The following is a 60116-nucleotide window of genomic DNA, read 5'->3' as shown; positions in this document are numbered from 1 at the left end:
GCAAGCCCCAGTAATTGTTTTATTGTTTGTCCTGCTTGCTATGACTCAGGCATCCCCTTAGGGCTTTCAGTTCTGAGGTTTCAGTTTTGAAATTCAAATTCCTGTAGTTGCTGGCAGGCCTAGCGATGCCCCATCCCATCCTGGCCGTACTCAGCGAGGGTCAGTGTGCTTACCCTCAGCTGTGTGGAAGTTGCAGCGAAGGAGCCTTGATTTTGTTCATAGCAAGCTCAGTTCTGTACATTAGTCGTGCAATGCACTTCTTCATGCGTGCTGCAGAAGGGATACGGGACGCACTTCTTGGTGTCTGGGAGGAAGCCCCAAGGTCAGGAAGCCTTGGGATGTGCCACAGCCAGTCTGGGTGCAAGGCAGTCGCTGGTGGGGATGGCTAGGGACCTTTGCAGGGTGCTCTCCAGTGGGAAATGAGATGTGAGGAGGTGAGGTACATCCACGTCCCGTGCTCTGCTCGGCCTTGCTGCTGGCGTGGGGCTTTCAGGGGTTGTGAGAGGCTGGACCCCAGCCTTAGGGAAACGCTCCTGGGTCCTCTTTGAGCATGAAGGCTGGGTGGACTCAGCCCACAGGTGGAGGAGAACAAAAGCAAAACACAAGAAAGGAGTGCAGAAAGGAACAAGGTCTGGGAAAACCATCCAAACATGAGATGCTGCTATACAAAGGGCTTAGAATTAAATGCAAAGCAGGTAAAGACTTTACATGTGACAAAAGGTGTGACTTAGTGGAGTTACAAGTGCTTGTGGGACAAACAATAGGGCTAGGATCTCATTAGAGTAAATGACAGCTTGTCCCAGGTGGGACGTGGTAGAACAAAAAGGTCGACGTGTTGGCTGAGGTTCAGAACAAGGTGAGAGGCTCATTAATGGGAGCCTTCGTCTGGAGAGCAGAGGAGTGGGGCTGCTGGGCGCTACTGCAGCTAGGAGGAGGTGGCAGAAGGGAGGTTACAGAACCATCCCAATCAGCAGGTGATCTTATTTGTCTCATTCTCTGCTGGAGAAGTGTACAATCGCCAAGATTTAGCACGTGTCTCGGTGAATATGGTGGGAAGGAGGACAGCAGGGGAAAACGTGTTAAAAATCAAAAGTGACATTTGGCTGAATGTGAAAATAAGTGCCATCGTGTTTTTAAGGGAAAGAAGGAGGAAGAACAGCTGCATAAGGACTTCAAAAAGGGAAATTTCAGCATACTTAAATAACAAATGTAGAGGATCTATGCAGCTTGGATGGATGGAGAACAGGAGATCTGGCAGCCACTAGCAGGGACATGCTAAAGAGACATGCCAGACAAACCCAGTGCAGAGGACAGCAAAAACCTGATACATCTGCCTGAGAAACTCTGAGGACATGAAAATGAGAGAGGAAAAACTACAGAAGAAAATGGAAATGTGGCAAATAACTGAGGAGTAGCATGAAGTGAGGTGAGCAAAGTGTCAAATCAAAAAGGTAGGAGGTAACAGGAGTAACAGCGAGCAGGGGAAATAAAAGGCAAGAAGTAAAAAACACCCTGGCAGGAACAGAGTAAAACTACAGGTAATTTATTGCAAGTGAAAAGCAGAAATGGACCCAGAGGTGACAACCACTTAATGTCTGCTTTGGTTCAGGCCTCACTGAAAAGCCTGACCTGAATAGGGGAGAGTAGAGAACCTCCACAAGTGCTAGAAGGAAGGTGCCTCTCTCATACCCCAACAGAGCGTAGGGCAAATGTTTGAAGAATTGATAGGCAAAGAAGGCAAATCTCAACCTAGGCTTAAACAGAGCTGTGGGTGTGCGAGAGAAGTGTTCTGGTCTGCTGGTAACATGCCTGGTTTTCTGCACCATCATGATGGAAGGTAAACAAACAAATAGTCCAGGAGAAACCGACAATGATAAAAGGCTTAGGAAGCAGGGCTTCTGAGGAGAGTCTAGGGGAACCCTGTGTGTGTAACACAGGAACAAGAAGACCAAGGTGGGATGTGGTATTTCCAATACATAAAAAAAAAAAAAAAAAAAAAAAAAAAAAAAAAAAACCTTCTTATAAAGAGGATGGAGATAATTTGTTCTGTGTATGCGTTGTAGGTGAGATAGTAAAAAAAAAAAAAAAAAAAAAAAAAATCCCCTGCAATTTGCAACAAAGCAAACCTTTGAACTGAGGGAGGGTGGTGAGGTAGATGACCCAGGAAGGCTGGAGGGTCACAGGGAGGTGAGGTTTTAAAAACAGATAAGGTACACACATGAAGGTGCTGCCTCCCTGCAGGTATTTTGCAATTCCTCCCTATTCTGCATCTCCGTGATTATGTTAATTGTATTTCAACAATTAAGGGGATTAAAGAGGATTTAGCTCCCCATTGTTTTAATGTTATCATATGACTTTAAACACTACAATATGATTGCAAGTTGCTGGGTGAAATAAACTGCCCTGGGATGTCTGGGCAAACACACTTTGTAAGAAGGGAGCCCAGTTACCCTGCCCTACAGACAGGGCCAATCTGAGCAACGTGTAACGGGGGAAAGTAAAACCTTGAGATCGTGGGAACACTGATGGCCACGGGAAACAACGGCACAGGTGGGTACATTTACTGTCTCTGTGCCAGAGCATTGGATCACTGTCATTTATTAAGGCCTCTAATACAAGAAGCAGCAAAGTCGCAACAAGATAAGGAAACAACACCCATGCTGTTTTTGTAAGATTTGTGGCTCTGTTCCCTCTGGGACTGTGCTTAGTTTATGACAGTTGCACCCCCTGGAGTTGGCTTTATTGCTCATGTAAACATTATTTATTGTCAGGAGGAAAATGAGTGCTGTGCAGGAAGGAGATGAAAGTAGCTGGGAATCTAAAATAGACACTTAAAAACTCACATTTATTAAGTTAACTCTTAAATGTTTGCTACCAGTGATTTCAAAAGAATTCGGGTTCCCATTTCTGCTACAGAGGACGTGTATTTCTTTGTGCATGTTATGGGACTGGTGGCTTGCAATTAAGGACCAAGTTAAACACTGCAAGCTGCATAAACAAGCACGAGACAGCCCCCTTCCTGCATAGGTGCTTATAAGTTAATTGATGTACATTAGCGTATGATAGGATAATTCTTCACAGATTAAAAAAATGCCAACAGTGTTTACCAGAGCAGTCGCTCATTTCCATTCCCTCACGCTGTGTTTTAAAGGAGCTTTCCCAGAGCAGGCAGCTCTGCTGAGGCTGTTGCACTGGTCTCTTGTTAAGCTCTGACTGCTTGCAGGAAACCAAAAGATGATTTTTAAGATCTTATGCTAAATACTAAACAGGGAATGTTTTTTAAGCCAGCTGACATGATATTTGCTATGGGAAAGTATCTGATCCTTACTGCCTTTTAAATGAAAATTCAGACTTTGAAAGAAATGAAAGAGAATGCGTTTGCCATGCTCAAATCACGAAGGGCCTGAGCCTCAATGTACCAGCTGCTCCATGAGGGAATCCAGCGCATCCAGCCCTGGCAGAAACACCTCCCCGGGGGGCACCTGCTTCATCTGTGGGATAACACAGGGCTCAGCGTTGCTGGATCCTGTGATTTTTGTCACAAGTCACATGATATTTTCTTTAGCTACAAATGTAAGGTGGGTGAATACGTGAAAATCACAGCTTCCATTTATAAATAAGTGAGTGTCTCACCCTTGTACTTGAAGGGAGAAGTTTCAGACCTGAAGTGTCAGACAGCAGAAGTAAACCACAAGTCTCTTGCCTTTCTTTGATGACAATGACATGACTCAGGGGTGGCCTGACTCCTGATTGGAGAGCACCTGGAGCTGTCAAATGCGTGTGTGACCTTCAAATGTCCAATATGTCTGAAAAAAGGGGAAGAATGCATTTTGATGTGGCCAGAGCAAGGAAGCTTGGGATGGATATTGGAGTACCTACTGCAGAATGAACATTGCTCTCATGGAGCTTTCCACAATGATTTTTGGAGAGGTCAGCTTTCACCCGGGCACCTGCTCCTTGGCAAGTATTTAATGTGCTGTTTTCCTCTGCATGCTCTGCTGCCATGAATCTAATTTTTTTATGGTCTAGTATTGTTCAAAGCTTCCATGCACCTGAGAAGTCTGGGATCTGGAGAAGAGACAGGACTGTGACACTGCTGGGGCACGAAGCTTGCAGGAGGTGGCTGATGCCATAGAGCAGGGCTGGTGGGCTGCCCTCTGGCCGCAGCACACCCTGCTGGAAGGGCAGGACAGAGGTGGCTGATGGCCCAGATCTCCAACCATCTGCTTCCCAAATCTCCTGGTCAGCAGTGATGCCTTGGAAGCTGAGTAACTAAATGAATCAGCTATAACTTATTGTCAGATGTAGATGGCTTGTGCAACTATTTTAGTTTTTAGGTTTTGGTTTTAAATGTCATGCAGCACAACTTAATAACTAATTGAATGGTAGACGTAATTGAATCTTCTGCTTGGAAGGACCAAGCAGAAAACCTGTCACCATGCCAGCTGGTAGCTTCTGAGATGACTCTGTGCAAATTCTCCCCAAATCATGTTCCCCTAAAAGTGACACAAGGAGCCTTGTTTGTTTCTTCCTTCAGTAACAGGAGGAGGGGATCTTTTTTACTTTTTTTTTTTTTTTTTTTTAAGGACTGTTATGAAGAAGGCTGATTTACAGTGCTGGTGTTGAAAGGCTCTTGTATAACCATTCCACAACAACTAGCCATGTCTATTGTCACTGCAACCAGAAGATATCAACTGATGGAAATGCTGTACAGTTTCCAGCTCTCTGCATGACAAGACATTTCAAAAGCCAGTCTCCATTCCTGGTAGCTGGTGCTAATGCAAATGCAATGATGGAAATGTGAAACTCCTCTGGCAGACCAGCAAGCAAGGGAATGAAAGTTCATCTGGTGTAAGGCAGAAGTGAAGCAGCTTGTTCCCTGGATCCCTGGTGCTATACTTAAGCACGTATGTGTTCAGACTATCCACGTGTTTCAAGGTCAGGGTTGTATGGAAATGCTCACAGTAGTGTTTCCCACAGGAGGTATGTTGCATCTATGAGCTGCGGTCTGCAATAGCTTCAAATCCACACCCAGATGCTGGCCTTGAATTCATAAAGCCCGTGGGCTGTGTGCTGGCTGCACAATGTCCTTTTTGTCCTTCCTGGACAGTGGCGGTCAGGTGAGGCACTGGGGCTAGCAGGGTGGTCACTTCCCTGTGAGGATGCTGCACACACGGTGGCTTTGTTCTCTGCTGGAGCTGGGCTGAATCTCAGCTTACCAGCTCTGCCAGCTGTTTATTTATACACCTATGTTAAGGGGAGGATGCTCAGTTGGCTTTATTTGCTTCCTGCCTTCACAAAATTTCGATGTTTAGGGGTTTTCAGAAAAACAAACAAACAAAAAACACATAATGGGGCGAGTATTTTACTCCTTTACATAATTTGTTTTTTGTTGTTGTTGGTTTTTTTTTTGTTTTGTTTTTGTTTTTTTTTTTTAAAAAGGGATCAGATATCAAGCCGCGTGGTTTTGAACACATATGTGAAGCTCTTTGTCACCCCACGTACAACCTCACAGCACTGTCTGTGGTATTTCCGACGTGAGTTACAGCCGATATATGAGGGCTTATTCTACGTGCCAACCTCTGCGGTGTGCCAGGAGCAAGGGGTGCTCCGTTTTTGCGCTGTCTGTGCAACCTTTGCGTCCTGCCAACGCCACCAACATTCCCAAGGACACAGTGGGTGGCTCCCTGCTGTCACAGCCACCAGAAGCGAAACCTGCCCCGGGCCCCCCCCCGAGGCTGGGCCGCCAGGGAGCGAAGCTCTGTGGTGGAGCTTCCGCCCTGGCGTCTGGAGCCAGAAGGAAAAAGAAAAAAAAAAAGAAAAAAAGAAAACCACCACCACAAGCGGGGGGAGCGGCCCCGCCGCCGCCTGGACCATGCTCTACAGGACATGTAAGTGAGGGGGGCTCAGGCAGTCCCAGCACATCTCCTCCTTGAACGCAGGGTGAGACTAGGTTGAAACCCGGGTTTTGTTCGTCTCTGCAGGGCTCTGGTCCCGTTCAGCTGGGGGAAAGTGGAGACTCATGTTGTGATTTAACAGTTAACGGATAGAATGAGGAAACGCGGCATGCTGACGCCACCATGGCAAGGGAAAGGCTTAGTAAATGAAGTAACTTGATAAATAAAGAAATCAGGCGGTTTCGCAGGGGGAAGCAGCGATCGCGTTGGAGATCAACTACCCAGGAAATGCATCTGCTGCCCTTGTACAAGCTGGGAAATGAAACTCAGTCAGGTCGCTTCATCTGGCTGCTAGGCTGGGGGGGGGGAGGAAGCCTGAGAGAAATCCCAGAGGTTGAGAAGCCAGATCAGCCCCGTGGTCCAGCTCGGCTGGCAGCAGGGAGCGAGGGCCTGGCCCAGGGCTGCTCTGTCTGTGACCATTTTGAAAATAAAGCACAATTTGCTTCACAGGCACAAGGGTTTCATTTAGCCCTCTGTGCCCAGCTTGTCCTGGCTGCTGGTCCTGAAAGCTGTGCTCCATTTCTGGCTGTGCTCTTTGAATGTCACGGGCCTGGCTGTGGGAGGGGACTCGGTGGCCGGATCCTGCCAAGGCCAGGCCCCAGCACGGGTGGTGTGTGTGTGGGACACGGCCGTGTCCCCCCCCAGCACCCCGCCGCCTGCCTCCTGTACCTGCCTTCCCAAAGCAACCTTCCTGGCGGTAAGGTTACAGCAGGCAGACGTGCCACGGGCATGAGGAGAAGCTTTATTTAACCCTTGATGCTTGCATCATTATCTGAGCCTGCAGGACAAAAATATCTCCAGGCAGTGTGTCAGTGTACGCTGCGGCACTCCTGAGCGGTTGCTTTGCACTTTCATTCCACAGCGCTCAGAAACACTGCCTGCTAAATATCATTTGTGTCAGAGGTTTCAGTCTGTGTCAGAGTAAGGCTACCAGGTTTTCAGGTCTGTGGTTTAGATGCTGGTAGTGACTCCAGGGACATTTTTGAGAAGAGCACAAACTGCAGTGAACTCACAGCTGTATAACACAGTCATAAAAGCAAACTTTCATCGTGCCATATGCCACTGCTTCTCAGTGCTCAGCAACGTCTATTGCTGTAATATTTTAATATACAGATGAAATTCGCTTAAAAATATGATGAGAGGAGCTATAAAAATGACAATTTCCTTTCCACAAGGTGCCTGTTTCTATTACTACATCAGGTTGCTACAAATGACTTTGATATGGGCATGATCAAGGTCTCTGTGTGCAATAATGATAAGTTAAAAACCTGTTTTCATGCTGTTCAGAAAATCTGGATTTCTGAGGGTGAACTGAATAAACTCAGGATGCTTATAGTCTATTCATCTTCCCAAGGGCAGGCACCATAACCATGTCACATTATTTTGTAATACTAAAACTTTTCCAAGGAGGTGGGTTTTTTTATTATTTTTTTTATTATTTTTTTTTCTCCTATATTATTACATTTTTTAAAGATAGGGAAGCTGCTTCAATTTGAAGTATGGAGGTATAGACCGAGACATTTTCAGGAGTAAATGTGGGGTCTTGGGTATCTCATTTGCTAATTAAGGTGGTTGTAACAGGCTGGCTTGCAAAAGCTCAGGGTTGCTGGCCAGGGGGATGTCCTGTGTTAGCCCCACAGAGACGAGGCTCAGAGGGTGCAGGTGTTGGATGTGATGCCGGGTGGGAGCCTCGCCCCCGGAGTGCTCCACCAGGGTGGAAATGCCAACCTGGCAGGGAAGGCCAGGCGCTGAGAACGAAGGCGAGAATATTGCAGAGCTCAGAGGTCTGGAGGAAGACTTGAGGACTGCCTGACCCTGCTAGGACAGCCCGGTATCCATCCCCACGCAGCTTCTCAGGGCTGGTGCCGGGTATGGCCCTTCCTCCCGCACACCGCCAAGTGGCAGCACTCGCAAACTTCCCGCAAAGGCTCTGTTTTACTCCACCTCTCCCCCTCCGTGGCCAGGCCTAGGCTTAGCTGAGCCGTCTCCTGCAGGGACGTGCAGCCGGCTGTGAGGAAAGTCCTCCCCGGTTCCTTTCGCAGCCCCTGCCTGCACTGTGGGCCTGAGCAGGCCGGGCATCAGGCTTCAGCACTGCAAGCTCGGTGGTGGAGCTGGGCCAAAATCTCACTGAAGGAACTGCGATCTGAACCCACAGAGGTCTCCAACGGGTCGAACCCAGCGCTGTTACTGGCTGACCCCTGCTTGCAGCCAGCACCAAGTGAGCGCAGCTCTCCTGACCCTGCCGGGGTCGCAGCTGGGACCCACAGGCCCATGCACTGCACTGGCCTCATTTTTAGACTTCACACAGCAAGTTAAAATCTGCTGCTGACACGTGCACCAAATACAGCTTCCAGTCAGTCTGGGAGCATGTAAACCTATATATATGTATATAAACCCAGACTTTCCATAGAGCACGCAGCCAAGCACTTCTGGAAGAAGCAAGGGACCAGCAGGCTGTGGAAGAGCAATGCAGGAAAGATCTGGATTCTTCCTGGGTCCCATCTAAATGTTCAGGTGTCTGCTCCCAAGACACTGCATCACCAAAAGCAAGGGCTGTATGTTTTATCATCTGTCTAACTAATCCCAGTACACTGCTATAACTTCCTCACCCATTAGGGTTTAAATGGCACAGACACACAACTTCTTACGGGCTAACCCTTCAGCTGTTTTTGTCTCTGTGGCCACCCATGCAAAGGTTTTGTTTCCAGTGCAAGGGTGTGTTGTGCTGCTCGGGAACTTGCTGTGTAACAGAACCAAGTTGTCTTAGTGAAAAGTGTCTTCTTAAGCCAGTGCCTGAAGATGCCCAGGGCTGTGCAGGGCAGCAGTGTGTTAACTGGGTGCCGTGTTTTCAACGTAAGTCATAATTATAAATCATGCCGTATCTTTACCATAGGAGAAAACAAACTTTTCTGTTAGAAAAATACCAGATATCATAGTTAAGAAACAAAACAAAACAAAAAAAAAAAAAAGTAAAAACATATTCCTTCATCACAATTGTCATTGGTCCCAGCCAACATGGGTTCATGAGGGGTAGGTCCTGCCTAACAAATTTGATTTCCTTTTATGACAAGATCACCTGTCTAGTCGATCAAGGGAAACCAGCTGATGTGATCTTTTTGGACTTCAGCAAGGCTTTTGACACAGTTTCCCATAGGATTCTACTGGACAAAATGTCCAGCATACAACTCAACAAAAACATCATACGATGGGTGAGCAATTGGCTGACGGGCAGGGCTCAAAGGGTTGTGGTTAATGGGGCCACATGAGGCTGGCGGACAGTCACTAGTGGGGTCCCTCAAGGCTCCATTTTAGGGCCAGTCCTCTTCAATGTCTTTATAAATGATTTGGATGTAGGACTAGAAGGTGTTCTGAGCAAATTTGCTGATGACACCAAACTTGGAGGAGTTGTGGACTCAGCTGAGGGTGGAAAGGCCTTGCAGAGAGATCTGGACAGATTGGAGAGCTGGGCGATCACCAACCACATGAAGTTTAACAAAAGCAAGTGCCAGGTCCTGCACCTGGGACGGGGCAACCCTAGCTATACATAGAGACTGGGCGATGAGACGCTGGAGAGCAGCCCTGCAGAGAGGGATCTGGGGGTTGTGGTTGACAGCAAGTTGAATATGAGCCAGCAGTGTGCCCTGGCAGCCAGGAGGGCCAACCGTGTCCTGGGGTGCATCAAGCACAGCATCGCTAGTAGGTCAAGGGAGGTGATTGTCCCGCTCTACTCTGCACTGGTGTGGCCTCACCTCGAGTACTGTGTGCAGCTCTGGGCACCGCAGTACAAAAAGGAGATTAAACTGTTGGAGAGTGTCCAGAGGAGGGCAACGAAGATGGTGAAGAGCCTAGAGGGGAAGACATATGAGGAGTGGCTGAGGGCACTGGGCCTGTTCAGCCTGGAGAAGAGGAGGCTGAGGGGAGACCTCATCGCTGCCTACAACTTCCTCGGGAGGGGGAGTGGAGAGGCAGGTGACCCATTCTCTGTAAACACCAGTGATAGGACCCTCGGGAATGGTGTTAAACTGAGGCAGGGGAAGTTTAGGCTGGACATCAGGAAGAGGTTCTTCACCGAGAGGGTGGTTGCACACTGGTACAGGCTCCCCAGGGACGTAGTCACTGCACCGAGCCTGTCTGAATTTAAAAAGTGTTTGGACTGTGCACTTGGTCTAAACTTTTGGGCAGACCTGTGCGGTGCCAGGAGTTGGACTTGCTGATCCTTATGGGTCGCTTCCAACTCGGGATGTTCTATGATTCTAATTCGCAAACATACGGTTCAGCCTTGCTTCTCCACAGCGTTTATATCTGGGAATATCATTTTGTCTCCACACCTTGCTGGGTAATTAAAGGTTTATGAAATTTTATGCTGACGGGAGCTTTTAAAGTACACAGAGTTCCTTGCACTTCCTTCCTCGGAAGCAAACACGCCCTTACTAATCGGATGCTTCGCTGCGCACTCCTCTGCCGCCGAGGGGAGCCGAGGGTCTCCTGGGACGGGGCTGAGGACCCGCGGGCTGGGCTCACCCCTCGCGGCCGCACCGCAGGAACGCGGGCTGCCCTTGCACACGACTGTCACACGGCTGGTGCGCGGTTGTCACACGGCTGTCACACACACACGGGGCTGTCAGGGCCGCCCGGGGGCGGGCCGGGGCGGGCGGCGCTGCCCAGCCCCGGGGCGGCCCCACCGCGCTCGGCAGCAGCAGGAAGGGCCGGGCCGGGCCGCTATGGCCGGTGAGGAACGGGAGGGAAGGGAAGGGGCTGGGGAAGGGGCTGGGGCTTCGGCCGGGCGGTGCACGGGGTGGGGGGCGCCGCCGCTCGCAGCGCAGCCCCGCGCCGGGCTGTGCTGGGTCATGCTGGGCTGTGCTGGGCTGTACTGGCTCATACTGGGCGCCCTGCGGCAGCACCCCGTTTTTGCCCTGTACCTCTCTCCGTGCCGCCCTGCTTCTGGGCTGCGCGTTTGTTTACCTGCCGCCGCGCGATCGGTCCCCGGCGCTGTCGGGTCCTAAAAACTTGAGATCCCGAGGCCGAGCCGCCCCCGGGTTTAATTTAATTCCGCGAGCCAAAACCAGCTCGTGAGTCACCGGGACGTGTGCGGCTGCTGGGCAGGGGCGGTCCGTGCTGCACAAGCCGGGGGCCGCGGGAGGTGCTCGCTGCACGCCGCGGGGCCGGACCGAGGCCGCCTGTTTCCCAGCTCCCTGTCAAGGTTTCGCTCCGGCACTTGGAGCAGGGAGCTTGCCTTGCAGTGCTGGCATCAGTTCTGCAGGTTTTACGGAGAGATGCGTGAGTTGTGCTGAGGGTTAGAGTCAGCAAATGGGATCAGGCGTGTGTGTGAAATTAAGCATATGTGTTTCTCCACCAAAAGCAGCGGGGCTGTAATGTATGTGGGCAAAAGAATTCCTCAGGGCAGAGTCACTTCCATACCAGATTTCACGCTAGAGCAGGCCGGCTGTGCAGTGCGCGATGACTGAAAGAAATCTGTCACTTACACCTGGTCCCAGCCTTCTGCTCAGTGAGACTGTGCCACTGCACCTGCAGGATGAGCTCTCCTGGTTACCTTAGAGCCCAATTACTTATTTTTCATACGAAGGTTGAAGGACCACGTAAAATAATGCCACATTCAAGTATAAAGAGCATTTTAACACTTCTTTGTTTTATCTTCTATTTTTAAAAGACGTCCAGATAAAGATAAGTTGTTGAAGTTGCTGTCAAGGCACTTACCTTGTGGTAGCAGTGGTGGCCTTGTGTAAGTGAAGCTTGGGAGAGAGGCAAGCTGTCTTCTAGCTCAATATCACCGATTCCAGACCAGAGGAGCAGACTAGTCCCTCCTCATCACGGGTACATTTGGTAACCAGTGTGATTTGATAATCTGGGTCCACTTCTCTGCAGCCAGATTCCCTCTTAAATCCTCAGCATGCCTTTCTTAGGTAGGCCCTTGAAAGGGGAAAGCCAACAACTAAATTAGAGTAAAAACTAACATTTCGTTGATTTTTCAGCTCTTTGCTGAGATGCTTTAACAGGGAGTTCGCATACATACATGCAAGTAGTTGGACCCACGCCTTGAGGTTTTAATTGTCAGATTGCCTTTGTGAGGTTTATGAAAATGATCGAGCAAGTTTTACAGGAAGTTGCGACTCGTGTTTACATTACCTAGCAGATACCATTAAGTTTCTAGAACTGATGTTCACAAATTATATGTGTTGTTATGAAGAACAGGAGAGATGTATTGGGGTTTTGCATCTGTTGCATTTAAATTTTTCTGCTTTATCTTGTCTGTTTGCTTGGTAAATTGAAGGAGGCTTTTAATGGGAAACCAAACAGAACACAGCACCATAAAAATATATAGTGGTGTAAGAGACAGTATCGTGAGTCCTTATGTAAATATTGGTGGAGGTGTTCATTGGAAATGGCTACCTGCCTGGCTTCAGGCAGCTGGCAGTGTTCAGGCTCCCTGGGCCCCTGCATGAATTAGAGCACAGAGCACAGTTAAGTGGCACATTGCTGTGAGGAATGACTGACCACAGGCATACAAATTTGAAATTCAGCCGTGGGGGTTTGTTTGTTTGTTTGTTTGTTTGTTTGTTTGTTTTACAGTGTTAAACGTAGGTGGCAATCTAAAATGCAATGTAAGGATGGTATGGCCACTGGGCCACGTGTTTTTTATCTGAAAGGGCAGCAAAAGTAGGTTATGAAAGAGAGTACACAAGGGGGGTGGAAGCAAAAATCCAGTTTGCTCTGTCCCATTTGTTGTTCCTTATGTACAAAACAATATGGGGTCTTCTAAGGAAAGAATAATTAAGCAGAATGAAAATTACAAAGCAGTTTATGACAGCGACCTGATAGCGACATGTTTGTGTTGTCAGTGCCAGCAGCTAGCAACACCATTTGGGGGGTGTTAAAATGTCTGGCCATGCCGTGGCACTGTAGCTGTGGTCAAGGTCCATGGTTTTGCTGCTTCAGGCTTCTGGGCAAGCACCAGCCAATAATGAGATGGTCCTTGCAATGCTGCGGTGGCTTCTGCTTAAAAACAGTCACCGTGGCATAGAGATTTAAGATTTTCTTTCCAATAGCTGTTGCCTCTTTGAGACAGTGAGATAAAGGGTGGGTATGTGAAATGTCCCAGACCACCAGCTCCTGGATTCCTAGAGCCTGAAAATGTGTTGGTAGTTTCACTGCAGGTGTGAAGCTAGCTGCTTTGGGCTTCTTTTATTTAAAAATGTAAGTGAAGGGTGTGTTCAGTACTGACAAGCATTGGTGAGACTGCTGTAGAGCACTGCCGTGCTGGGGCAGAACATGGCGGGTCACCGGGCTGCTGTGCTACAGCAGGGCCCAGCTGGCTGCCCCGGGCAGGGCCCAGTGGCCTGGGGACAAGCTGCCACTGGTGTCTGCTGGTGGCACTGGTGGGGACAGGAGGTGGCTGGGACAGGCCTGGGCACACTGGGCCACAGAGCAGCATGTGGGGTTTGGAATGCATGTGTGTGCTTTCCAGATAGCCTTATCACCTCAGGGCAGGGTGCCACGTCCCAGCCGCTAGCATCGGTGGGGTTTTGCTGGTGTGGAATTTATTATTGTTATTTATTTAATTTAGCAGCTGGAGCACAGTTCTGCACTGGTGGGTGGCCTCCGTGGGCGTTCTCTTTCCTGGTCTACCAGGAGCTTGAACACTGCCATTGCTCCTGTGGGCTGAGCAGAGACTTCTCGGTGTCCCAGGAGAGCTGGGGGGCTTCAGAAGAAGCCAGGGAGATGCTGGAGGTTACTTCTTGGTGTTGAACTGGTGTTGAGCTCAATAACCTCTCTGCAGAACATTTTAAACCTTGCACCCAGTCCTACATCCTGAAGTGAGGTGGTTTGGAGGTGATGGTACAGGTGGGTGAAGCGTCTTTGTGGGGCAGGAAGCAGGCCGCTTCAGAGGTAACTCTTGGAAATGGAGCAGCCCATGGGACTGGAAAAACATCCTGCAGGCACCTGAGCCAGACCTAGGGTTTGTCCTTGGCAGGCACAGAAAGCAATGTCTGCTAAGAGCGCTGTCTTGCTCTCTCCTCAAGCATTTTGTCTTAAACAGGAGGAAAATGGAGCCACTCCTGAAATCTCAGTGAGGCTTACGCTACGTAATGTAATCTGCGGTGCACAAGTGTGCAGGTTGCAGATGGCAGCAAAAAGCCTTTGATAAGACTGATGATGGTTCAGTGAGTGTGTGTAAATGAAAAGCACTGTGAGGACATGGAGTGCACCTGAGTGCTCAGAAAATGATCTCAGCTTAAATGTGATCATCAGCTGGTCACAATTAACTTCACAGGTGTAACTGCTTCTGATAGACCTCCTTGTGCTGCCTGCATGGGAATCTGTGCTGACAAGGCAGTAACGGGGCATGTGGGAACCAGAAGAGATGACACTTCAGTGCTGTTTTTATTTTACTAACTAGTATATATCCTGTTTGTTGGATCTTTGCCTTGCTTTTAGCACTTGTTGTCATTTGTTATTGAATGTCAAGGTGTTATTTGAAGTTTAATGGCTCTACTAGCTTGTAAGCCCCGGGTTCAAAATGTGTTTTTGTAAGCGTGCAGAATGTACAGAGTTGTTTGTGATGCTCAGAGACACTTCAGATCATGTAGCTGAGGCAGAGGAAGGAGGAGGAATCTGTCCTCACTGGGTGGCAAGGAGGAAGCAGGTGACATGGCATCTCATTCCCCAAAACCTATTGGCACAGACAGACAACTTGATGGTACCCTGGTGCCTGAGGCCCTGTTCGTGTTATGTCCCAGTCCTACCTGAGCCTGTCACGCATCCAGATGAGTGGATTTGAAGAGGAGAAGTTTGATTTCAGTCCTTTTGTTGAACTTAGTGCAACGAAACAGACTTGCTCAGCAAATGTGTCAGTGCACTGTGTTTCTAAACGCACACTGTAAGTCTGCCTTGGAAGAGAGAAGTGGGAAGGCTAGGAATTAGAAACATATGAAAATAATGTGTTTGTAATAAAAAGTAAGAATGTGACTCCAGTTCTGTTTTGCCTGTGGAATGCCGCTCTGTGCAGTATCAATAGCTGTGTTTTTGTTTGAGCAGGAGTGGCACTGGCAGCAGAGAAGTTGTTACTGCACAGTGATCACACTGGGAGGTTTTCCTGAGCTCTTTCCTGCAAATGCTGTTAGCGCTATACAAACACAGGAAAAGGACAGTGTAATTAAAAAAAAAAAAAAAAAAAAAGACAACTATGAAAGAGCAAGGGCTGTGCATAGGCACAGTGCATCATGCATTCATTTTCTGGCTTTCTCCTTAATTCTTCTGTTTGTCTTCTCTAAATCACAGGGCACAGAGAAGTGATGATGGTGTGTTTTCTGGTAGCCAAAATACCATAAAACCTGTGCATGTGCTTTAAGCAGGGGGAAGGTACTGTGCTTTTTTTTCCTTTTCTTTCCTTTTTTTTTTCTTCCTGTGCTGCTCGGGTGTGATGCGCTCAACTTTAGCAGTTTACATCGACCAGTGGACTTGGTAGAGCACACTTGCGCAGGTCAGACGTTAACACTTAAAACATTGTCACAGATGTTCCATTTCTGAATCTGATAAGGGCGCAGTAACCTGTGGAACCTGCCTGAACTTGTGTCTGTATTTTAGTATGGGCAATACACACTAATAGCTATAGGGAAAGCTATGCTCTAAGAGTGAAACTCCTGCAAAAGCCATTGCTGTCAAATTGGAAATGGTGCCTAAAACAATAGCAAGTGTGGATTTGTGTATTTGCAGAGGTCTGGATTAATATAAAAAGGTGTTTTATTGGAATGAGTATTTGAGTGTACACACACAGTGTCACAGTAAAAAAAAATAAAATAAAGTTACTGCTTTTGAATTCTCTTTCTCCCCTCTCCTGGGTGAGGTGGAATGCAAGGATTCCTTCTTTAAAAAAATTCATGGCCCTTTAACAGAGATTTGCTCCCAATGTTCCAGTTTTGTTTCAGTCTGGGCAGTTTATGCTGGGCACATGGCTGGCTTCTCCTGTTAGACAAAAGGCAGCACTAAACCCTTGGCAGGTTGGGTGACATTGGTGCCAAGTTGTCTCAGCCCTGTTGTGACTGTCTGGGCGAGCTTCCCTGCACCCCGTCCTGTACTGCCAGCCGCTGTCATCATCGGGTCCTAAGCAGCAGGCAAAGACCAGCACTGCTCTGTGTATTGGTATCAGCTGCTTACGTCCTTTGAAGCCAAATTAAGTCCTTTTACTGTGCTATGTAATAGAGAACATCTATGAAACACATTTACAGAAAAGTTAGTTTAAGATGTTATTTTTAAGCTCTGCAATCTGACTTTGTATTTATAAATGGCAGAAAATGTTCAGTGATTTAACAATATTAGGACCGAATGGATGCTCTCAATATGATTAGATATTGGTTAGTGCTTGACATCCAAATAATTTAGAGCCTTTGGAAAGAGAGGGCAGTACCAGTGACTAGCCAGGGGGTCAGGCTTGTGTAATTTTAATGGACAGGTCTTTGAAAGCATGTGGCTGTGTTACATATCCCTGATAGACAGTTTGGCTTTCAAAACTTATGTGATGGTAATAATTCTATTTTATGCATTTAACCACTGTTAGGAAAGTGGAATGTACAGGACTTAAAAATAGTTTGCTTACTGTGATTTTGCTTACTGTGATATTACTTACTGTGTCTTGTTCTTTGTGTTATTTTATTCTTAGATCAGTCGTATTGTCAGCGGCTGCAACATGACATGTATTTTCTTACAAGCAATAGCCGACTGAATGAGCAAGTGGTTGATAAAATTATCCTTCAGCTTAATAGAGTCTACCCCCAAATTCTCACCGATACAGAAGCAGAAAAGGTAACTTAATGAATTTTATTATCTCTCTGAATGTTGCATTGTTTTTCTGAGTGCTGTCTAGTGAGCCTTTCACACTAAAAAGCCCACATTCTTCAATATCTGCCTAGGCGTTCTTTCTCATCTTAATTTGCACTTATATTAGCAGTTCTTTCTGTAGTATTTCAGCACTTCGGGGATTAACAAATGTATCTTCAAACAGTGAAGTGCCAAGAAAACTTCTGTGTTAAGAAAATTCTATCCCTATTTTTCTCAACATAATACCCTCTGTTTTCTGTTGGTGGCAGCTCAAAGACTAGGTCAGGTACATGTGAGCTGAGTTGCTTCTTCACCTCATTGCTGTCTTCTATAATTGTTGGGGCTGAGAAGTGGATGGAGTTAGTAACATCTTCAGGAGGTCTAGCTGTACGTGGAGGAAGGCCTCCTTGAGCTATTAAAAACAGGTAGCTGTTTTTAGGGAGAAAGATCTTTTAAACCTGTGTAGACTGAAAGGCAGTTAAAAGCTGCCCAGATCCTCATTGTAACAGCTTGTACTTGCCCTCTACTGATTGCATTGTCTGCAGAAGGCTCAGAGTTTTGGCACATGAGTAGTTCTGCAATAGGAAAGCATAGATCTAATTCTTTCTCAGTCAAACTTTATGGGGATAAATAGTGATTTGGTGGTGGAGAACAGCGCTACGTCATCAGCTGAGCCAATCCAGCCACCAAGTTACGACAATCAGTATCATGTGCACAATTAAAGATGGTCTAATTTCCTCAAGGTCTTCAAAATAAATGAAAGAGGAATTTATGATTTTTTTTTTGATTGATTTCTACACTTAGCAAATAGTAACGAGCTACTTTCATGTAGGTCCAGGCAAGTTTCTGTCATCTCTGAGCATTTAGGAAGCTTACCATTCCTGATGTATCTATTTGACCTTGTGGAAATTTTGCCAGAATAAGGAGTGTTATATCAGATGCATTGTATTCCCATCCCCCTAGAGAATGAATTGATCCTAACTAAATGTACTGCAAATATTATCTACTGTACTGGTATGAAATCTAATGCTTTGCTGAGAATGACTTTGGACACTTTCCAAATAAGCTGAGATCAGTCTGATGTGTGTAAGGTACATATTTTCATTTTTCTTTGTAAGGTCTTCTAATATTCATCACATTTTAGAGTACAGAAAAAAAGAGCTTTCTTCTGCAGCTGCTTGCCGTCGTGCCTGAGTAATGAGAATTCATAAATGCTGCACTGGGTATGCAGCAGTTCTGGAAGCAATGAGATGTGTAATCTTGGGATGATGAACACTCCAATATTGGGACTAATATAAGTAGTATAAAATACCTTTTTGGGTGATCACTGCTAGGTATCTAAGGGAAAACCTGAAAACATGGCATTTGTTGGTATTTCCTATTTGCTGTCAGAATCAAATTGTGGAGTGGCAAGTACCACGTTAGTTTGAATACAGAGGAAACATCAAATGTGAAGTAGCTGTCACTTTATTGAGACAGCAAAAAAAAAAAAAAGAAAAGAAGGAAAGCAGAGGCAATATGCTCTCCAACAAGCAGTGCTGTCCAGATGGAGCTCAGGGTCTTGAAGAGTCCCAAGCATGTCCTTTTTAGGTTCCCCTAATTTTCTGGCCCATTGTTTTATCAAATGTAACATGAGCTCAATATCTTTATTTCTTGGCATATCGTGAAGTGATATAAGATTGTTCTCCAGCTGTTGTAGTCTCTCTTCTGATGAGTGCTTTTCTCTTACAGTTCAGGAATCCAAAGGCATCACTCCATACCAGGCTCTCATATCTGATAAAGCACCTTCAAAAGAAAGGAGACAGACACTGTCAAGAATTTTACAGAGCTCTACAGATCAATGCTGAACAGCTGTATAATGACCTGCCAAGCAGGAAAATCTTGAGTAAGTTGATTTGTACGTTGAATGAATTGTGGATTTCCTTATCCATGTATTATGAAATCTCATTTCAGATGATCTGTTCAGATTATTTACGTGTGTATATATATATATATATTTAATGTAAGGATTTCATCTGACTGGAATTTTAAAAAAGCAGTAAGGGATTTTGATTGCATAGCTCTTCTTGTTGGTGGGTTTTGGATGTCAAAAAATATTTGATAACCTAGAAATACGAGCACTCATGCTTGAAACGTTTTAAGTGCTACATGTAAGACAGCAGTATAGCTCATATGAGGGACAATTTCTCTCTTTGTAACATTGGCTCTTCATGGATTTTTTATTTCATCAGTGTTTACTCTTCTTCACAACAAGTCAGAGTATTAGAATAAAAAAACCTTCAATTTGTTAAGCTTAAAAACCCAGTGGCTAAGAAACTTGCCTTTATCTCAATCTGTAAATCACCCAGTTGTGTCTACTTTAAGATGAAGCAAACACTGCTAAATCATGTTTCATCCATGTACCTTTGCAATGCTGAACTACAATATTAGTCACTTAGGGCTCATTTTGTGCATCTGGCATGCCTGATTGATGTCCATAAAACTTCCCACCAAAAATATGTATATGTATACATGGACATAGTCCAGAAGGACTGAAGCCCAAACTTCAGATTTGACACTACACTGCAAAGAAGCTAAGTTCTTTAAGGAAAAGTATCAAGCCTGAATCACTGTATGTTGATTTTTCTTTTTTTTCCCTGCCTAGTGAACTGGAGAAAAGAACAATATTCAAAATGGATGGGAAATATGTTTAGGCCTCCAGCATGCTGAAATGACTTGAGCAGCTTGAGGGAAAGCTCCTGCATATGGGTTAGTGAAGGTGCAAAGGGACTGCAGTTTAAGAATTCCTTAAGAAATATCTAACAGTACTAATTTCTAACAGTACTAATGCTTCAACAGTCAGTTGATTCCAGTTATAAAATCTCCACAGTTATGTGCCAGAGGAAGTTTTAGTAACGTGGGTCAAACACTATTTAGATTCAAACTGTTTCATCAAAAGTTCCTAAGTCTAAAGAAACAAAAGACCAACAAGTAAATCTACTCTTTCTCTTATTTCTGGAGTATGGCATGCAACTGGCAGAAAAAAAAAAACAGGCAAAATTGTAATTACCTTTTAAGGTACATCATTGTCTAGTTTTGTTCAGCCTTCCTTTTTTGAAGGAAAAGGTTTGTGTCTGTGCAGCATAAACATAACAGCTGGTAGACTGCGCCACTTCACTGCCTGCACAGGAAGGCTGCAAAGCCCCCAACTCTCCAGATCCTATACCCAAACTCCCTTGAACGGGCCCATCCCTGCCTCAGAATCTCAGCTGAACATGAATCCCTATTGATTCAGCCTTGCAGCAGATCTAAGGCAGTGCTTTTGATCTGCTATTCACCTTGCAGCTGCCATGCCCTTTCAGAGAACAGGCTCTTGAATCAAATAGTCTTCGATCTATCACTTTTATCTGAGGTAGAGGTGAAGGGCGACAGGTTTTCCTGCCAGGCTGACTAGAAGGCTGCAGACAGCCTTTAGTAATTAAGAGCAACTTAAGAAGTCTTAGTGTAGTCACTAAGAATATAATTTCAAGCGTGTATTGATGTTTTAAGAATTTAAACTCTGTTAACGTTCAATAACTCTTATCTTCTACAAGCCATTTCTGAACATGGCTCTTACCTTATCTGTACACGTTTGCCGAGGCCTGACTACATGCCCTGTAGATGGTCTGAATTCAGCTGGGTACTAGAAACTGCACAGCTGTGCACAGGTTCATCAGTACCCATAAAACTCACATGGGTAGGTGTGCAGATGTTGAGCAGATGGCCCCTCACACTGCGTTGTGCTGTTGTCACACCTGGACAGACTAGCAGAGAGGAAGCTTGCACAGGGCCTCTGAGCAACTTTTTTTTGACTGTTAGCTAGAACATGAACATGCTCATCCCTGCCCCTTGGTTAATTCAGAGAGCTTTTCTCGAGGAGCCATGCAGGGTGAGGGCCTTCTCATGTTCAGACAGCACATAACAAGTACATGTGCTAAGGCTTCGTCAAAGCAAAAATAGCTGCTCATGGTTCTCCCAAGCTATTTATCTGCAATTGCATTATGTAGAGGGACTCCTAGTAACAGTTGTAAGTCATTAATACCCTGTGTCTTGGTACAATCTTATGTCACCATCCTCAGAGCGATGAGAACAATTTAAATAACTGAGTTAAATCAGTACTACATGGTGAGATTGTGCAGTTTCCTTGTATTGACCCAAGGAGGAAGTAAGGTGATAAGAGTGTTTGCATTAATGTGTTTGCTGCTTCTTACGAGTTCCGTAACTAAAACAAATGTCTGCATTCTGGATTGAAAGGCTGAAAAACATCTGTGCAGTATATTGAGCTAAAACCACATATGAATTAATTCTTCAGAAAAAGCTACTTTTTCAGTATAAGCTACAATTTCTCATTTCTGTGAACTTGAATCATTTTGATTACAGGCATTATCCTTCAGACCTCCAACATGTGCAACTTTTATGTTACTCATAGGAGTAGTCAAAAACATATTCTACAAAGGAGAACCTTTCAAAGACTTCTCTTTCATTACAAAAACAACTTCAGTATTTGTGCTAGAACAAGATTTCTTTTCTTTGCCTCAAGTATAATATTGCAAGTGAAATGTTTAGCAATGTCTCCTAATTCCCACTAGAGGGTGGAGAAGGCACACAACATGGACAAAGCTACTGAAGCCAAACAGGATTTCCATGTGACTCAGAAAATGGTTTTATTTCTCTCAAAGCTGACACGGATTAGAAAGATAAAGGATCAGCTCAGTTCAACCAAATGATAGCTTGGCAGAAGTGCAGAGTTGGCTGTGCTCTCCCGTGGAGTGCGGGGATTTCTTTACTAGAGTATCTAGAGAGGACGTCCCTCACAACAGGCAGGCTACGTAAGATTGCCATCGATGCAGAGCGCACCATGGAGGCTCTGCAGCAATCCTTTCTCCCCCAGTGTGACTCAAGCTCTGCAGAAAAGTGGTTCAGATGTTTCTGTTCTGCTTGAGTGCTGTGCTGTCACCCCCCCCGAGAGGGATGTTTGTAATGTGGGAGATGAGCGTTCGCAGTCTGGCTGAGGGCAGGTGTACAGAGCAGCTTTCCAGGACACCTCATGTAGCACCAAATTGTTGTGCAGGAGAACATCAGCTTAGACCTGTCTCAAATTCTGTCCTATTGACCATCAAATTTGAAACTCTGACTTTGTGCCTTTTTAAAAACAAACAAACAAACAAACAGAAAAACCTCTTGTCTACCAAGAAGTTTATGAAAGAAAAAAAAAAATCAGCTGCAGATCTCTGCCCAAAGCAGAGGTGGAGGCTCTGCTTCACCTCGTCTCTGTGCATGAATATGCAAGAAATGGGCAAAGAATCAGTCTGGGCTTGTTCTAGTAAAACAAAGATGCTGCTTAGATATTTTACTCCACAGCTGCTTTCTTAGTGTCCTCTCACCCATCCTGTTATGCTTTCAGACCATGTTTTTAGGAGAGCCTAAATGACTATTCTTCCTCAAGCCCTTCCAAAAGCTGTTCTGCAGTTATCCCTATATCTTACGTGTGCAGAGCGCTAACTTGGAGTAAACCTGCATGGGATGACTCTAAATAAAGGGAAAAAATAGCAACAGCACAACTTTCTTGTATTTCAGAAAAATAATTTTATCATAGAATCATAGATTCATAGAATATCCTGAGTTGGAAGGGACCCTCAAGGATCATCAAGTCCAACTCTTGACACCGCACAGGTCTACCCAAAAGTTCAGACCATGTGACTAAGTGCACAGTCCAATCTCTTCTTAAATTCAGACAGGCTCGGTGCAGTGACCACTTCCCTGGGGAGCCTGTTCCAGTGTGCAACCACCCTCTCTGTGAAGAACCCCCTCCTGACGTCCAGCCTAAATTTCCCCTGCCTCAGCTTAACCCCGTTCCCGCGGGTCCTGTCACTGGTGTTAATGGAGAAAAGGTCTCCTGCCTCTCGACACCCCCTTACGAGGAAGTTGTAGACTGTGATGAGGTCTCCCCTCAGCCTCCTCTTCTCCAGGCTGAACAGGCCCAGTGCCCTCAGCCACTCCTCATATGTCTTCCCCTCCAGGCCTTTCACCATCTTCGTAGCCCTCCTCTGGACACTCTCCAACAGTTTCATGTCCTTTTTATACTGTGGTGCCCAGAACTGCACACAGTACTCAAGGTGAGGCCGCACAGCACAGAGTAGAGTGGGACAATCACCTCCCTTGACCTACTAGCGATGCTGTGCTTGATGCACCCCAGGACACGGTTGGCCCTCCTGGCTGCCAGGGCACACTGCTGGCTCATATTCAACTTGCTGTCTACCACGACCCCCAGATCCCTCTCTTCTAGGCTGCTCTCCAGCGTCTCATCGCCCAGTCTGTACGTGCAGCCAGGGTTTCCCCGTCCCAGGTGCAGGACCCGGCACTTGCTCTTATTGAACTTCATGCGGTTGGTGATTGCCCAGCTCTCCAACCTATCCAGATCCCTCTGCAAGGCCTTTCCACCCTCATTCGAGTCCACAACTCCTCCAAGTTTGGTGTCATCAGCAAACTTGCTCAAAATACCTTCTATTCCTACATCCAGATCGTTTATAAAAATATTGAAAAGTACAGGCCCTAAAATGGAGCCTTGAGGGACCCCACTGGTGACCGCCCGCCAGCCTGACGCAGCCCCTTATAGCTGCTAACTCTTGAAAATCTTTTCTTAAGGTCAATCTCCTTTTCGACTTGATTTTGCAAAAAAAAAAAAAAAATGCTACCTAGAGGCAAAAATTATTTGTGCCAGATGTTAGCTCAAAGCACCTACAGATTTCAAAAAGAAGCTGTACAAGTATTTAGCTGAAAGCAGAATTTGGGTAAATAATCTGTGCCAAGCAGTTCGTTCTGAGTGCTTCATCTGCCAGATATATTCAAGCATGGAGATTTACTCAAGAACAGACCAGAAAGGATAGTGCTACATTAAATCAGAAGGTTGTTTTTTCAGATTAGCACATTCGTTGTTGGCTCACAAATATTTTGTATTTAGCACAATGAAAGATTCTGGCATTACGGAAGGATTAGCTCCTGCTTTTCTCACTTGGGAAACAATTTGAGTGTCGTAAAGTACTCATGTGCCAGTGGTTGTCAGTAGTTGTCCCTCATGTCTGAATGCCAGCACGGCTGTGTGTAATGTTACTTATGTGGCTAGAGCCTAACCAGATCAGAGGTGTTGCTGCAACCATTTATAGCTATTTATAGTGCATTCAAATGATGGTGTAACTCTGTCTTTTGATCAAAATATATCCAGGTTTAACTGTAGCAATGATTTATTTTGGGAGGGGCTAATATTTGCTGTCAAAAAATGATATTTTTCTGAAATGTGGTATTTTGCAGAATTTAGCATGTGCTGATTATGTTTGTGTGTTTGCTTGAGCTGAGTACTAACTTGTGATGTATTGCTTTTATTTCTAGAAACCACAGATTCCACAGAGATAGACTCTGAGATGGAGAAATGTATGCTAAATGACAGGGGTAAATAAATGCATACATTGTCACTTTATGGAATGGCTTTTCAGATTATGATGCAATTTATTTTATCATGTAACTTGCATTTCATGTAACAAATTGCTTGTTTTATGATATCTTTACTGTCACCATTTAAATGGAATTAATGGAGGAAAGCATACTGAGCTGCTGTTGAGGAAAACAGTGCCAGGAAATTCAAGAGACCGTAGAGTTTAATCAATATTCACAATGGTATTTTACTTGCTTTGTTTTAGCTAAACTCTTCATTTCCTATGATTTGTTCAGGGCTTGAATAGGAAGGGCTATTCAGCTGCTGCTGCTGTGGCTTTGCACAAGGCCATCAATTTTTCTGTATAGCTTTCAAATTTTTTGATTTTTTTAAAGCTTTCAATTTAAGTGCAAATCATTTAAAAAGAAAGACAGGAAAATAAGCAAGGATGAAGTTAACTATATTTTCCTTAGGGAAACGTGTTTTTTTTCTCTTGCTTTTTTTGATGCCCAGATTACAGAGAGGCATATATTTTTTATTCACAGAAAGATATTTTGGAAAGAAATTGAAAAGCTGAAGAAACTGAAAGAAAGATGAATTTTTTGAAATTCATAATGAACTCGTATCATTTAAGTTTTAGTTGATGTTTTATATAGAAATTTGCATTCAATTATGGGATATTAAAAGCACCTTATACGAAATGTGCTTTTTTGGCAGTTTCCCTCCTAATAGAAGACTGAAACAAAGGGCAGAAACACAGTTTAGTTCGACGTATATTTGTGTGTCACTTCTTTGAATATTTAACCAATTTGCTGTTCAGGTTTTTGTTCACACTGCTATTGCTGATTGCAGCATAATAGGAAGATCAGACAAGGTTCTCAGAAATAAGAAAATGAAATAATTTCTCTTCTTCCTCACGCTGATGAAAGAGCCACCATCAGACTGGAGGTTATTCAGCTACTAGTGACCCTCTTAGGGAGGTTACATCTGAAAGAGCAACCAAGTTGTTGCTCCACTGCTGTTTCTTTAATGTCCATGTCCATGTGATTGGCTCCCACTGATTTGTTAGTCTAGCGTATGTTTTTCCTTAAATTGATAGGTGTAGTTTAATTCATAGGGAAGTCATAAATATAAATAGAATATTAGATGATAAAGAAGCTGATATAAATATTTGTGAGGCTTTTGTATATGGATAAGTATGAATTAGAAAGGTTTTATTGAACATCAGCATTAAGCTGCATGTAATTCCAGGCAGACGCATTAAAGCAGTGTTTCTAGTGAGAGGTTTGAGGTATGCGTGTGGCTCTGTACTTCAGAATTGTAAACAGGAACAAGAATATTTGTTTTTGTTATGAAAGCATAATTTGTGAATAGCTGTATATATAATTGCATGCAGTCCCTTCCTGCTACATTTTATATGAATGTGTGCATAGGTGCTATTAAAATAAATGAGACATACAGCTACAGGAATAAAGTAAGTCCTGTGTACTAGTTGCAATCAAGGAAACTGAACTGATGGCTGGCACTGAATGGGCTTCTGGCATTGGTTCTGTTTTCCTTCTGTAGCATTAGTTATTTTTACAGGGCCTGATTCTGCACGCTTCTTACAAAAAGATGACTTTGCATGATTGAACCCAGTGGAACTTGAGCGTGCTGCCTCCACAGCAGGATTCAGGGAGAGTAGCAGTTTGTTTAGGGAAAAAGGAGATAGGCACAAGGCAAAAAATGGGATAAAACAAAACCCTGAAGCCTTGCTTGTAAGGGACTGCAATCTCATGTGCTGTATTTTCTCAGTACTCTTACCCCATGGGCAGTACATTGACCCAATGGAGTAAAACACTACATTATGTGGGTGAGGTCCCAGTAATCTGGTTAGCATTTTGTTGTAGTGTTTAAAGGTGTTTTTGCTAAGTTTCATACTAAGAAAACACCTAAGGAAGCTCTCACTTCGGTTTAGTAGAATACAGTTATGCAAACAGAGGCAAACAGTGAATGATGTCAAAGCAACTAGTAAAAATTAATTATGGTGTAGTAGATGTACTTCATAGTAGGTTAGGTACAGCACATACATAATTGTGAATGTGCTAGCTTCATTTGAATACACTTAGTTATGCATATTAAAAGCAATTGATGATTTAGGAACTGAGATAAACTTCCACTGCTCTGCTCTGTCCTAATGGGTTCCCTTTTTCGTTTTCTCTAGGTCCAGTGTTTTTCCTCACTTGTTTTAGCGTGGCTGCAGGATTTGCATTGTTTTGGTATTGCTCTCACTCAGGTAATGTACCTCGGTGTTTTTTCTCTCTTTTGCCTTACTTTAGCACGTGACTGGGGAGAGCGGTGTGCTTCTTGATCTAACATGGCTTACTTAATAGAGCGGGTCAAGGTGTCATCATTCATTAATGAGGTTAGGATACAAATTGCACTTCAGACATGCAGAGGTATAAATAATGGATAGGTTGCCTACAGAAGATGCCGCAAGTAGGGGCCCTTTTTAAAGGCAGCAGCCATGTGAGCTCCTGTTGCTATAGCAATGGGTCATGATTCCCAGCAGCCATGAGGCAGAGGCAGGAAAGCAGCCCCAAACCTCCTGGCTCCCACACCTTCTGGAGCTGTTGAAGCACAACCGGTTCCAGGGCTATGGGTCTCTGCTTGATTGCTGAGCCCAAACAGCTACAGCATCACCTCTGCTGCTGGCTCTGGGTTTTGCTCTCCCTGCTGTCTGCTCCGTAACAGCTGGCCAGGGCAGGTACCTGCTCGGCTTCCCAGCCCTGCCTCTGCTCTCCCAGCGCTGCTGTGAGGGTGGCGACCCTTAGCAGGAAGGGCACTGGCATGTCCCAGTGGGTCAGCTGCAGGGAACCAGCGAGTCAGCACCAGCAGGAGCGGGCAGCTGGCTCAGCGGGATTGCTTCCTCTTGGCCTTCACGTGCTGGGGGAAGTGCCATCTCTACAGGGTGGGTGGGGATCAGAGCCCAAACTTCATTTTAGATTAATGCCTTCTGGTCCTTACACCTTGGTCACAGCAGTCATATTTGGGCATTGTCATTTTCTTTTTTTTTTTTCTTTTTTCTGGAGCTGTGGGCTGCTATCCCTGATCTGTAGCACAGGCTCTTGGATGTTTTGGGTGATGTCTGGGCTGTTACACTTTGCTCCCAGATCAGTCCCTCAGCTGGACTTTCCACAGAGTCAGGGTTTAAGATTAACAGAGAACCATTAGACCTTTGAGGTTAACTCTTGTGCTTCCTTAGCTGCCATCACCTTCCTTCATCGGGTTCAGTCATCAGCATTTTACAGACGCATTTTCAGAAGATCATTCATGGACCAGTCAAAAAAAAACAAAAAAACAAACAGGATCCATCACGTCCCTTGATCCCAGTTAATTGTCCAGAGTATTAGAAGTGTGTATCTTACAAAGTTGTTTTCAGCTCCAGCTGAAAATTTATTACGCCTTTCTCTACCAGATTAGAGCCCTTAATCCCTTGTTTCTGTGCCAATTGACACTTCATGTTGTCTCCCTGTGGAGGTGCTGGTGCCTCGATGACTTGAGCGACTCTGTAAAATAAGCTGCTAAAGCTCTCCAAGTCTTTTTTCCAAGGCTCTTTTATCCAGTTCTTGTTACTCTTTTGTATCTGTGCAGAGTCGCAATGCCCCCTGTGTAACAGGACCACCAGACCTGGATGTGACATTCCACACTCACACCACCCTCATATCCAAGGCCATGCTCAAGTGCAAAACTGCCTCCTTACCTAGCTCAGTAGCCTCCTATTTGTGTGCCTGGGACTGCAGCAGTCCTCACATTCATCATTATCCTGTCTTGGCTGTTGATGCATACAATATTGAAGGAAACAGGCTTTCCTCTAGAGTAATTTTTGTATTGATTTTTATTTTTCCTAGATGCTGCGCACTAGCTAGAATGAAATTTAACTGTGTTCATGTTCTCTCTTTCCTCCCATCTTCATTTCTGTTTTAGATACGAAAGTCATAGGAAGAGCCAGGAGAATCTTGGGCTTTTCTCCTATTATCATAGGAAGACATGTTAGAAATATTTGTATGTTGTATTTGGAAGACATATCAAGAAATTAAGGAAAAGCTGCCTCTTCACTTAGACATCTGTACAGTGTATCTGCCAAGGGAAGACAACGGTGCATGAATATTAATGTACTATACTCTCATACCAAAGATTTTATTAACTAGCTTCATCAATAATTGTGTTGCCTGAAGATGTATTCAGAATTTCAGCTATATATGTCCTTCCTTATGGGAATGGACCATTTATTTTTGTAAACGCTTATTTTAAAATATTTATCATTTGGATAAAAGTATTTTTAATACAAGCTATAAAATTATATCCTAACTGATCATGGGTCTTAAGCCATATTTTGCATATATGTTTTTTGTACTGGAATGAAGGAACGTAACTGTTTAAAGAATGCTACACTGTCTTTTATGATAATTAATTTAAGAAAAGCACTTAAAAACACACCACACACACTCAAAGCCTTACTAAGAAATGGATTTCCATCTCTGGATTGTCTGTTTTGTCTAGATCCTTTATCCTTACTACCTGAGCTCAGGTACCTACTGGTACCTACAGAGCTTTTCAGTGCCAGTTACCTTTGTGTATGCCTAATCCTTGCCATGTTTTCTAATCCTGTTTGTGCCTCACCACACCTGCCTTGTTCGTGCTCATGTTGAGCTGTTCATCATGGTTTAAATGCACTGGAACTCCTGCAGGCTAGTGCCCAGCCCGTGGAGGGTCCTGGGGACTGGAATGTCTGATCTGAAGCACTTGAAACTACTAAGATTTTTCAGAGTTAGCTTTGTCTGTACCAGTGAGGTGTTTTGGGGACTGTACATCCAAGAAACTGGAGTAATCCACAGTATTTTGCAGGGACTTAGTATTGTGACTTTTTTAATGGCCAAAAATGTGTATATGTACTTGAAGAGCCTGCGATTGTTCATAATGTTGTTTTATGTGTTTTTTGTCTAGAAGATGAAACCTGAAAAACCTGCAGAACCCATTTTCAGCATACAGAGTAAAACAAAAATTCTTGAGGGAGGTTCAGGGAGTCAGGGCTGCAAATGAAGTATCTGGGTTTTCTTAGCTTTTGGAAACCTAACCAAGCTCCTGCCTAGCTCAGTACAAATGGTTGTGAGAAGTGACATTATCAGTGGGTAGTTCTTCCATGGCCTGTTCAAGTACATGAAGAACCTGGGGTGACTGTTTCCCTGTACTTGGTGAGAAAGATACTTTGTGGCTCCTCTTTCACTGGAATGCAACTTCCGAATCAAATTGAAAGCCGTTAGAATTTCACATGGGATCCTTCAGTGCATGGTAACTTGTGATGTTGCTGCATCTTATTCAAGTGACAGAGCTTTTGGAGAAATGAAGTCATTTGAAGTGGATTTCTCAAAACATCCAGACCAAAGATTGTCTTCCAGCTTTAAACTTTATGCTATAAAAATGCCATCATATTCTCCAGGGCAAATTATCTTGTAGTAACTGTATTTCTTTCCAGCACAATACTCACCAGATGTTGTAGCAGGAGTGTATTCCAGAGGAGGAAGTGGGTACAGGGCCAAATTTCTAAATAAAAGACCCATGGAGTATTTTCAGGAAATGTCTGAGTGATGAAAAAGGGCTCAAAGCTCCCCAGTTTTTACTGTTGTGACGGAATGTTTTAACCTACTACTTTGCAGTGACTGAGGCAAGAGCCAACCTCAAGTAAGAGTAGCCGCAGTCTGCAGTAGGCAAAATCTTGACAGTGCATCCTGATGGTCATCACTGCAGTGACTGCAGCTCACCTGAAACACCCAGGTGAAATGAAATGGGCTGCAGCCTGGTTGTGGTACTGCTGCAAGCATGCTGCAAGTCAGCACCAGCTACCTGGCTAAGCATTCCTTCTGACCCTCTGGGGACAGGTGAGCCAAGCTGAGCTCCTGGCTGCGGGGTTTCTGCTGCTGCCGGCACCTGAAGCAGCTGCTCTGGAGCTGGCCTGGATATTTTTACACAGCTGCAGCCACTCCTTTGCAGAGCTGGTGTTTCAGTAACAGCTCCCCTGGGGTAACTGTGCAGCTCTCAGCAGAGCAGTGGTTTGTATAGACAGACATACTCCAAGATCAGCAGCGGGCCATGGGATGTTATAAACACTTAATGGCCTGATTGGTGCAGCGTAAAATCTGAAATGATACAAATACCAGGCAAACAAAATAACACCCAGCAGAGCAGTTTATTTCGACTTCTTTTCCCCTGCCTCCATCCCACCATCTCTTGTGTCTGCTCAATCTAATCTCCATGGGGAATCTTATTAGGGAGAGAACAGTGACAGAGCTGAGTGTTTCCTATAGCGTTGCCGAACAGCTCTGCTTTGGGCACACCGCAAGGCTCTGCTGCCTGTGTTACACCATGAGCTGTTGCTGTGCTGCCTTCCATCTTGGGAAGGGCTTTATTAAGGTCTGTTGTTTCCACTGTGCCTTGCCTTCTGTTAAAAGTGACAACAGGTGGATTTTCTCCAGCAAACCATCTCTGATTTATAGCATTTGGAATGAATTGTTACTCTCCCCACTCCTGATTAAATCCTATATCAACCCCTTTTTAAGGGACTAGAAAAAATACTTCTGACCTCCAAGGAGGCTTTAAATCCTTGCCTTGAAGCCAACTTCGAAACCTCATTAGAAGAAGCATATTCCATTTTACATGAAAAACATTATTTGAAATAATGGCAACAGTCACACCTCATTTTAAAGCAAAACCAGAAGTCTCATTGCTGCTAGGCAGATTCCTTCTGCTTAGGTCATTTACCACGTTACCCTTAGAATAACAGGTTGCAAATTGTTGTGATCTGTTACTGACACCTGCAGAAGCTGTCGGTGCCTTGCTTAACCTGAAGGTGAGACCCTGCTGTGCTTGCTGGTTCGAGGATGCCCAGCAATGCCAGGAGCCCTCCCAAGTCCAAACTGCCCCAGGAGCACAGCAGCTGTGCAGCAGCACATGGTCCTCCCAGATCATTACACCAAGGGGCTTTCTTGAGCCTCTGAAACCATAGGGAGTAGGAAGGCTTACTGAAGGCTCTGGCTGTATTTCTTTTTGAGGTTGCTTGAGATAAAGATGCCTCTCAGGAAAAAAATTCCAGGACAAGCTATCCCCAGGGCTAGGGCTGGGAGGAGGGAGGAAAAACAAGCTCAGATTCATCCCACTGTTGTTGGTGACAGAACCTGACAGCAAAGAATGGAAAATAATCTGTTCCTTTATCAGCGCTAGTTTTTAATTTAAAAAGTGAGGGTAGCTATAAAGCTGTCGTGTGCAGAGGCTTGTGCAATATGCAGTCTCCAGAGAAAGCAATGACTAGGCTCCTTTCCTTCCCTTTCCCTGCACCATCATAGTCCTTAAAAAGGCTTAAAGAAGTTGGGCAGAACTTCAGTGGGTGTTTTGTACTTCTCTGGGGTAGAACAGAGCATTGCAGGCGAGCCTGTTGGGAGACATTCTTTTTCTCTGAAAATTTTTCTTTCAGGAACAAATGCCAAGGTTTAATACGCTTCTCCACAAGTGTGTCTGTGCAGCAAACGCAGACAAATGAAGTGATAATTCTGTATTTGGGTCCCGGAGGAAGCACGTATATACCTGCTTGGGAGTCAGGTCCTTCTAGGCAGGCAGTGTTATTTACTTCAAAATAAATTCGGTAGGGTTCTGGATGAGCCTGCCAGCTGCAAATTTTCAGCTTCCCTGTCGAGAACAGCTTGGCATTTATGGCTGAAGATGCACTGGTGCTGAGGAGCACGCCTAGCTGCCTGTGCAGGGAACTTGGCCTGGCTGTGTGCAATTCAGTAGGTGGCTGAGCGTGCAGAGGATGGAGGCCGTTCTTGTCAATGTCATGATAAACATACACTAGACATAGAGGAGCTAATAAAAAGCAGCCATGTTTTCCACTTACCTTGTCTCACCTTGTGCTACTCTGGTTGAAGCTGAAAAATGTTTGCATTAGCAGCATCAAGGGCTAAGGTGCCAAGCAGCTATGAGGTCAGCAATCCTCATCTGGAGGGCTGAACACAGCGCTCAGGGAAAAGATGGTCAAGACGAAGTGTGGCCACCAAAGTGTGGGAGCGTGCAGGATATCAAGCAGCACCAGCATGTGCTGTGCTGTGCGGCCCTGCCTCCTGCAAGGCTGATACCTAGCCAAAAGTCATCATTTTTCCCTGCTTTTTCACGTGAAGGGGCTTTCTGATTTTAAGTAAAGCTGAACTCTGATTGTCCTGTCCGTAGTGCCTGGGGTCCCTAGGTTCCAGCAGGAGAGCTAGGTGGTGTTGCAGCCCCCGAGCAGCGAGCAGGCTGCTGGCCCCAGCACCCTGAATGGCTGAGGCAGGCTGGCTGGGCCGTCTGCTTCCGAAGGGCTGGGAAGCGAAGTGACAGATCATACTGTGAATTTGCACAGCTCCATTTAAAGACAGCCTGCTATTTAAAGTACTTCAGTGGAGGATGGTGTGCCTGCAAGTGAGAGCTATAATGAAGTGATGATTCACTCCAGGGCATGCAGGGCTACTTGATAGCTGTTGCCTGCAGTGTTGGAAGCTGCTGAGGCAAAGTTACCTTTCTTCCTTCTTTCATTTGTGATTTTTTTTTCTCATACTGTAATAAATTAAAAACATTAAAACATTTGGTCAATGACTGCCGTTGTGGATGCTTTTCACTGCTGTTGTGCATACACAAACATTAGCCCAGAAAAATGACTTGCCTTAACTGTGTAATCAGCGTTGCTGTTACACAAAGTAATGAAAACAGTTTGCTGCACTTCACAGGGTCTGTCTTTGTAATCATTTATCCTCACATATGTTTTCTTTAATTCTATACAAATTAATGGCATTTTTTTTGTAATGGGATGAAGCTGGTAATTAAATTGTAATAAAATCTGTACTGAGAGAAAAGTGCTGCTGTGTATGGTGTGTGATACTCTTTGCTCCCCTCTCAGAAGTGCTCCTTGACACCTTGCCCTCATGGCAACTGTCTGCTGAATCCTGCTCTCCGATGGCTAATATTTGCTCTTGGCCATTTGTGGCAAGATTTTTAATGTTACCAGCTGGTTTCAAAGTTCTTTGCCTAACCTGCTATGCGATCTGAAATCAAACTCGATACATGTCCAAAACCTGGTGTCTCGTGGTGAGGCCCTGGCTTGGTGTCATTCAGACAGCCCCGTGAATCCTCCTCACCTGCAGGGGCTTGCATGGGGCCTACAGCCACTCTGCAGAAAGTGACTCGGACACACACTGAACGTGAGGGTTGTCTTCACCCCACAAAAAGGGACTTGAGGTGGCATCAACATGCAGACTGATTTGTTACTGGCCTGTTCTGTTGTGTGAGCTTTAAAGAAGATCTTGGTCAAGGTAAGTGATGATGGACGAGAGTGATCTAGTTGAGCAGTTTCCCTCCCTTGGAAAGAAGGTCTCCGCCCCTACAAGGGAGGCCTTGTGCCTGGCATGAGCAGAAGGGAGCGTCACCAAGCTTTTCTCATGGGCATCACCACGGCTTGGATGTGTGTGAGAAACCATCACGGCTGCCTGCTGCAGGGGGTGGCCCACTGCACGAGGGTCTGCAGCTCTGCAGCAGCTGTGGTGCCGAAGGAGCCAGCAGCATTTGCACTGTGGGCTGGTGTGATTTTATGGGAATGACAGGATGGGGCCCTGCCTTGCCACGTGTGCAGAAGAGCATTTCAGGTGAGTCCTGAGCTGCCCTTTCTACTTCAGTGCACAGGCCGCGTTAGGCTGTGGTTGCAGGAAAAAGCTTTCTTACATTTTGGTGTTGATAAATGTTTAATGCCATCGTGCCCAGTAAAGCAAAAACCTCTCAGCACTGGGCCGTGCCTCGCCAGCTGCCGATGAGGGAGGCAGCTGTGAGCTGCTGCAGGCACGGCACCCCAGCGGCCTCCAGCCCCTGGGCACAGCATGGCCGTGCGTGTGCATGCAGGTTGGGCATACCAAGTGTGAGTCCTCTCATTCATCTCCAGCAGGAAAATACTCTGTCTCTGTCGGATGTTGGTTATCTTTAAACACCAGGTTCTACAGCCTGTGGCCCCAGCTCCAGCTATCCGGTCCCTTCCCTGCAGCCACCGCCTGTCCCACTGTCCACTGGTGGCCCAACTCGCTGACAGAGGGAGAGAGCCCTAAGATGAGTCTTTCCGCTGTCTGTGCTGAGATAATTCACTTAAAGGTCTTCTAGCAGAGGTTGAAAACAGGATGCCTGAACAGCTCAGCTACTCGTGACCAGTGATGGGTGCAGACAGCTGGGTCATGCTGCTCCTCTCTGTGGAGGAAAAAATAAAATCCCACTGGGGCTGAGATCTGCAAGCCCACTAGGAGCTGAGCAGCGTGCTGTCCAGGGAGCTTTGAAAGGCGCCTCAGCTCCCGAGGCTGCCGGGGGTCCAAGCTCTCCCTCCTGTCCTGCAGCTGCTCCCCGGGTGCAGGGAGTGTTTCTGTCTCCACTTCTCTTGGTGGCCATTTGCTGCTGCCCAGTGCTACCGCCCAGCTCTCTGCTGCCCACAGGGTCACAAGCTGTCCCACTGCAGTACAAAGCAAGTATCTTTCCTGGTGCAGGTGTCTCACAGCTATCAGAGATCTGTTAAGAAGGTTCCCAAGGTCAAAGTGGGCTCTGGATGCTTTCAGGGAGAGAGAGGAGGGAAAACTCTGCTACGGGGAACAGTGATCCATGTCCTGTACCAATGCCCAGGCTGCTGACACAGGAAACGGGCACAAGCAAGGCTGGGGCTGCAATGAGCAGCAGGGACCAGGGCCAGTGCTGCGCTCACACTTATTCCTGCACACACAGAAAGGAAAACCTGGCATCCACTGGCAACCAAACACTTTAGTTTGAGGTTGTTCTGTGGGTAAGCAGTGAGGTGCAGTTGCAGACTCTGGAGGCTGGGAGAGGCTTATCTTCTCTTGGAGGTGCCAGCTGTGTCTCTGGAGCTGGCTTGGGCTCACTCCAATCTATCATCTCATCCTGCCAAGAAGCAGGAAGGGACAAAGATGCTCTATGGCAGCTGGGATCCAAATTCAACGTCCAGTCATAACAGGTAAACTGACTGGCTAACAGCATTTTAAAAATCGCTGTTGTTTCATAGGAAAGACTTGCAAACTGATGTTTCACTGTGTCCCCAGGCTGAAAGGCAGGGAGCTCTGTGGGACACACATGAAGCCTGTCTGGACTAGCACACAGTTGTTACAAGAAGCAGACAAGTGGGAAGGAAATTTCTCACTTGGAGCTGATAGACATTCCACCCTTGGACGAGCATAGACCAGTCCCAACCCTGAAACAGCAGCAAGACTTGCTCTTCCATTGCATCCTGCATCTGGAAACAAATGGCACATACACATCAAGCAAAACAGTGACACCAGGCGTAAAGCTGCCAGCATCTTGATTCGATAACCACGGTCCTGACGACCAGTGATGTTCTCCAGAGACGGTGTGTGATGAGACCTGCCGCTGGGCTCTCCTACCTGATCTGTATCAGCATGGGAAAAAAAAAAAGAGTTTTTACAGAGCATGAAGACACCTGGTAAAGCAGACTATGGAACAACACAGGCCTGTCATAGCTCGCTCTCACTGATCCATGTAGTGCCTTTGACACAACTTGATTTTGTTACAGTCACATTCCCAGCGTTTGACTCTACAAGACTGGCAGAGGCCAGTGACTGAACGCAGCCTCCTGGCTCACACGGCCAGGCATGGGAATATCCATAAATCCTGCTCCAGGGTGAGGGTGAGCTGCTCTCTCCCTCTGTAGCTTTCACAGTTCCGGCACAAATCTGAAACTTAAGTCCTTTCCAACAGTTTAAATTATTTCATCCTTCATGCCAAACAATTGGGGTAGTGATGAAACCAACTTACTCTCAAATATTTTTGGCACCAGGGCAAATGGCTGGCAATGTTGTAGGAGTTCTGGCTGGGCTCTTTGCATCATGGCCGCAGAGTTACAACTCTTTTCCTGAATAATTAAAACGCTGCTTGCTGATAAAGCCCAGCTCACCCTTTGTGGGATGTGCAGCACCCATGCCCTCTGGGGAGCTGTGCTGCAGCACGCTGCTCTGGTGCCAGCACCGGGGTGTTTCAGGGCACTGGGCCCAGCTGGCAGCAGCGGCATGGGCAGGGCTGGAAGTCGCCCTGCTTGTTTGGGTGCTGTGCTGCTCCTGTGGAGCTGTGAGAGCAGCCAGGCTGCTGCACAGTGTGTGTTACGAAGTAATGCCGGGCGAGAAAGAGCCACAGAAACAGATCTTTACTTCAGTGGTCTGTGGAGAAGGAAGAAAGTGAGTTTGGATGAATCTGCTGCATCCAACATCAGGGAAGGTAATTTTTTTGTCATTCCCACACAGCACCCTGTGTTGGACCAGAGCTTGCTATGTATTCCTCTTTAAAAGGCTGTGTTCCATGTCATCCCATGTTTACCACAGCGCTTGCCGCAGTGACTTCTGGCTCCCCCTCCTGACACACACGTGATAGCCAGGAGCCATTAGAAATGGTGGGTTGAGGCTGTGTGTGTGTTTGGCACAGAACAAAGAATCCAAGCAGCCTGAAAACATGAGTTCCCCCAGGAAGAGCAGCCTTTCAATACCACACCACCATTCTCGCCCCGGGGGCCCAGCTCTGCACCAAGGCAGCCAGGAGCAACCTGACAGTGCAACCGGGGGCACAGTGACACAACACCCAGCCTTGGCCGAAAGCCTTCTCTGAGATCCTGCTGTGCCCATGCCACAATTTATCTCCGCATCAAGCACATTTGTATTAAACTATTTCTGGCCCTCATAGTTTCTTCTCTGAGCTGTGTCCTCTGAGCCTGGCCCTTTGATCTCCTACAAGCACCAAGGGCACCGTGGCGGGGGCTTCCCCTGAAGGTGCTGGGCTTGGCTCCCCCTGCCCTGCTCTTGTATAGCTCAGCTGCCGTCAGGGCTCCCTTCCTTTCCCCTGAGGGGATGTGTGGTGTGGGCTCCCTGGAGGATGGCTGGAGGGCAAAAGCCAAGGGCAGGGGAGATGGGACATAGACAACAATGGAAGGAAGCAGCTGGGGGGAAGAAAAAGGACTCTGGAGTCTCTTGCTGGAGAAAGATCTGACTGTGCTTTCCCCCTTGTGGTGGGGAATGAAGCTCTGGTTTGAGTTTGCATGTCCCACAAGAAGTGAAGCTGCAACCAGATGCTGCTAATGGGAGCACACAGAAGATGTGCCAGACACCCACAGGTGAGTCCTGCAGGGTGGTGATGTGCTTCTGAGCTCAGTGTGGTAACCAGCGGGTGAGGCGCCAGGCCCTGGGATGGGCTGCCAAGCCATGGTGCCCGCAGTCCCTGGCCCAGCAGCACGGAGCGTGCACCCCCTGACACCAGTGCTGCTCCCAGCCTGTGCATCCCATGCCATGTAGGCTGGGCAGGCACCTGTCTTTGTCATTGTTCTTCCATGGCACACGGAACCTAGCTGTGTGTGTGGAAAGCGGTGTGTAAGAGTGGTGCGGGTGGCAGTCTATGCTGGGAGTGTCACTTGGCTGGGCTGGGCCATCCTGCCTTGCTGCTGGCCCTGGGCCTTCCCACCCCGTCTGTGCCTGCAGGGACATGGCACTCAGTCAGGGTGCTTTGGGACACAGGGAGCTTTTCTGCCTTTTGTGGGCTTCAAAGTGGTTATTTAGCTCATTAGTAGCCCTGAGATGGGAGTTTTTGTTGAGACTTTTGGACACGGTGCTTAGCAGTGTTGTGTGTGAAAACTGGCATTGAAATGAAGTGCTGAGATGTTATTTCATAAATGAGGACTTATTCTTGTTTCCCATCACTGAATGAGCTGTCTGTCAGAATACACACACTGTCCTCTGGGGTAGCTCCTTGAGGCAATATCTGTGCCCAGGCACACGGCTGTTGTGTGCTTTGCAATGCGTGGACTTCCACGGCAGCAAGGAGAAGGCCAGATAATGTCTGGAGGGTTCGAAGCTGTAATAAACACAGTCCTGGCTGAGACCACTTCGTGGTTGCAGGGTTATAGTTTTGGAAATTGTGTGGGAAATGCTGAGCATGCGTTGAAATCCACACAAAATGTCATGAGTGCAGGCCTGGAGGAGTGCTGTTGGAGACGGACACTGCTCAGCATCAGGCAGGGGCTGAGGGGAGAATGCCGCGTGTGAGCACCGCTGCTGTCCATGCACTGCGTCGCTCGGAGGGTGCCTTGGGGCCGGGTATTTCAAGGCACAGCTGCAGCAGTGAAGGAAGGGCAACACATTTGTGTGTATTCAAGTGATGCAAGTCACAACTATTTCTACTAAAGAATAATAACTCACAAATAATTACCATCTGGTGATATCCGGGGTACCAGTTGTTTCCTGATGTTGTTCTGTGGGAAATGCACTATCTGTGCTATTCTTCCTCTCCTGGATGCTGGTTTAATAGTGATAATACTTGTGTCTGAAGAACTAGACAGTGCTGTGTCTGCTCTGCTGGACAACTTCTCTGTAGACAGTGCAGCAGCACTGCTGGGAGTGTTCCAAAGCTCGTGGTTTATTATTGATTTCTAACTTCATAATGGAAGCATAAGGTTTGTGGCTTTGCAAAGACAGGAGACTCCACCATTCACATTTTGATGGTATGTTTACCTTGTAACCTGCAAATCGCTTACTTAAAAGCAAAACAGTGTCATTTAGCAGCAGAGTGGTTTTCCCTGTGTGCAACCAACAATGGGGGGAAGGTGGGGAGACAAAGCTCCTTTTAGTCTCGGCGCTCCTGGTATGCCCTACTCTGCCTCTAACCTGATGGGAGTCCTGATGCCTTATTTTCAAGGAGTGGTGCTTTTATGTGTGCAGATTATCAGAGACGAGCTGTACGTATCAAAACATACCCTCAGTTTTCTTCTTGCCACTGGCCTGCAGTGAGGAAGTACGCTTCCAGAGGAGCCTGCTCTCCTGCGGTTTGACTGAATTATACTCTAGGAGGAGCCTTCCACACTGGATTTTTTTTCTTTTTTTTGGAAACATGCTGTTAAACACTGCATAAATTGGTTCCACATGTAGCACTTGCTGAAACAGATAAAATTTGCAGTGGCAACACCTTTTGTAAGCTAGCAAATAAGGAAAACTTGCATAGCTTTGGGATTCTGCTACTCCTTCCTGGTAACTCTATTGTAAGTATTTGAATGATTGTGATTGTTTTTTTTTAGAGCTGTTAACAACAAAAGAGCATCCAAGCTTTTACTGTAATGTGTACTAAGTGTGCCCTGTCCCATGGTGAGTGCAGAACAATGACCACCACTGTCAGAGGGCTCTGCATTCCTGTTTGGCAGGAGGCAGTATGGCTTGCAGGAAGACATGGCAGAAACACGATAAAAACACTCAGAAGGGTTTGGCCGCTCCTACTAATTTATTCTGAATGATGGTTGAAGGGAAAACAGTGACCAGGATTATACTTCATTGTTCAGCCCATTTTACCTACCGTTCATCTGCAGAATAAGCTTCAGCTGGTAACCTGTTTCAGAAGACAAACACAGGTCACTTCCAGTAAATAATTGTCACCCCCCTTAGTAAATAACACTACATTGAAAACTTCAGCATTGTCAGGCCTTGATGCTGAAGGAACTAATGAAAACAACTAGAGCAGCATGTGTAATTCTTACTGTGCCCAGCAGCTTATGAAACAGAAGTAAGTGGATGACCTGGTATGAACTGCTTCCTGAGAGAGCCATCTTGCTTCATTATTTACGACCTCTTTTTAAGTGAAATGCTTGCCTACAACCAAGAACTCCAGAGAAGCACGGCAAATCCAAGACCCGTTTAAACTGATGTATTTGTTTGCCATCCCTAGGAAATACTTGCTAGGATTTTAAATAAGCACCTGATTTAAAAGCATAATTATCATGTGATTAAATTATTTATACTCGAAATCAACTTGCAGATGCTTTTGTCTGATAAAAAATACATGACCTCTGAAGGCTGCAGAGACTTAAAACACAGATTGCATGTCTGAAGACATTTTGAAAATCTTGCTTGATCACAACAAAACACACAGTAATAAACCAGCACGTTTTTTATTTAAAAAAAAAAAAAAAAAGACAAAAAGACATTCAGTTGTAAATAGAATACTGTTGATGTCCAGCACAGGCTCATAGTCAGATGGATGGCTTTACAAACAGGTTTTCCTATGTTTAGAACCAGAATAAGAGACCAGGCCTTCTGAAGTTGCAGACATCCCTGTTGTGATGCTGCAGTCACACTTCCAGCAGCTCAGGAGGATGCAAGGCTTTTGTTGTTCTAAGGCTGGCTCCAGCAGATGCCAAGGGAGCAGACTTCTACCACCTTAATGCAGGTCTGTGTGTTCAGCCCTTGGCACTCAGCAATGTGTTCAAGCTTGAGCATTTTTCTTTCCCTCCTGTATGGCCCAAAGCTTGTCTTGCAGAGTCTATTGGAATCAATAGTCAACACATCCATCACCTGGTGAATGCTTCACACTCCAGTGCTACATGTATAGTCATTTTTTCTCTGCTGTGGTATAAGCAGCTGGGAGAAAGGGGTATACAAGCCTTGCTAGTTTCTGTTGGATGGCTGTGAGATGCTATAAGAACAGCTACTACTTCTTTCAGGGGAAACCTGTTGTAATGGCTTCATTATTTGAATGACCTAAAATATTACAGCCCAATAATGAGGGGAATAAAGTGGGAAAGGTGCTGAGAGAGGATCTACAAAGCACTGAAAAAAAATGGAGTGAAACAAAATTTAAATCTGGAGTTACTGAAAATCAGAGCTATGTGGGCAGTAGAGAGGCGAGTCTTCCTGGTACATCTGTGCTGCAGCCCCATCTGACTGCTTTCAGGTGCTTCAGTGCTTATGAGAGAGGGCTGTGGCAACAAGTAGCACAGGTGTGGAAGGCCACATTCAAAACTGGGCCAAATCATCACCAAGTATATATCGGGTAAGCAACAGCAGAGCCTTTGTCCGCTTGTATCTGCCTTTAGGGTAGTAAGGACAAGTCAAAAAGTCAGGATTAACTAAGTGCCACTAAAACATTTCTTCCCATTTTTCTCTTGATTAAAAAAAAATCCATATGAACAACACTAAAACACAGGAAGATACAGATCTGGCAATGAAAATTATCTGATTCATACCTAAATTTAAAGCAGAGCATGTCAGAAATTATCCTTTTGGAGGGACTATGTTATACCACAAGAGGGGTTGTATTACAACGCAAAGCAATGACTTCAGACATCCAACTAAAGTACAAAGTTTCCTGTACAGTTAGAGAGGTTGATGCCTCCAAAGAGCCAATCCAGACCGAATCAGGTGCACAGACTGGCGAACACCCCAATGAGTAAAAAGGTGGAAAGTAACAGGAACACATTTAAGGATGCTATTGAAATTACTGCCCAATGTTGAACCATACACAAATTTCATGCTTGGAAGGGCTCTGCCTACAGTCATCTGTTGAAAAAGGAAATGTTTTTAAGGTTTTCTGCACCACTGTTTGGCCAGTCAGTTCACTACAATACAGCACTGAAACTGCTGTGACACAAGGATAGATGAACAGTCCTGCAACAGTTTGCTGGTTTGTAAAAATAAATAAGAAAAATTGTCCTGAGTACCTCTTTCAGTACTTGTTCTGAGCTATGTTTAAATTTGTACAATACACACACACAATTAAAACCATCGTTTGCCAGATGTTGATTAAATACACGTTAAGTTAGAAATAAAGCAACCAAAAAATCAAAAGGAATATCTGTTTTCTTACTTATTGACAAGTTTCTGATTGGTTTTCTGTCAATAATTCCTATAGAACATGTAAATAAAGATATGGTACATCAATTGTCCTCATATTATATAACTAAAAAGAAATGCTACCAATAAAAATCGTAAATGAGATGAGACGCTTACACGGAAGTCAAACTTCTATAATTATGTGCAAGGGAGCATTTAAAAATTCATGGTAAGAAAAAGCATTGCTACAAATTTGCATCTACAAGTAAGCATGCTCTAGAAAACTAGGAGTTTCCTGATTGCAGACGTAATACTTTGGAAATTTTAAAAAAGACTGAAATGTTTTTGTTGTAGAAATTCTTGTAACATACACCATTACTAGCAATAGTGTATTTAGAAAAAGTATCAGTCCCTGAGCCAGCAGGTAAGAACCTAAAAGATATATATATATATAAAGTGATTTTAGCCATAAACTCATAAGAGTGACATAACTGCAGCAATGCATACCTTGCAAAGAGGAAAAGTAAGGGTTAAACATCTTCCAGTGTACTCCTAGAGTTGCTGACAGGCTCTCAGTACTACTTTACCAGGTGGAGATCACCTGTGTCCTCTAATTTTCCAGCTGGGCATAGAAAAGGTAGCTGTTTTATCAGACTTTCCAGAAATACGTATAATGCACAGAATATGGAGTATCATGATTAATAACAAAAAAAAAAAGAACAACAACAGAGCACCGAGGTTATCTGTTTATCTGTATACAGAGAAGGAAGCTTGAATTGTGGTCCAGAGATGAAGAAACACAATACGTGACTATCTGTGAGAACAAAAACTGGCCAAAAGATAGTCAGCTGTTTCTAGTTGTCTTATCATTGCTGTAGTTAAATAAAGGAACTGGGATGAGTGGGAGAAAACAAGACACAGCTACCTTTGAACACTGCAAGGGAAAAGCACTGTGCTATGGAAAACCATAGGTCTGGTGCAAAGTGAGTGAAATGAAGGACAATGGGGCCATGCTAGAACTGAAGGCCTGCAGCTTCTTATCACTGTGGAAATGTCAACTTGCTGCAAAGCAAAAGGCATGGAAAATGGGAAGCTCTGGAACCAGTGAAGTTCCACCAGTTGATATTACCTGTTTGAGTTTATGCCCCTTTTCTGATTAACGATTACTCTACAAATTGAAATGATAATAGAGGAGCAATGTGTTAATATAAATATTAACACATTGGAAAACTCTAGGTACACAGATGTGTTGCTTGTTGGAAACCTGAGAAAGCTGCCTCTGTAGGTCGTCATCCTCAGATATTTTTTTTCTTGTGTCCAATTATAACTGGTTCAAGTGCAAATGGCATCTATGCAAGAATGAATGCGTCGTATCTCTGAAATGAGAAACAGGTATTGGGATGTTAGTAATGCAGGAATTATGGTAAATGGCAAGTTTGTTTTAAAGGGGGAATCCTTTTCTCTTTTTAAAAGTGTTCATGGTAAAGGTAAAGCCAGAAAATGACGGTTCATCTCTCCTAGGGATCTGAGATTATGGAAGCTCACTGTGAGAAAGGACTTTTTTTTCCAAGTTCCATTCAGATCATTATGGATAGGTATTTTTAACAGAAACAATATGCACAAGCGAGCCAGCAGATGGAAAAATCTAAAGCAACTAAACTTCCAAATTTAACAAATCTGGATTAAAAAGATGCAGATTCTAGACACTACATTTAGCCATTTTATTAGGAAACTGCATGAAAAGCATGAAGGCAGGATCACACAGCTGGTGTTTTTGTACAGATGTAAACTTGCTTTAAGCATCTTTTGGTCTTGCCTCTACCCAAGTTTACATAAAATATCCGTTTCCCCATTATTGAAGCATGGCAAATTTATCAAATCAGTTTCAGCAGTAGATGCTGATCATGTTTATGTATGTGTAGAAATGCTCTGGCTGTGCACAGCAATATGTGGCCAGCTGTATGCGCTATTTCCAGCCTCTAGGCAGAACTGTGCTTCATGCTGTCATGGTGATCTCATCAGAGTTGCATGGGAACTGACTTCTCATTCCTACTAGGAATTCCATGGTCCTGCTCATAATTAAATCACAAAACCCTCTGGGCTTAGAGTTTATGGGCTGCAGAAGGAATCCGCAATCCACCCCCATCCATTCTGTTTAGAGTCCTGACAGATTTTTCTCTGGTTTCCATTCTTGCTAACTTCTTCTGTGTCATTGCTCTTCAGACTAGGAGTTTAAATGCCTTGTATTTTTTTTTCCCGTGGAGTAAATTCATATAAAAATCAATTTACCCTACATTTCTAGCAGTGCTAATATAAGCAGACTGGGGTTTGAAAGTTTCTCAGTGTAAGGCCTTGAGTTAGTTCTTCCTAACAGGCAGTTTCCTGAGAGGACTTTATCTGGAAATTCACTCAAACAGATGTTACAGGAATGGGCTGTGTGGTAGCCAGGGCACTGTGGCTTGCCAGGAAAATCAAGTAACTCCTTTAGCAGGTCTTATGAAGGTGATTTGAGATCTGGAAGATAAAAAGCCAGAGTAATGCTGGCCCACACAGACTTAGCAGTGCTATTTTCAAGGCAGGTGTTGTTGGACCATAGTGCATCTTAGGTTGCAAGCCTGCAATTTAAGTTTTTCTTTTTAAATTGCTCATTATAGTTATTACACTTATTTTGATTCTCACAATTACTATATTCATGTTTCTGTACAATCAGGTAATTTTTAAAATGTAGGTGGAAATAAACTTGTTCTAAATGACCACGTGTATCAAGTAGTGATAGTGTATCAAATAGCGTTAGCACATGTCTTTGTGGGTTTAATGTCCCATAAAGTGAAAACCCTGCGATTTGGGAGGACAAAAAAACACACTATCTGCATAGGAACTAAAGGGCTCCAATGATGTGTGGTGTGATATTTTGTTGTTGGACTTGTGAGCTCTAGCAGTTCCCTGGCTAAAGGTTTAAAAAATCAGTGGTAATAACAGACTGGATACAATATATTGCAGACCTTTCATACAAAAACAAGACTTTTAGTGGAAGCAGAGCATGATTTCCCTTCTTGGCTTCATCAGCAATGAGGAGAAGGATTGGCTAAGCCAGAAGGAAGATCTTCACACTTCCTCTTTGTGACACATGCAAGGGGTCCCTGACAAAGTAAGGTGCTGCCATCAACTTTTGAACTCCATGTTTACAAATGCATTGGAACAACATCAGTAGTTCCTAGTAGCTTCAGCTTTTGCAACAGTCTGAAGTAAACCTATTTATCAATAAAGTCTAGAACTGTATAGAGAAGCTCACTTAGAGATAAGCTGTTTTTCAAGTTACACAACAGTGGGCACTGTTCTTTTGCACCACTTCCCCCTGTCTTACACTGCAGAGCCCACACTCACCTTGCAGTTACTGCTTCGACGCTGACTCCACCATTGGCTTCTGCACTCCAAAGGCAGTGATAAAAATATTCACAACTACTATAATGAATACTAGTCCAGTTGTAAGGTTGTTGAGGAAATCCAGCTTATCATGTTTTGCAGGGTTGTTCAGGTCATATTTTACTTCAAAGAGAAAGGGAAAAAAAGTTTTAAGCATATGAGTATTTCAAAATCCAGAATAAGTCTTCATTATTCATGTGGTTCAAGAATTTCTTCCACTGAGCTATTTGTACCAGTCATACTTAAAAGGGAAGTACAATTTTGCACTGTCAGTAAAAGTGCTGAGGAGAAGATCTTTAATCACAAGGCGCCTAATAGCCTCCAGTCATTAGCATCTAATCTCTGTGGATGCACAAAGGGAAGTAACGGGTACACAGCATTACTGGGAACCTTCTGAGTTCTTGATCTCTTAAAATCTAGTTTTGTTGCAGACTTTAAGCATTTAAAAATAATTTCAGGCATGAATACATGAAGCCTGAAGCCCTTACAGTATGGAATGAAATTAAAGTTCATACAGTGAAAATGCCACAGCCCTATCCCTGAGTGCTGGATCTTTGGGTATGGTGCCCTCCCCTAGCTGTACAGCTTTTTCCCCGATAGGTACAGCTTTTGCACCAATTCTGTTTTCAGAAAACAAAGGTATTATCTGTTAAACAGAGGAAGGTTTCAACGCAGTGTAGCTGCAGTTCTTTTCACAGACAGCATCTGCCATGTAAACATGTTCTTCTGTTTCTTGCAGTTCTTTGATTAAACTGCTAACAGGAGTTAGGGAGGACCACACAAGGGAGATATTGTCTAGTTTAAACTTTGATTCCAGGCTTTGTGAAAACCAACAGGTGAGTTACGTTGCACAGATAATACACTTGATGATAGACTAAAACAAGTGCTTGTATAGGGCAGTAAGAAGGGGGAGGGGGTGCTTGGCTGTCATCATGTGCAAAACCAGGATTTTTCTCTGCTGTTTTCCTGCAGTTCACAGTGTTGCAGCTCAGACCCACTGCTAAATTTCTTTGCTGGTGGGATGAATGCCAATGAATTCTGGAGCATGGTCTGAGATTGGTTTTTGCATTTTTTTTAAGATGCTTAGTTCTTAGGTGCATATAGCTCACTGGAACTTGTGAGTGCGTGTACAAGAAATGAGGGGGAAAAGTTTATACCTGACAAGTTTTCAGTAACATAAATAAAACTTGGAGCTCCTTCTGAAAGGCACATATGTAGACATGTAGGTTCTGGCTCTGCTGCAGGAGGTAAACTTTGTTTTTAACATAAAGCCCCTGTCAACACTGCAGAATTTAATCACAGAACCAAGGCTTGCTGGCTCTTGGAGTAAGTTAAGTAAAGGGGAGGCAAACAGTGTTTGTGATGCTGAAGTACTAAAAGCCAGGTACAGTTGGTGTTCTAATTAGGAAGTCTAATGCTGTTTTGGTTTCTGGGAATTCTGGGTGCCTGTTCAAGTTCTGTTTGCTGAAGCAGTGCAATCAAACATAACAGGGCAGTCAGAGCACTGAGGAACGGTGTGGGGAAACTACCTGAACAGCTTAAGCTACTGCACACCTGTGTTCACATGAAATAACTTAAGCTCAGCAGTGCTTAACCCTGAAAATGAGTTGACACGTGTCTGTAAGGCATGTGGAGGCTAGCATTGTAACGGTACTAGGAAGGACTCCAGTACTTTCACCTGAATGAAGCAGAATAAATGAAATGGAACATTAATCCTTCAGTATGTAAGAAAAGCATTTCAGACAGCTGGGTGGTTTTAAAACAAAACCAAATGGCAATAATGGCCTAACATGTTTTGTGAGTTACGAAGAAATCATGCTGGAAGGAGAATTGACACTTTGAGAGCTGTCACTTTGACCACATAAAGACTAGAGAAAACATGTACTGCTTGTCAGTTTAGCTGGGGCTCTAAATTTTGAAGTAGAACTGCAGTAATCCTATCTTTGTTACTACAGTACTTCAAGTGACACTTTGTGGAAACGTTCTTAAATTATTCTCTAAGTATTATACTGTGATTAGATTACTACAGTTTCATGCTAACTAAACTATTTCAAGCATTCTTTACTTCCAAAAAGTTAGGACTACCAAATGACTTTCAAGGACAAGTTTGCTGAATAATTCTCAAAATATTTGATTTTTGGAAAATTGCTTACACTTTTTTTTTTTCCCTTTAAACTACCTCTTCTGAATGTGTGATTATGGCAGGACAGAGCAGTACTTTGGGTGAGTTAAAGCCTCAACACTGCTTTACTCCAATAGGAAACACCTTCCCCAGTAATTGCTTTTTCCAATTCTTTTCTGGAATCTCTTCTGTGTCAGGACCTGGATTTTGCTCTTGTGCCAACTTTACCAAATGCAGACACAGCTGTAGTCAATCTCTTTCGTAAGAAAGAAAAAAAAAGCTATGTCAGCTGTTTATCGGTATTACAAGCCAGATGCATCCTCGTTTCCTCAGAACTTCCTTCTTGAATGCTGCTGTTTTCAGTTGTGCTAAAAACTGGAACACAGAGCAAAAGAAAGCCAAAGGTGGTACCTTTAATTTCACAAAAGCCACCCGTGAACGGTAGCTATCACCTTGTAGCACTGGTAGGCCCAGGAAGCTGCTCAGTGTATTTTGATATTGTATGTCACTTCATATTTCTGACTAAAGCTATGGTATGTTCTTAGGATGAAATTTTTCTCCAGCCAGCCTATGTTTTTAGCTTTAATTTCAGTTTAACATTGGTTTGGAAAATGAGCTATAAGTATATTCCTATCATTCATTGCCTAGAGATTTAGGATGCTTTGAATAATTTCCTAAATTTAAAACTAAGTTTTTTTTAAACTGGTGTTAAATCAAACCTTTGATTTGATTGCAGATGCACAAACTAAAGACAATATACAACACCAACATGAAGATGCACAATTCTGCCTTCACTTTTTTCCAAAGTTTCATGTTCATGATATAAGTGATGTAAGAATATGTACATAATATAAATATATACATGAATATAAATATATTTTGGTCATAAGATTAAGTAACAGGTCTTGCCAGAAACAGTATGATGAAATTAGGAAAGTGCATAATCATGTCTGCCCTACTAATGCTTGTTTTATGGTATTTCATCACATTCCTTCCTCTTCAGGCCTTCTGAAAAGAAAAATATTCATACTCTTGACAAATGAATATGAGGAAGTTGATCAAAACTGAAGATTCCATGTAAAGCTGCCTCTACTGTTTTTTTTTTTTTTTTTCAATATTTTTATGGCTTTAAAGGAAAATTTAATCAATTCTGAGGTAAAAACTTTCAAATACAATGGTCTATTTTTACCAATAGAGAAGCTATATACACAGGTTGCATCCGATTAAAAAAAAATACCTCTGTGGTTCTTGCTGTTGCTACATACCAAGGAATATCAGAAGTACTCCCACCATAACTTGCAGGGTGAGTGACAGGCTGATGAGAACAATAAGCGGGATGTAGAATGAGAAAGAAGGTCCTTGCTCCATCACAGCTTTCAGCTGGGACGCATTGGCCATCAGCAGGGCAACATCCAGCATGCTCTCTGCAGCACTCTTCTTGTTTGCGTAGTGGTTGATATTCATAGGTCTATTTCTCTGGAACCGCTGTGATGGTCTCTGCTAAAATTGGGAGAGGAAGAAAGGTTACTCACATCTACTTCAATTGGCATATGGCACCAGAGATGGCTTAGCCCATCAACTGACTTCTGTAGTGATACTGATAGAGTAACAACAGGACCCAGACTGTCGGTGCTTCTTTCACTGTTACCACTGACCTCCACCTGATAACAGCCCACTAAACTGAGCTTGTGCTAGACTTTGGTAGCTACACTTTCTCCAGCTTGCTTCTAAACAGTCCTTGTTTCTACCCTGAGAAAAGGAAAGTCTGGAAAAGCGGAAAAGTTTGCACTGAGAAAAGTTGGGAGGAAAAAAAACCAACAAACTGCTGTAAATAACTTACTCCCAAAGGCATACTCAAAACTACAAATATTTATTAAATTCACTCTCTGCAGACATCATCACCCATTTACATAATTCTTTAATTACTCATGAGTCCTATTTAGAGGGTTTATGTGGGAGTTGGCCCCTCTAAGAGCTTTGGTTGACCTCTTTTCCTGCAGGTTCTTATTCTGCCACGCCATGTCCAGGTCCATACACGGAGAACTGATTCTCTGTTGAAATATCATACGACTGGTGGTTACCAAGCACTGCACAACTAACAGGGCAGCTTTTCTTTCCATTTTCTCATCAGCAGACTTTTTCTGAATTCTCCAGCAAACAAACAGGAAAAGAAACACCTACTGCAGGGCAAAACCAGAGCTGCTACGCCTGGAGGGATGGATAAAATGAGCGCTTCCTGATGATGATTCAGGTGACCTAACCTGGAATTCAACAGCGTGTCTCCAGGGGGTCCTACTTCTCTACAGGTTAGATGCAGCTTTGAGTACCTATGCTAGACCTGTATGCATAACTCTTCGATGACGGAAAATGAGGTGTGATGCCCTTCTGAAGTCTCTGAGCATGTTAGGGAGGTCCTTCTTACTGATCTTGCTCCTAGACTTTATTTTTAAAACTAATATACAAATATAAGAGTACGCTTATTCTAGCTGACTTCTTCAAAGCTGCTTCTTAGAGATTTTGTTACTGCCGAAATATGTTCACACTTGCCAGAAAATACTGTGAAGAAAGTCTCTCTTTAAGGAGAAATGCAGAAAACACCCTCTAATGGCCCTCTTCAGCAGCTCTAATTACCATCAAATTTCCAACTTCAAAGCCAGGTTTGCCACTGTCCAGACCTAAAAGCATTCTTTGGAATAGCACACACTGATGCATAGAGCAAACATTCCCAGTTTTTCCAGAGCATTCAAATGCCCTGCTTGACCTATTTTCACCAGACACACTGCAACCCACCTCAGTCTAAATATTTTACTGAGAGAAAAATACCGTGGGGCAGCAGCAGGATTTTTCTGCAAAGGGAATGAAACCATGTAACCGTAGCCTTGTGCAGACAGCTTGTTTACTCAGACCCTGCTCAGGGAAGAGAATGGCTCTGAAACGGATACCAGCTTCAGGAAGGAAGAACTAGACACGCATTTGGTTTTGTCTGTATCCCACAACCTAAAAATGAAATTTGCCTGGCTCAGGGGTCTGTCCCCACTTTGTCACCATTCCTCTCCCCAAGGAGTCTCCAGTTCCCACCCCCAGCTCCACTGAACTGCTCTAACATTTGGATACTTACAAACAATTCCAGTACAGCATCCACCACAAGCACTGCAACAGCTGTGGGTGCTTTTTTCCTCACAAAGCAGCATGAAATATGCTGGTAGTAGGCAAGAGAAAAATCTAGGCTAAGATTTCATATAGTAAAAAAAAAAAAAAAAGCGCTTTACTCTTGCCTACACAATATGTAAAAGGGTGGGGAATAGCATGTAACAGTAGAATTTGATTTCTGGGCACGAGTTTAAAAAACTCTTCTTGGTAGACTGCAGAAGTAATATGATCTACTCTGTTGTACATTCCTGTTAGAGGAAGGATTTTTCCTATGCCTGGTAGCTACTTACTTCTGCCAAAAATACTGACTCTAAGACATCCAAGTTTACTGGGGTGCAGTATGTGTGTAACACAGGCAAGCACTGCACGGGTAGCTGTAGCTCTGGTCTTAATCCCGAGGGAATCCTACAGTGGAGACCCGATGACCGTTTTCATTCAATGCAGAAGTGTGATGGTAAGGTTGACTCGGCTCTCTTTGTTTGGTGATATAGAAGAGTAAGCAGTCTGGGCTGCCTCTTCCTTTGTTGCATCTCTGGCTGAGACATAAGACTGTAAACAACAGAACATGATCTCTTCTGGGGCAGATGCACTGCTGCATAGCAAGGATCTTGCTGTTTGCTAATCCTCGGTTTCTGCATGGCCGGGTTGTGTGCGGTAGCCCACAGCGTTTGAACTGCTGTGGAAGCAAAAGTTGAGTCACTTTTAACTCTGATAAAATGAGAAGGCTTCCCTGCTAAAGCAAAACTTCTTATTCCTAGCACCACAACACAGTTATTTACTAGGCTTAGATTCCCAAACCCGGCATTTTACTCTGCTAGGAGGCTTTCAGCCAGTGCTCCTGACAGCAGAGCAGTTCTCAGCCGGAATGGGGTGCATGGAGGACCGAGACCTCAGTTCTACTGCACAGAGGGTTTTCTCAGCCTCCTGCCAGGAAAAAGGATGTGCAATCATGGAAGCCCCAGAAATAATCATTTCCTGTTTCTTAAGAAATGGAGCCTCCTGTCTCGCGATGGAAAACCATAAAACCCAACAAAATGCAAATTAGCATTGACTTCTGGAAGTCAACTTGAAGGCAACTGCCCCAAGGACTAAAACACATGCAGTCAGTACTCTGCCAGCAGCTCTTAACAACAGACTACATGTTGGACAGCAAAATATAGACAGGCAATGAAAGGAGAGCTGTTGTCTTAACCCCAGGTTAATGACAGTCCTGTACAACAGAAATTGCATGGGGACTTTGTTACATGGCTGTATGGTTTCAGGGAGATCCCAGGCGTGCAGCCACACATGCAGTCTGCGGTACCGAGCTGTGCTATCGTCACCCGGGGGGATGCAGGCAGGGGGACTGACGCTTCTGGAGACTTCCTGTGGTGCATGCAAAGTGCAGCTTTCCTGCAGGTGCCACTTGGCAGGAGATCAGCACGTGTGCCATGCAAGGGGAGCCCTGCAACCTGCCTCAGTCGTGATGTACTCCCAGCACCTGGCCTGGCTCTCAGCAGTCAGACTGCCTGCTGCAGACGAGCTGATCCCTGCAGCTGGTGTTGCCAAGGGAGGCTGGGGAAAACCAGCATGTGCTCACAGCTGCCAGCACCTGAGCTGTATGTGGCTGGGGCTGCTGTATCCTGCTCCTGTCAGCAGCGGCCTGATTTCGGGTCCTGTCCCCCTGGAGTACGGCAATCTTGGAGGAGCTTGATCTCATGCAGCGCAGCACCTCTAAGGCAGCAGGCTCCGTCTGCTTGCCTGGCACACTGCAGTTTGCAAGGGTGAAGCAAGAATGCTGCATCAGAAGTTGGCGTGGTTTTGCTTCTCAAAGATCAAACCTTTTCTTCCTTCATGCCAGCATTGAGTGTTACTGGACAGGTAGTCCTCGTGACAACTGCTCTGGTCCAGGCTTTGCCTCTGCTTTGCTTTACTACTCATCTTAACACCCGGAATAACTGAGTCCCTACAGAACACAGAAAGGATTTATTCATTACTTTTATTTAAAAATAAATAAAAAGGGCACTGAGGTAGATGTCCTTAGATGCCGAGTTTGATGGATTACTTCTAAGGCACACCTGATGATGTAACAGGAAGGGAACAGTGCTGAAAATGGAAACATCTGAAAACAAATAATGAAGCATCTTTGCTAAATACAGTGGCTTGTTATAGTAAGGATTTCTGCTTCTATTACAGCAGTAAATCATTACTAGTGACAAAATTCATATGGCTGTTTGCTGAACAGGGTATTTATCAAACACTAGTGACTGCTGAAGTAGTCAAATTAAGGTGTTGGAAGTCTGACAAAAAAGGAAAGTCCAGGAGCAATTTGTTTTCTTGTTCAACTGAATTCTGAGTTCCCCAAAATGGTACCAGTTAGTCTGCCAGGAGCAGACAGGTGGAGTTTTTTACATGCCAGTCATCTGGAATTCACAGAGGAAAAAAAGCAGTAATGAAAATGAAGACTATTTTGCACTTGTATTTTAAAACTGTTATTTTTTACAATTCATTCCTCTTCTGGGATGTTCCTAGGTACTCCACTGAGCTTCTTTTTTTTTTTTTCCTAATATATATATATTTTCCTAAATGTATTACTTTAAGTTTCAAAAAAATAATAATCTGAAACAAGTATTGCCTGAGCTAATAGGGCCCTGAAGTCTCCAAGTTAAGAGCCAGATCTGTTATGAACACTGAATTCAGTGTGACTGCTCTTGTGAATGGAATTACCAGGTATTTGCAGTAGCACAGGACTGGTTACTGTTTTCTTACTGAATCACCTAGAATAACGGTATGTTGCAGTTAGCAATGTTGAACTTCCCAAAATTATACCTAGAAGGAGAAACTGCAAGGCATAAATCAGAAGTACACCCTGACTTCCTTGCCATAGTCATTGCAGCTGCCTAGTATCTGCTGGGACTGCAGGACCCAGAGCTCAACTGCTTTGCATGCCAGGCCTGGCAGGTCAATATCTGGGTTCCTAAAACATACAAATACTTATTTTAATATACAGATACAGGTGTTTGCACTACATATTTTCATGGTATTCTAATTTTAAAACATTCTGTACTAGAATGCCTTTATTAAACACAGGAGACCCACAGTTTTGTATGGGATCATCAGGAAAACAATCCTAATTATTGTTTATGCATTCAGGACAAGGTTTCTAAGACCTGTGCTTCTGATTAATGACACCTGCCTTACACTGTCAGAAGGTTCCTCACCTTCAAGTACACCTAATCTGACATAGTCTTTAAAATCTTTGGCTAGCTCTAACTCTGCATGCTGTTTCCTTTATATTTTAGGTCAGTGATTGCTGCAATTGTAGGGCAGTTTTTAGGCACTTAATAGTCAAACAGCCTTGATTCAAAGTGAGATGGGGTGATCTTTTGGTCTGGTTACTGATTGGTATAACCTCTGGGTTTGTAATAGTACTGAGCATGCTTCTTTAAACCCTTGCATTTAGGGACAATCCTGATTTTAAAATAATGGAAACATGCTAAGTAACAACAAGTGCAAATAAAAGTCTGTGTCATGCTGACCTCAGTGAACTGTTCTTTGTTTTTTGCAAGTCTACCTGATTAAAGATACTAAAAACCTCTTGCTTAAAAATTATTTTTTTAATTATTATTTTTTTTTAAGTATTCATCTTTAAGAAAACACTGTTTAGCAAACTTTTCCAGACCTTTTTCAGCACAAAATTCCAGTAATGTCATGAAAAGGATGAGGCATAAAAGAAACTATGCAGAACTAAACAGGAACACAATTTCAGAACTTTTATTTTTTCTACGGTTAACCATAAAGTTGTAGAATTGAACTACTAACTTTATGTAGTTTTTGTTAATAATGACAGATGTAGAATTTGTCTACATCTCCATCACCCATGTAGTAGAAATGTAATGGGTCAATATGTAGCTACTGAAGTCAGACTTGCCCTGTTTCAGAGAATTTTATCTAGAAAAATTGAGAAAGTGTTCTACGAAGAAGTAAAATGTTTTTCCAATAAAAATATTTGAAGCTATACCAGTTGTACACCGGATGATTAGATACTTTGTGCCCCTACTTGGAAACATGTGAATTCTTCTCCCCCAGTAAAACTTCAGAGCACTTGTTCAACTGAGCACTGACTCATAAAAAATCCCTAAATCTGGCACTGAATCATCAGTTACATTTCCTGTAGGAATTCCATCCGGGGGAGGGAGGGAGATCTGTCCATTCAAGTACTAACCTAGCATAACACTACCTAGCTTGTGAGACTGCTGGAAGCACATCTTGACACAGTACGGTCGCAGGTAATGGAAAAACACAAACCCACCTCAGCCTGTGTTCATAGACAGCATTGATCGTCTAGCATCTTGAAAAGCCTGTACTTAAGAAGAACCGCACTGTATATGGAAAAACAGAAAATGCTAGTATGACTTAAAAAAAAAATGGTAGCCGTGATGATTCCTGATTGCTAAACACCTAGTATGAAAAAGGGAAAAGTACAGTCATGTTAGCTCAGGGCAGAGCACTGTTTTCCTAAAGCTATGCATGTTCCAGGACCAAGTCAGAATATTTTACTCATTTAATGACTTGAATAATCAGCATGCCTGATGATTTCATGAAATGAAGTTATAAATTAAACTCATCTGTACAGCTATTTAAATAGAAGATGTCTTCAGTACTAATTGGTCTTGCATTACTACTGCTTATTCCAGTGATTGGGTCTTACAACACCGCTGCCTGTCTTGTGCTGCTAAATCACTGTTTGTCCTAGCTACCTAAATGCAAATAATTATCACTGATACGGGGGTTTAAATTTGTAATACACACTGCTTTGGCACAGGCCATTTCATTCTATATGCAGTAGAAGTAGGTTACTACAAATCTCAAGTTTGTTACTTGCACTATAATGCCAAGAAACTGCCACGTCCCAAAATTACTTATGAATTAACATATAATCTTGAATACATTTTTAGCAACAATTTGATAATACAATCCAAATACTCCACAGCTGTTCTCTTCTGCTACCCAATTCTTGTTCACCTTTTTCATAGCTCTTTAACTATTTCAGCTGGCATTTGTCACTATCATGGAAACACTAAACTGGCTTTCACAGCATGGCAGCTCTAGACTGTTTCAATATGGAGCATGAATAAAGAAAGCAAACACAGGAACATGAAAAAACTGTTACTATCTGCATTTGTATGAACAGATCCTTTGCACAAAAGGCCAAGCACTTCTGCCAACTGTAATTATTCCCATTACACGAGATGTGCCAGGCTGAGCCAGTACTAGAAGCCGTGAGTTTCTTGCTCCTAAAATTGTGACAGCTGGTGAGAAAAAAAATATCCAAATTAATAACTGAGTTAAAATAAAACACATCTAGAATGAGTGTGACAACTCATTCAGAATAAGTGGGCTCAGCTTATTTTTTCCTAAAATTCACACGCTTCTACATTGTTTCGAAGGTAAGACAGCCATAGCTGCATCATGTATCAGCCTAAAAGGCATTCAGCAAGAGAATGATGCACAAGAGAATGTATTTAGCAGAGAAGACAGATGCTAGGAAGAGCAGTGAGCACTCCAGGCCTGCTAAAGATACACTGCAGTGTTCCTAAGAGCAGGCACCTATGCTCTTTTGACTCCAGAAACCACAGGTTGAGGACCCATGGTTTTGTGGCCTCCCCAGGCTCAGCTGGCTGCAGGGTTGGGGCGTTCTTTTCTTTGTGTGAATTGCAGACTTGATCAGATCTGCTATTCAAAACTTGTTTTTCAAGAATTCCATCCCCATTTGTTTCACCTTGTATATCCTCCTCTGATTGTCTTTTAGAAAATGAAAAAAGTGTCATTGCAATATGACAATGTCTCACTGCTTATTCTTTACGTGATCCTTTCAGTTTTTATGGGAAAGATATAATGATGGTCACTTGCAACCGGAGATGAAGCAAAACAGGAAAGTCACAAAAATTCTTAGAGCAGACCAAGACAAAAAAAAAAGAAGTCCCTATTACTTGTACTTGTGGTGCAATCACAACTGTTTAAAAATTAATTGCTAGGAATTCAGGGGCTTGAAGGAAATCTCTTCACTGGTCAGTTTCACATTCATGTCCCAGTACTGATTCTCTTTAGGTACTTCCCAGGATTCATTAAAACCAGATATTTTTTTCTGGTCTGGCAGCCGTGTTTGCAGGGGGTTGCGGGGAAGGGAGGGAAGGACGGAGCTGCTGCACGGTCCCCGCTGTCTGCCTCTAACCAGAAAGTTTCACTAGTGACGATGGTGGTTTAGTGTAACTGCTTCTGTGTGGCGGTCCCAGGCTGGAATAAGAGCTGCTTTTTAGAGTTTAGTCTCTTCCAAAACAACATGAAAGATGCTCTTTTACCAGTTTGGCTTTTCGGAAAAGCGGCATACTTGGAAAACATCCTTTATGTGTAAACAGAATATGGGATGAAATGCTTTCCAGTGAACATCTCTAGGCATGTTTTGACTACATTTGTAAAGAGCTGTGCTCTTCTCTTCTTGCTTTTCTGGGGATTTTGTTTGGATATATGGAAACACCACCTCGCAGCCCCAGCCCCAAGGCAGTTCCTTCCCGTATCTCCTGCGTGGACATCTCTGATCTCCATCCCCTCCCACATCACCTGTTTGAAAAAACCCTCCCCAGAAAGAAATCCATCTCTGTGCAGGGCTTTTGTGCGGGGAGGCCGCCTGACAGTTTAGGAACGAAGCGGTCACCGGGGCTCAGAAGGCTCCGTGCAGCCTCCTGCTAAGCCTACCTGAACCAAAACAAAACGCGAGGCTGGCAGCGGCACCCCCACCCCAGAGGGGTTACAGAAAGGCGAAGGGCGCCGTCCCTGCCTCGCTGACAGCACCGAGCCCCCCGGCTGCCCGCTGCCCGCTGCCCCCCGCCCTGCCCCCGGCCCTACCCGCTCTGCCGCCGGCTCCGCGCCCTCCGCCTGCCCGTTGAGCTCGACGGTCTCTCCGCCGGAGTCCATCGCGGCTCCCCCGAAAGCGGCCCAGGGGAGGCCGCTGCCGTCCCGGAGGGAGCCCCTTTTGTCCCGGCCGCCCGGGAGGGCCGGGCCCGGCTCCGCCCGGCCGCGCAGGGGAAAGTTTCCACCGCGGGGGGGAAGGAGCGGGCGCGGCCGCCGCCCCGGGGCCGGGTTTCCAGGCCGCTGCCGGCCCGCCCGGGGCAGCGAGCAGCCAGGCGGGCTGGAAGCTCGCTGAACGCCGCCTGCAGCCTGCTCCGAGGGGGCTGGAGGCAGCGGGGAGGAGCCCACGGGGCGCCCCTGCCGAGTCTGGGGCCTCACGGAGCGCCTGGGCTCTCAGCAGCACCGCGGCCTTCACACCCCTGCTGGCCGCGAGTCCCCGTGCGTGTTGGGCTGGGGGGGACGGCAGATAAAACGTGTTGTAGAAAGCTCTTAACTAGTGTTATTGACAGAATTAAAAGCTAGGTGGTTTTGTTACGTTTTCTTGGTTTTCGTTTTGTTGGCTGGTTTTGGAGAGTGCTGTCATCGTCCCCGTGTTCAGGCTTTCAGTCTCACTGCACTGTTTTTTCTCTCCAAACTCACCTCCCACCTGTGCAGAGTGCACACGAAAACAACGAAGAGATCCGAGGCAGAGGAAGGTTCACAGAAAACAGCATAACCAACAATTACAGCAGTCCAGTAAACTAAGCCTAAAGTAAGAAACAAAGAAAAACAATATAAATTACATTTTAAATGTCATTTTTATAAGCAAACCTTTTTACTATTCCAATTTAACAGTGTGCAGTACATAGAAAGTGTAGAATATAAACAAACACAGAATACAAAGCATAAAGGTCTTTTGCCAGACCTTACTCATGTATAGAGGTGATGCAGAAGCATTGCTACCTATCCCTTTCTCACCTCAATAGGTGAGAAAGGGATAGGTAGCAATGAGCCCTTTGCATGAGCAAGCCCTGTGAAGGGAAAGCTGCTTAGTGCTATAAATGCAAAGCTGCTGGACCTATGCTTGTGAACAGGCTGCAGTTGTGAAAGCAGGTCTAGACACTTTGCTGTTCTTGCTTTACAGCAGGAGTGCTTGAGAATTTGGCCTTAGTCTCACAAACGAGGACCAAGACCATGCCCTATCTGCAAGGAGGGGAGAAAAAATAGTTGTGCAGGAAGGATGTGCAGTTCACTATAGTAGGTACTCTAGATGGATTTGGGCAGAGGATATATATGAGGTCTTGTACTGCAGAATGGGTCTGCCTGAAAATGCAGACTTAGACTTAAGTATTTTGACACATCAAATAAAATTTGCTATTGTATACCATATCACTGCACCTTTTTTTTTCATGCAGTGGATGTTAAAAGGTTACTGAGTGGATATAAGAGTGGAACTGTGGTGATCATTGTAAAAATGTATGAATTTTTGTGAATTTTTTTTTAAAGTCCTTTGAACAGTCTTCAGTGGAATTTGGTGAAAATTCATACTGTTCTCAGCATTAAACTGCACTGACTCCTCATTGATAACTTTTGGTTTTGAGTTCACAGTTATTTTATTTTTTATTAAAGCAGACATAATTGGTGACTGAATCAATTTTTAGTTTCCACGGAAAAGCATATGGACAACCAGATGTGAGTAATCACAAATTTAGCACAAGTTAGGCTTCCAGTCTTAATGCTAAAGGTCACTGAATTTTGCATTTGACTGTACTTAGGAACATATTGAATTGATAATTAACTTTTGTCTTATGAAATCCTGTTGACACCATGTACGCTTTCAAGTTAATTGTCTTGACACACCACACACCAAACATTTAAATGGACTTTATAGGAATTCCTCATCCATCTCGATTCCTAGTGGCCTTCTCTGCCTCATTTTAGAGTGGTGGGCTGGAAAGCACTTTGAGAGCAAAATAAAGTTTTGTTATTATAGTCCTTGGAAAATGGAAGAAACGATGTATTATGAGAGCAAAGATATATTTGTATCTCTTCTTATCCTGAGGAGGATCTACAGCAAAAGCAGAAGAATGTACATAAACTGAAAAAACATTCCTTGAATCTTTTTTTGAATGTTGAAACCTCACCTGCAGTGTTTCTAGTGGACGGGCATACCATAGTAATTGTTCAGGGGGTGTTACGGCTTGCCAGGGTAGGCACAATTATTTTGTCCAAGTATAAGCGCAGTTAAGAGGTGACACTGGGGCAACTTTGAAACAAAGCTATAAATGTACCCTGTTGTCAGTTCCTAGCAAGTCCAAGGCTTGAAAAAGCATTTTACTTTCCTTAGTTGTAGGGTTTGTAGTAGCTGAATTTGAGTAATGTACTCAACTGGGCTATCGTTTATCAGACATGTTAGCAGTTAATTTAACAGTTATTAAATATGCTTGGCCCATAATTGCTATGGTATTATTGACAAGAAAAGCTGGTTGGAATCCTCTCCAGCTCCAACTGTCTAGTGACATTTTCAGACTTACTGAATATTTTTAACTGCCCCTTTTTAATCTTCTGTAGTTCTTAGCAAATGCATTTTGATAAATCTATTTGGCAGTCATAGAGATTTTATTGTCTCT

The 60116-nt window shown here is 44.4% G+C and overlaps 2 protein-coding genes across 7 annotated transcripts; one reads left to right on the top strand and one right to left on the bottom strand.

The window, feature by feature from the left end:
* The first annotated feature begins 5304 nt into the window (after window positions 1–5304).
* On the top strand, window positions 5305–32895 carry CARD19 (caspase recruitment domain family member 19). 5 transcript variants are annotated; one of them, XM_082768064.1, is made up of 7 exons: window positions 5305–5891; window positions 15255–15335; window positions 16633–16775; window positions 18522–18675; window positions 24195–24254; window positions 26441–26512; window positions 28204–32895. In XM_082768064.1, the coding sequence occupies exons 2-7, from the start codon at window positions 15314–15316 to the stop codon at window positions 28314–28316; spliced, it is 564 nt and encodes a 187-aa protein (XP_082624190.1). In that variant the 5' UTR covers window positions 5305–5891; window positions 15255–15313; the 3' UTR covers window positions 28317–32895. The 5 variants fall into 5 exon arrangements, with proteins under 5 accessions (XP_082624190.1, XP_082624188.1, XP_082624189.1 ...); XM_082768065.1 differs by lacking the exon at window positions 5305–5891 and adding an exon at window positions 10606–10685; XM_082768062.1 differs by lacking the exon at window positions 15255–15335 and having other exon boundaries at window positions 5308–5891.
* A 7353-nt stretch (window positions 32896–40248) lies between these two features.
* NINJ1 (ninjurin 1) lies at window positions 40249–57826 on the bottom strand. 2 transcript variants are annotated; one of them, XM_082767951.1, is made up of 4 exons: window positions 57505–57826; window positions 48735–48966; window positions 45309–45470; window positions 40249–43300 (listed from the first exon to the last, which is right to left on the bottom strand). In XM_082767951.1, exons 1-3 carry the CDS (start codon window positions 57571–57573, stop codon window positions 45316–45318), a joined length of 456 nt encoding a protein of 151 aa, XP_082624077.1. In that variant the 5' UTR covers window positions 57574–57826; the 3' UTR covers window positions 40249–43300; window positions 45309–45315. The 2 variants fall into 2 exon arrangements, with proteins under 2 accessions (XP_082624077.1, XP_082624076.1); XM_082767950.1 differs by having other exon boundaries at window positions 48735–48969; window positions 57505–57823.
* Window positions 57827–60116: the final 2290 nt, after the last annotated feature.

Source organism: Aythya marila (assembly GCF_965140915.1).
Source record: "Aythya marila genome assembly, chromosome: 10".
In the NCBI taxonomy this organism is placed as follows: Eukaryota; Metazoa; Chordata; class Aves; order Anseriformes; family Anatidae; genus Aythya; species Aythya marila.
The sequence above is the reverse complement of the archived record's forward strand: the minus strand, read 5'-3'. Positions and strand labels throughout refer to the sequence as shown.

Bases quoted from the DNA above. Each gene is read 5' to 3' on its own strand.
- CARD19 (XM_082768064.1), top strand. From the start codon at position 15,314: ATGTGCTTTAAGCAGGGGGAAG. The intron at 18,676-24,194 runs GTAAGTTGATTT...TTTTATTTCTAG, and splicing joins GCCAAGCAGGAAAATCTTGA to AAACCACAGATTCCACAGAG. The intron at 24,255-26,440 runs GTAAATAAATGC...CGTTTTCTCTAG, and splicing joins ATGTATGCTAAATGACAGGG to GTCCAGTGTTTTTCCTCACT.
- NINJ1 (XM_082767950.1), bottom strand. From the start codon at position 57,573: ATGGACTCCGGCGGAGAGACCGTCGAGCTCAACGGGCAGGCGGAGGGC. The intron at 48,970-57,504 runs GTAGGGCCGGGG...TCCCAATTTTAG, and splicing joins CGGAGCCGGCGGCAGAGCGG to CAGAGACCATCACAGCGGTT. The intron at 45,471-48,734 runs GTATGTAGCAAC...TTCTCTTTGAAG, and splicing joins AGTACTTCTGATATTCCTTG to TAAAATATGACCTGAACAAC.